The sequence below is a fragment of the Triticum aestivum genome, chromosome 2B, assembly GCF_018294505.1.
Source record: "Triticum aestivum cultivar Chinese Spring chromosome 2B, IWGSC CS RefSeq v2.1, whole genome shotgun sequence".
Taxonomy (NCBI): domain Eukaryota; kingdom Viridiplantae; phylum Streptophyta; class Magnoliopsida; order Poales; family Poaceae; genus Triticum; species Triticum aestivum.
In genome coordinates, this window is record NC_057798.1 from 583,133,087 (window position 1) to 583,205,175 (window position 72,089).

Consider the following 72,089-nt stretch of genomic DNA (forward strand, 5'->3'; position numbering starts at 1 on the left):
TGAATAAGTTTACAAGGTGACTGAACCCGCAAGTTGATCACCAAACGATACATCAAGTGGATCACGTGAATATCCCATTGTCACCACAGATAAGCACATGAAAGACATACATCAAGTGTTCTCAAATCCTTAAAGACTCAATCCGATAAGATAACTTCAAAGGGAAAACTCAATCCATTACAAGAGAGTAGAGGGGGATAAACATCATATGATCCAACTATAATAGCAAAGCTCGTTGTACATCAAGATCGTGCCAAATCAAGAACACGAGAGAGAGAGAGATCAAACACATAGCTACTGGTACATACCCTCAGCCCCGAGGGTGAACTACTCCCTCCTCGTCATGGAGGGTGCCGGGATGATGGAGATGGCCACTGGTGATGATTCCCCCCTCCGGCAGGGTGACGGAACGGGGTCTAGATTGGTTTTTGGTGGCTACAGAGGCTTGCAGCGGCGGAACTTTCGATCTAGGTTTCTTTTCAGGGGTTTCTATATTTATAGGAATTTTTGGTGTGGGTTTCATGTCAAGGGGGTAGGGCGCACCCTCCACCCTCATGGATGACTCAGGACTCTTCTGGACCAACTCTTTTGCTTCGGGGGCTTCTTCTGGTCCCTAAAAAATCATCGGGAATTTTCACCTCGTTTGGACCCCGTTTGATATTCCTTTTTCTGTAAAACTCAAAAACAAGGAAAAACAGAAACTGGCACTGGGCTCTAGGTTAATAGCTTAGTGCCAAAAATCATATAAAATAGCATATAAATGCATGTAAAACATACAAGATGGATAATATAATAGCATGGAACAATCAAAAATTATAGATACATTGGAGACGTATCATCAGGTAGGATCTTCTTCAGCCTGTTTGCCACAACTTTAGATGCAATCTTGTATAGCACATTACACAAACTTATGGGTCTAAATTGGGACAATAAAGATGGGTTCATTACTTTAGGGATCAGCACCAAAAGTGTGTCGTTAATGCTCTCTGGACTGTCCTCCCCTCTGACAATCCTCCATACCGCCTCAGTCACCTTGGGGCCAGAAAGATCCCAATGGCGCTGGTAGAAGTTAGCCGAAAAGCCATCTGGATCGAGAGGCTTGGTAGGAAACATTTGAAAAAGTGTACTCTTTACCTCCTCGACTGTGTAAGGAGCCACCAGTATCCGTTCATCTCGGCGGAGACCTTGGTTGGAACTGTTTAAAGGACTGCCTCCATATTGCTGACCCTCTCTCTAGTGTATAGAGCTTTATAAAAATCATGTACCATTCCTTTAAACTCCTCGGGATCATTAGTCATCACCCCTAGCAAATTCTGTAATGCCTTGATCATATTTTTCTTTCGGCGGATGCTAGCTCTTAGGTGGAAGAATTTAGTATTCTTGTCCCTCGAGGTTAGCAATCAATCCTAGACCTCTGCCTCTATAGCAGCTCCTCTCGGTGATACATCTCCACAAGCTTTTTCATTAATCTTTAGTTCAACATGTCACGGTGCAATCCAGCTCGGATCAGACCTTAGCTTCTCCAATTCTTTCTTCAATCTTTTTATTTCTTTTCGGACATTTCCAAAGGTGTTTGTGTTCCACCTTCCCATATCATGTGAAATCGCTTGCAGCTTTGCTCAGAGCTGGTCTTCCCTGCTGCATATAGTTCTCCCCCTGTCCATTCTGTAGTGATGGTGTTTTGCCATGTCTCATGACCTTCCCATGTCACTTCGTAAAAGGTCTAGGGTCCTGGCGTCTCGGTTGTTCTCTGTTCAAACTCAACAATATTGGACAATGATCTGATGTAGCCGCTGTCAAATGGGTTAGTTATGCTAGGGAAAATCTTGCTCGCCAATCTGCATTTGCGAGGGCTCGATCAAGACGCACCTTGGTATATGTTCCCCCGTTACTTTCTTCTTGAAGGTCCAAAATGTACCAATATACACTACAAAAAAAATACACTTCCGTGATGATACGTGTTTGTCACAGTAGGTCGCGTTTTTTGTCATGCATGTACATCCATGACAAATTTATGACATAATCAAGATAGTCATACCTGTGCTGTCGTAGAAGTGTTCCATGACATTACCAAAATTATCATCATGGAAGTGTCCACTTCCATGACGATAAATCACGCGTCACAGAAGTGCTCTCGTCAAGGGTGACCGGCACGTGGCATCCACCGTAACGGAACGCCGTTAAGCTATCGGGTCAGGTTTTGGATCTGATAACCCGTTAACAGCCCCGACCAATGGGAAATTTCCACATGTAAAATTCTTATTGGCCAGACAAAACACGTGTCAGCTCGTTAGTGGGTCAGATAGGCGCCTATGATATGTCGACACGTGCCACGGCCCACCACTGGCCCATTTAGCTTACAAAGCCGGCCCGTTTGACTTGGTCAAAAGTTAACGGGCTGGCCCATGAAAAGCCTGTTAACGGTCTCTTCGCAAATAGCCCATTTTACGGCCCGTTAGGCACTAAAGGAAATCGTCCCAACAACGTCATGTGTCCCGTCAAATATAACACCAGCCCATTTCACTTTCAGCCCATGTATGGCCCACGACATCTTTCGGCCCATATGAGGCCTTCGTTTCTTTCGGCCCTTTATAGGCCCACGGTGACTCTAGCCCATAATGAACAGTAATTTTCTTTGTACTCGTTAACGGCCCGTGATTTACATGGGCCGTTTCCAGCCCGTGTTAGCTTTCGGCCTATTGACGGCCCATACGTTCTTGGGCTCCTTTTCGGCGCTCGATTACTTCCGGCCCGTTACTGGCCTGTTCCCCTAATGGGTCAAATTCGGCCCATGGCAAGAGTCGGCCCTTACCGGCATGTTCCCCAAATGGGCCAAATTCGGCCCATGGCAAGAGTCAGCCCGTTACTGGCCTGTTACCCTAATGGGCCAAATTCGGCCCGTGGCAAGAGTCGGCCCGTTTCTGGCCAGCCCGTCCTATATTCTGGCCCATTAACGACCCGTTATGCCTGTGACAGAATTAAGCTTTTGCAGTCCTACAGCCTGTTAACGGCCCGTTACCGTGCTGGGCCGATACCAATTACGCCCGATTACGGCCCATGTAGACCCATTTATCCGACGGCCCTAGGCCCATTTATCGACGTCCCGAGGCCCACCGATTACAGGCCCATTTATCGACGGCCCGTAGGAGACCCATGGATCCTACGACCCATATATGGCCCATGGGTAGTTGCGGCCACTAGCAAACTAGGGAAAAAGAAGACTAGGAAATAATTAAGACGATTGCACAGATTACATCCACTCAGCATCAAAGATCGCCACCAGTGCAAATATAGGGAACACCCTACGCTATACAAAAATGGCTTGCTATTTTCTTCAGCCGGTGGCTGCATGTTAAGGATAAATTTTGTATCGCACCAAAACAATTACAACTATATAACAAAAGGAAGGTTGGCATAAAACTTAACAATCTAGCAGATAAATGCACCACCAGAAGTTCAGAAGCTCGATTCATTTGACCTGACTGTTATGTTTTCATGTTGTATTGTCCGATGGAACACCCTAACCCTTGCCTTCATTTCCCCTAGGCTCCTGAACAACATAGCAAATGTCTGATAGTCTGGTTTCAAAACCATGCATATCTTGACGACATTGAGCAATGTTTCTCCTTGTTTCACAAAGGTCCTCTGTTAGGGAATGGACTGGTGTCTGGAGCGCAGATACAACATTGCTTTGAGCTTGCATATCTTGATCATGAGGCACTTTGGACGATATTGCCTTAACAACCAACCCAGTATTATGCAAGAACGTGCTTTTGGCACTGTTAGTGGACAGGTACTGACCCACTGCAGCAAGAGCTAACATTGCGGTTATAGTTGCCTCACCACCTTCAGAAGGTGGCGGTTCCACCATTTTTTCCATAGCTCGCTGAAAAGTTGAGGTTTTACATTAGTAGTACCAGAACAGAAGATATTAAGGAGGCAGCAAAACCAAATAAAATAGCTTTGGTCTATATATAGAACTTATTCTGGTGAACCCATGTAAAATATTAGTTGTATTTTATTGCAAAGTACATAATAAAACCAGGTTCCAAACATATGACCATGTACCATCGCTAATGTATTGTCTATTTCTTCACATTGTATTGAGGGCTAAGGATAAAGAGACGAAGTTTATAATACGGTAAGCATAGTATGACATCATTCATATCACAAAACAACTGAGAACAAACAAACATGCAATTGTAACATTGTGTTGGCAAGTCCAGCACGGAACTAGATTACGGGTCAAGATCAAAGAAACATCACTCCTCCCTTTTAAACCTTGTAAGGTGCAATGATACGCTAAGACAATTGTGTATAAAATTGAAAAGAGTAATAGACATTGGCTGCAAACCATGCAGTTCAAGTCACAAGTCAGAGTAAGTGGTAGTTAAAAGGCATGATGATTAAGGACTTACAACAGCGGCTTTGACTGGTGTAGTCATGCCCTTCTTCTTGCTGGTGTGACAGTCCTTGAAGATTTCCACAACATTTGGTTCAGGTACTTTTTGGTCCTTGCAGGCTTTCCTCTGCATTTCGAACAAGTCAATATAGATCTGATAATATGGTACAGCGAAAAGAGTGAAACAACAGCTAATTACAAGAGCCTCGCAGTGTGCAATATAGCTACGAGATCATGTCGTCTGTTGGAATTTTACTTTCGTACGGTTGGCCTTGTTCTTTGAACAGTTCACCTACAAGAAGCTAGATTTGTGTGGCACATGCGTCAATAGGACTTCAACATGTGATCTGTTCACATATATATAATGTACCTGATACTTTGGATCAGACCAGTGTTTAACAAGGCCCCTCCAGTCTTCATCCGATATATTTTCCACTAGAGATGTTTGGGAAAGTTCACTGTTAGCCTTGCCTTCAAAGTGAGTTTTCCTCAAGTTATACCTATACTGTCGCAGAGCAGACTTGAAAACATGGGTGCAAGCTTGTCTGGTTGCATCATCTTGGCTATCCAACTTGAACCTCATCTGTTGAAAATTATGAGAGTCTCATTATCAGCAACCCAGGAAGTATGGGACAGAGCAAGACGATATTACTAGTTTCCATACATAACCATACTTATAGATAAATGGTCGAGGAAGGTGTTGAACTGGGTTTCGTCTTTGTCATTCCCGTACTGAATCCATGTTGGGAGGATACGTACATGACACCTAATGGCAACCGCTGCCTCTAATACTAACTTGGCTGACTCTGTAGCATCACGTGGCCTTTTTAAACCTCCCTCAAAACAGATCTCCATTCTTCCTCCTCTAGATTTAGTTAACCTATCGAGCATTATCCCTGATGTTTGTTTCCTCTTGCGCCTAGGTGCTAGTCCAACAACAAACATAGGAAGTTGAAAGAACATGCGGTGCCCCCATGTTTGGTTTTGGCAATTGATGATAATCTCTATGGACTAATGGTTGCCTTGAGTTATATTTGAAGGGTTTGTCCATAAGCTTTTCTTGGAGTCAATTTGTTGGTTTCAAGGAGAGTTTGTGATGACCAAGTTGCTATTAAGGAATTATCCAAAGATTGGTCTTATGAGTGTTGAGCTTATTGCAAGCATGTCTTGAAGAAGAAGATTGTGTGATCATTCATGTTTACCTTCAAGACATCATCCAAATGAAGAGAGTTGGAAAGAGTCAAGGTTGATCAAGACTAAGTTAAAGAATGAATCAAGTTGATCAACACACAAAGCTTAGAAGATGTACCGAGAGGGATCAAGCGATCCCATGGTATGGTAAGCATGGTCAATTATGCTTTGTGTACTAACCCATGGTCTTCGTGCGAGTTCTTTGTGGGGTTAAGTTGCGGTGTGCAAGCTCAAGTAGAATCATCACGAAGAGATCATATGCTTGAAGCTTGCCGTCCATTGTGGCGACAATGGACTTGTGAAGATGTGCAGAAGAGTGGCTCACCCATAGTGGAGTATGGGGGAGCAATCAACTAGTCTTCTTCGAGCCAATGCAATCAAGAAAGGTTGTCCAACTTGAGGGAGTCAAGATCGTCATCATCTAGCTCAAGTGGACCATGTGCAAGGCAAAGGTTTGCCCTTGATAGGTTTTCTATTTTACCGGTCTCACGGTAGTTGTGGGAGATCGGGTTATAGGATTGATTGCCGTACTATCAAGGGGGGCTCTCGATGAGCTGCTTGATCGTATCGTTCGTAGAGAGCTCAAACCATTGCATCCTTGCATCATCTTTTTGGTTCTTGTTTGGTTCTTCTCCTTGTGAGATTTGGAGCTTATGGTCATTTTTATGACAAGCTCGAGTTCATCGAAAACGGAGTTCACATGCATCTTCTATGATGTTTTCGATGGTGGAGGGTATGCTGGTTCTTCTCAATTGGAGGTTTCACTCCTTTGTTTTGATGCTACTCGTCTTGCTCTATCCAACAAGCTTGAGTTTGCTCAATTCGGAGCTCATTTGCAGAAGTTATGGCAGTTCTGGTTTCCTTGGAGTATTCTTTGTTTTAGCAGTAGTGGCTTAAGGCTGGCGCCAGCAGTAGTACCGCGGTCCACAGCGGTAGTACCGCCAAAGCTCCCCAGCGGTAGTACCGCTCTCAGAGCGGTAGTATCGCTCCAAGCGGTAGTACCACTCTTCGAACGGTAGTACCGCTTGGGGTTTTTCGGCCGTAGTACCGCTGTGCGTCTGGGCTACTTCCGCCTCGATTCTCGAACGAAGTTTTTCGTGTCGGGTTTTGCTGCACTAAGGGTGGCAGTAGGAGCGGTAGTACCTCCCTAAGTGGTAGTATCGCTCTTCCCTGGCGGTAGTACCGCCCTGGGGTCAGGGCCCTGGCAGCGCGGCAGTACCGCTGGGTTGAGCGGTAGTACCGCCCGGAGCGGTAGTACCGCCCTTCCCTAGCGGTAGTACCGCTCTGTGCGGGGCTGGTGAGTGGGATAACGGTTGGATTTTCCCTCACCTATAAAAGGGGGTCTTCTTCCCCAATGAACCTTATCCTTTGAGCTCGTGTTCTTCCCCCATTGTTGACCTTCTCCGAGCTTGCTATCTCTCAATCCCTCCATGGATTCTTGCTAGTTTTTGGGGGAAAAGGGAGAGGAGATCTAGATCCACATTTCCACCAATAACTTTCTCCTCTATGTGAGGGGAACCCCTTGGATCTAGTTCTTGGAGTTCTTGGTGTTCTCCTTCTTGTTCTTCCTCTCATTTTCCTCCCTAGCATTAGTTGCTTTGGTGGGATTTGAGAGAGAAGGACTTGGGCACTCTGTGTGCCCTTGCCATTGCATTTGTGCATCGGTTTGAGTTCTCCATGGTGATACGTGGAAGTTACAAGTTGAGAAGCTTATTACTCTTGGGTGCTTGGTGCCCTTGAGCTTGTTCCTCTTGGGTGCTTGGGCGCCCTAGTCGGTTAGTGGTGTTCGGAGCTCAATCATTGTGGTGTAAAGCTCCGGGCAAGCGTCGGGGTCTCCAATTAGGTTGTGGAGATCGCCCCGAGCAATTTGACGGGTTCCGGTGACTGTCCCCAAGGGTTGCCAAAGTGTACGGGTTCGGTGACCGCCCCCAGGGTTGCCATTTGTACGGGTTCGGTGACCGCCCTCAAGGGTCCCTTAGTGGAATCACGGCATCTTGCATTGTGCGAGGGCGTGAGGAGATTACGGTGGCCCTAGTGGCTTCTTGGGGAGCATTGTGCCTCCACACCGCTCCAAACGGAGATTAGCATCCGCAAGGGTGTGAACTTCGGGATACATCGTCGTCTCCGCGTGCCTCGGTTATCTCTTACCCGAGCCCCTTTACTTATGCACTTTACTTTGTAATAGCCATATTGTTCTTTGTCATATATCTTGCTATCACATAGTTGCTTATCTTGCTTAGCATAAGTTGTTGGTGCACATAGGTGAGCCTAGTTGTTGTAGGTTTTGTGCTTGACAAATTAACCGTTAGGTTTATTCCGCATTTGTTCAAGCCTTAACCGTAATTATTTTAAAGCGCCTATTCACCCCCCTCTAGGCGACATCCTCGATCTTTCAGAAGTGTTAGTGTACATCAAACTGTGAGACTACATATAAAGAAGCATGCAACTGTAACTTGACTCCAGCAACTACCTTCTTGCTGTTGAAGCTCACAAGGTTCATCTGATATTTCCAACTTGTCTTGTGTCAAGAGTGCTTGGGAAGTAGTGTCAGGTGGCAAGGGAGCTCGGGAACGTGCTGCTAGCTCAGTTGACGCACGAGTATGTCGTGCAGCTGGTAGTACTGTGGTAGGTGTTGCAAGAACTAGGGTTGTCTCTGCTTGTTTGGTGGCAGCTATTTGTTTCTGTTTGGCTTTTTTTGCAGTTCGTGTAGCATGGGATGCCGTGTTTGTAGAATTTTCCGTTGGACTTTCACCTTCTATTGCACCATCAGTACCAGCAGAATCTGCAGGATTCATCCGCTTCTCATTCCCTGCCATTCTCTATTTCTTCCTCTTTCTCTGTGCCATGTTAAGTCAAGCCAACAAGAAAAACGAATAAAATTTAGTTCTTCAGAACAAATTGATGCGTGATGCAGACGAATAAAACTTTGATGTTAGACAACCACATGATAGGAGGATGTAATATGTATGAAAAATAGGACGGAAGAGATAACCAGAACTATGATGTGTAAACTAAGAAGAAGACATTTCACCAAATTAGAAGAATGCAATGGAAGGTAGACACCATATGAAAGATGCTACAAATATCGCTCTACCAAGTTAACAGTGTCTCAACATAAATGGTGTTTAAACAAATGTGAAGCAGTACAAGAAATAAATCATATGCAAGATGCAAACAACATCACACTCCCATGTTAGAGGTCTCTCGTCATTAGTGCCATTGATATTCACAGCATTGCATATTCACAGCTTATGATGTGTAAACTAAGGAGAAGGCATTTCAACAAATTAGAAGCAATGAAAGCTAGACACCATATGAAAGATGCAAATAATATCACTCTACCAAGTTAAAACTGTCTCGTCATAAGTGCAATTTCAACAAATTAGTAGTACAAGCTAGAAAAGAATGTGAGATGTAACCTATATCACACTCCGAAGTCAAACGTGTCTTATGATAAGTGATTGTTGCAGGTTACACAACAGTAGTAATTTGATGTAAGAACATGGTGTGATAGACAGATATTGTATGTTCTAGAAACAGGAACACGTGTCTTATTCAAGTATAATGTGTAAAGTAAGCAGATGAAATTCAACAAAATTAGAAGCAATACAAGCTAGACAACACACATAACATGCAACCACATATAACAGTGCCAAGTTAGAGGGAGCACCAGTGATGCTGCACTAGGGGAGACGTGCTCATCATAATCACAGCTTTGTTGAGTGTCTATGCATGTGTTGTCTTGGAAATCATCTTGGGGGTGTGGAGGAGTAGAAACGGTAGAGGCCCTCCGTTTGGAAGGAGCACCTTTATCCGCTGCCTTGCTAACTTCCTTCCGCTTTATTGATTTTGAATTGTCAAGTAAAACCGACAAGAAAAAGCAATAAAATTCTCTCTTCAGAACTCATTCATGCATGATACTGAGAATCACTACTTTGATGTAAGGCAAACACATGATACCAGGATGGAATATGTACGAAAAACAGGACGGCATGGCATGTTCACAACTGTTTGTATAAACTAAGCAGAAACCATTCCAGCAAATAAGAAGCAATGCAAGCTAAACACCACATGAAAGATGCAACCAATATGACTGCCAAGTTAAAAGCGTCCCATCATAAATGGAATTTCAACAAATTAGAAGCAGTGCATGCTATAAATCATATGAAAGATGCAACTAATATTGCACTGCATATACTAAAGGTGTCTCGTCATATTGATTGATGCGGGATACAAAAAACAATAGTTTTATGTAAGGACATGCTTAATAGACAGATGTACTATGTACTAAATACAGGAAGGCATGTCACATTAACAGGTATAATGTCACATTTACAGGAGTATAAGCTAAGCAGACTAGCACATGCAGTTTAACCAGATTGGAAGAATTACAATCTAGACACCATATGCAACATGCAACCACATATCACGCTGCCAAGTTAGAGCAAGCACCTGCAATGCTAGTGTAGGGGAAATGCTGTAATCAAATACAGAGCTACATTCACTATCTTCATCTAGCATTTCTGTTTCTTGAGAATCATGTCGGGAGGCTGACGCTGCATTCTTTAAATGAGGAGTAGTCCCCTTGCCTGCCTGCCTCGTCATAAGTGATTGATGACGGATCCACAAGAACATTAGTTTGATGTAAGAACATGGTTAATACACAGATGTACTAGTATGTACCAAAAACAGAAAGGCATTTCATATTCAAAGGTATAATGTGTAAGCTAAGCAGATGCAATTTAACCAAATTGGAAGCAATACAAGCTAGACATCCGGCTGGAGTGGTGAACATGATCATCTAGGACCTGAGAGCCTGGTGGGAGGCAGGCTGCTTCGCCACCATCGCGGCTTTTTAGTTGGCTTCCAGGTGATGCCTGTCTTTGCTAGGCTTGTCACTGGCTCGGCCAGTGCCCTGACTAGCTATTTGTCTTCTGGTGCTCACAGGATGGTGGTTCATGTAAAAAATATCTTTCCTTATCTTAATAAAGACCGACTTAGGCCTTTCAAATACAAGCTAGACACCAACATGCAACCACATATGACACCGCGAAGTTAAAGCAAGCACCTGGGATGGTGGTTCATTGCGAGTGAGGTCATCAACTACAGAGCTACGTTTACCATCTCCATCTGCTGACACTGCACCCTTTATAGAGTTGTAACGTGTCTTGCCTACCCGTATACCAAGCTGGAGCGACTTCTCTCTTTTCTTTGCTGCTTCTCTTTCGGCGGGAGAGTCTGAAATACCCTTGCATAAAAATAGAATAGTGAGAGTATGGGTGAAGTGTGTGCAGAACTAATGCACTGTAAAAGTAGCAGATAGCAGGTGGCTTAAAAATAAATGACAGGAGACATATGATAGCTCTACAACATTGCATGGCAAACAAAATTAGATTCTACTCCGTATGATTTTGTAATATATGAGCACAGGAAATGCAGGTACTCCTCCAGCACACCACCACATGTGGTCATATCTAAGATAACAGTCGACTGAAAATAAATAGGTCATTCGATTTTTTAATGAACCGTCCGATCTATAAGGAACGGGCAGATGGCCTTCGTCTACCTCCCGCCAGTCACTGTTGACGATCTTTCACGAACCGCCAGCGACCACCGGCCCAGACCCGTGCCTCCGCCGCCCAGCCCTCCCATCGACCTCACACCATAGCCGTGCTTGGCAGCGCCCCCAAGCCATCCCTTTAATCCCGGCCGACCTCCAGATCATGTGCCAGTAGCTCTAGGCCGCAGACGCCCCTAAGATAAACACCAAGGCGCTGCTTCCCCGGCGTAATAGTCGTACTAGCGCCTGTTACGCCGGGGAATGCTTCCGTTAATTGAGAATCAACTGGCCAGAAATTGAAATTTAGGGGGGGTGACGGACCTCTAGCTAAAGGTGAAATAGTATATGAGAAGAAACCTTGTGCATCGCGAGTTACTAGGAACATCTAGTATCAAGAAGAAGCGGTCAACTAGTGTCTTCTGTGGGATGAATACCGTGCAAGCAGAGACGTAAGATTTGCACGAATAAGGGAAGAGGAGTACCTTCTTCAGTTGCTGGTGTGGTCACCTCCAAATGTCGCGCCGATCTTCTTGTTTTTACCGGGGAAACCGATGTTCTGGAGGGTGCAGGCTTGGACGAACCCATGGCCAAATTGTTGACTGTGTTGTCGTGGCTGTATGTCGGCGGAGGGGAAGCAGATCTGAGGCGGCGAAGGACGGCGTAGCAGGAACAGCTCCGGTGCGGTGGAGGGTGGCGAAGTTGGAGCGGCAGCGGTGAGGCGCAGGACAGCGTGGTTGAACTGGCTCGGGTATGGACGGCTCGGCCTCGGCTTCAACTACTAGCCGTGGAGGGCATTGCGGTTGAGGTTGCGGTGGACGACGACATCGGGGTATCGGCTCCGGCGTGATGGAGGAGGGCGGCGGTTGATGGGTGGGATGGGGTGGCGGAAGGAGGACGCCGGGGTTTCGCGGCTGGTGGAGAGGTAGTTTTGGCACCCACGGAGTACGAATGGGGAATCGGACGGGTGGGGGGAACCATGTTTCGGTCTGGGACGCGCTTGTTTTTGGTTTTTTTGAACAGAAGATGGGACGCGCTTGTTTGAAATTTGGGGAAAGTACAAACTTTGTCCCCCTCTTAAATTTCGGACCTACTGCGGGTCGGGGGTAGGATGGTAATCCCAGGTGTCCCAAATATTGGGAGGGAGCAATTTCGGCCGCACGCATGTGTGCTTAGGTGGACATTGTGTATGAATGTTTTTCGGAGGCGGTTGTGTGGCGTCTAGATGAAGCTACAAACCTACCCCTGTTTAGACCTTTGGACGTCGGGCCGGTAGGTTTCACAGGTCGGAGTTATTAGAAAAGTAATTTCCTTGTACTACCAAACATTGGTCTCACGCGGTTTCGGGCGAGTAGAGGCTCTTTTGGTGCTTCGTTCGAAATTTTGAAACACAAGCATTCATGTTTAGAGTACTCTTGAACTATGAGGATTGACCTAAATAGACAATGTTATATTTGACCTTGTATGTTTGAAAACCTCATTAAATTATCCGCTTCCTTTTGAATTTTGACACTTGAAAATCCTATAATTACGATTATTTTGGAATGGAGGAGCTAAATTTGAATCCATTTTGTACACGACTACATATGCTATTATGTACAAAATCAGAGCAAAGATTGGTACCCCCATAGTTTAGGTATGGTTTACAAATGCCATGATATCAAATTCAAATAATTGAATGGACTTCATGTTGAATTCGATTTTTTTAAACCACCTTAGGTTGAATTCAAATGTATACTAGTTCATAGGTAGCTATTTATAAATGTCCATTGTGTAACTTTCGTATGTATAATGTGCTTTACACACACAACATGAACTATACTCACGTTTATATTCGATTGCTAAAGCGATGCATTGTCTGGAGTTCAAAATACTAACTATGTGGATCAATTGTGTCGAATAATAACATAGACATGCTCAAATTCGATAGAATCTAGATGTCTGATGGATCAATGACCGCTCCTTACGCGAATTGCAAATATCATGATCCCATCCTAATATTTGGATACAATTTATATCTTTAATCAATGTGTAGAGCAGTCTTTTACGTGTAGTTTCACTCTTCATCGGTGGTCTCTCACACATGCTCACACACTCTCTCCCGAGGTGTCTTTCTCGCACACATTCTCTAGATATAACCCTCCCTCCCTCTCGTAACCATTTACAACTGTTTTCACTAACCTTTATCACAAGCACCTTTCCTCTCGCAAACATACACACGCACAATCCTCATCGACCCTTTCTATATACATGGACCTGCCTACGTGTCTCATGTACGCACATTATCTTTACGCCTGTCTCTCACGCATTATCTCACACCTCTCTTCCTAATCGACGAGTATGATTCTAGCAGAGCATTCTGTAGGATGCCCCTTAAAGTTAGGTTGGATGAATAGTAATATCAGAGATAGAGGGGTTACCTTAGTCCGAGAACCTAGGGTTACAAATCCTAGCCGGCTTTGTCAGTGGACACAGAGTCCTTCACAATTCTGCTATCTTTGTCTTGTACGACTAGTCATCCATGGGTCTTCCTAAATGTGTCATGGGCCGACCAATGTGGCGCAGGACGGAACCGAACAAAGGGCCTCACCTCGACCCACCGGACCTCACGCGGTGACACACCCTCTGCCCCCACGTCTCATTATCTTCTCACACCCACACATACCAACACAAACACCACACACACAGAAAAATTCTCCTGGTGCCTCTATTCCCTCCCCCCTTGCATATACACACTCAAGGGAATGGAATCTCTTGTCGTGACATCATATTCGTCTCTCTCTCTCTAGACCACCCTCATTTCTCGTGCTATCTCTCCCCCCCGGTCGGCCCCTCTATCCATGCCTCTCTCGAATATGTAATACACACACATACCTCTCTAGGCCCCGCCAAATGCATCAACTACACATTCACACATGTTACATCACGTACCCCATTGATCTAAAAAGCCCTCTCTTCACGTTTATTTCGCATACAACATTCCTTTTGAATAAAGTGTGGCCAAAAAATTATTTTAGAGTTTCTACATATATACAACATTACAAAGTTATATGGAGGAGTACGAACGCTAATTTGCATTGCATTGTGCCCACAATGATATTTATTCCGCACTGTGAATTTGTATATTTTTATACAATATACAAAGTTAGTCATAATAAAGAGAAACGAAGAGCATCTCTCTCTCCATCGCATACTCCCCATGTACGCCCCTTTCACGTATGCACACAAAACTATCTCCGTGTCCTCTAAAAGTAAGCCCCCAGAAAATTCACGCGTGTTTCATCTTTCTCTCGCGATATATGCAATGACGATCATTGTATTTGAAGTGAAAACACGATACATACATTGCACTTCATAATCCACTCATTACGGTCACCGTTTACGTTTTGTGGTGATTATATAGTCACGGGCTCACTGTACAACTTTGTATTTGATCATGACATGACTAGTTGACCAGTTGAACGCTCCATGTGGCACCTGATCTAGTGTTGCATCACATTTCTCACTAACATCGTGCCCACCTGTCGACTTGTATCTACTCTACATCTACATTATTATAAAATACATAAAATACACTCTTATAAAAAACAGAGTTGGTGATGATGGTGTGCCTGCCATCCTGCAATATAGGCCTTCCGTTTTATATCTGACGGATAGGAAAGAAACTATGGTAGACCTCTCCACATTTGCAAATAAGGCCTTCCCTCGTTCATCCTTTTCTCTCACAAGATAAACAAGTCATACAAATGCATCTTGATGTTACGTGCAACGCACGGGCATCTTGCTAGTAAGAATGAAAACAAACGACAAAAAAATATTTTGACGGTGGTGCGAAGTCATGACCGCGGGCACAGCGGACAAGGTGGCCTTGTATTGTATGCTAAGCCGTCTGTTTTAACACACATGAGCTGGTGTGGTGATTATACACACACACGCACACATGCACACGAACTCCATCCACGCAACACTCACACAAACACATGCACCCACGCACGCACGTAACACTCACACGTACACACGCAGCCACGCACGCACGCAACACTCACACGCACACACGCACGCATGCATGCACACACCAGTACACCACACGACCAACACACACTCTCACGCTCAAGTGCTCAACCTACACGTGCATGCGCACACATCAGGCCCTGACAGACACATACACAACCAGGTGATTCCCGCGCACGGGTTGGAGCCTTGTCGCGCGTGCGTAAATTTGTGTTTATCTGACCTTTTCCCTATGCGAACTGACAGGTGGGACCCACAAGGAACATGGTCAATTTAACTAGTCAACATGGCGCCACACAGACTATTTGGCCGGTCAACAGAGTGCAATCCGATGCTGAACTGTGAGCAAGTGACCGGATAATCACCGCAAAACGTATATAGTGACCGTAATCAGCTTATTCTGAAGTTCGGTGACCGTACTACGCTTTTCTCTCTGTAGGCCCTCCAAAACTACATCTCTACACGTTCTCGCATGTTACATCTAACAACTATGCAATACAACACTACTACTACACTCTAACACAATAAATCATATGTGTTTTTAGTTTTACTAGATATCATATTGTTACTTATAATTATTCAGTTTGCATACATTAAAATTGCCTTTGAAATGTATGGCCAGTATCATCTACCGCGCGGGAAAAATCCCGCCCTTTCCTGTTTAATCGGGTTTGTATCGATGGATCGTGCGAAACAGCAAAACTATAGTACTATACAGTACAAGTGACAGTTCACTGGGCCGTCGTGTCGTCTACTCCTCCGTCGTAAGAGTGGAGCGCTCGCTTTCATAAATCTTCTAGTCCCTTTCGCCGACATGTGGGACATCAAGCTACCGGGTCCACGTGCCATACCGGAATACAGTGCAGAGCAGCCGGGGTGAAGCACCCCAGTCATGGCGCCGGCGTAGTAATGAGCAATGAGGCGTCAAATCACAAAGCTGCACCTTTCCCGCAGTTAAGTTGGAGGGACGAAGTAATAATGCTAAAAAAAGAAGTTGGAGGGACGAAGCAACCATCATTTCACTCGTTGCTGAATCCGCTTCTCCCTCATCTTCTTCAACTTAACCACGTGTTGCTTCTGCCGTTGTTCTGCCTCATGTGGGACGCGGATCAGCTTGGTCGCTTCTCCCTCATCTTCTTCAACTTAACCACGTGTTGCTTCTGCCGTTGTTCTGCCTCATGTGGGACGCGGATCAGCTTGGTAAAGCACTGACACGTGGGACCGCATGTTAGCAAACCGCCAGGACAACGTCCTCCGAAAATAAGAAACCTCCCCCGCCATCCGCGCGGCAAAATCACCTCCTTTTTACTAATCTTTGATTCTATAATTTTTTAGATCAATATAATTGAGATTTGTATAGATAGCACACAGGAGCAAAACCAAGTGGTACGGTTAAGGGCATCCACAATGTGTAGCCAAATGTGAAAATAGCTTTTGGCATCGTGGGAACCATTGTGGACGGCGTTGCCAAAGCCAAAAAGATGGAACCGAAGCTCCCTGATTGATTGATTGAAGGAATAGAAAAATGCAACGTCTCTCCTCTTTCTCCCATGCTTGGACGCATGTAGGAGTAGTACAGTATAGAGCACAGAGTCTACTCCCCTGTCCCTTCTATCACAAATCACAAAGCAGTGAGGCGTCAAATCACAAAGCACGGACGAAGCAACTATCATTTCACTCTTCGCTGACTCCGCTTCTCCATCGTCTTCTTCGAGAAACCATCTCACCGCACTAGTACTCCTAGTAGTAGTAGTACTAGTAAAGGACTTCCTGGATGCAAATAAGGCGGTTGTCTCGGCTTGCAGGCGGCACTTGCGAACGACTTACCGTGGTCTCCCTCAATGGTGTTCTCCGTCGAACGCACTTCGCCAAACCACAAAAAAAAAGTCGTCGACGTCACCGCAATGGGCAAGGAATTCAAATATAGTTACTACCTCCATTTTTTGTACACAAGGCCAGTATATCAAAATTACAATTTGCAAAGGGCCACTAACACTAATCGAGGCAAAATTGATGGGGTTAGCAACCAAGGACATTAATATCCCCTGCATGCATGCGGAAGTGAGAAGGTTCGTTTGCATGGCGCTGCATTAATCAAGCGATGAGGAGTGAGATGGTTAGCTCTTTGGTCTTTCGAGAAAAAAAATACGCATTAATTGACACGTGAAACGAGGATTTGTATCGAAGGAAAACCCCGCCTTTCTTTTTTAACACTAGTACTCCTAGTACGTACTACCTCCGTCCTGGTTTATAGGTCCCTTTTATAGTTTGTGCCAAATTTTGACTAAAGATTTAACTAACAAAATGTTAATGCATGTCAAGAAAAATTATCTCATTGGATTTGTATTTGAACATAGATTTGCAAAATATAATGTTTGGTGACATGCGTGAACATTTTCTTAGTTTAAACTATGGTCAAAATTTGGCACGAAATACAATGGGGACCAATAAACCCGGACAGAGGTAGTACGTACTTATCCTGTTTGGGTCTAGGCCTTGCATTGCCAAACTTCGCCACACATTTTTGCCAAGCTTGCCTAAAGTTTTCAAAATGAGAAGGAGGTACACTTGCGCACGGCTGTCGCGGTTGCACCGCACCCTCAGGCCTTGTACAATGAGAGGTGCTTAGGAGAGGTGCTTAGAGAAATAAACTAGGCTTTCCTTAAGCACCGGTGCTTATTTGTACAGGGTAGATGCTTAACTAAGCGTCTCTCCTATAGAAATAGGCACCGGTGCTTTAGAAAAACCCGGTTTATTTTTCTAAGCACCTCTCTAAGTACCTCCCATTGTATAAGGCCTCACACGGTCGCTCCTGCACGCCGTGGTCGCACCGCACCCTCACACTTTGCTCCTGCACGCCGCAAACCCAACCAAGGGAACGCACCCTCACTGACACGTGTTGTCGCATGTGAACAAACCAAACTCAGCCATCCTATCGCTGACACATAATTTTCGTTCATAGAGTATGTTTATCCAACCTGAGTATCCGTACGACCCGTGCGGTGGTCTGTTGGGGAAGAAGAAGAGGTGAGGAAGAAGGAAAGAAGGGTTAGGAGACGTAGGATATTCATCCAACTGCCTGAAATGGTAGACTCGGGCGACTTGCACAACAAATAGTATGTTTTTACACAGCAAAAGATCCATAATAATAAAAACAACAACATAAAGAAAAACTATCACTGCTCGCGGAAAGAGACGGCCTCGTCGTCTTTGGCTGCCGGCGCGAACCAGCCGTCGCTGCCGACGTGTGTCTCCGCACCGTGGTTGTCCTCGGCCTCCAGCTACTCGTTCAAGCGGAGCGTGCGGGCGCTCTGCACGGACGAGAGCACAGCCCGGTTCAAGTCGAGGACGTCCGGTTCCGCCTGCAGGAGGGCCTCGATGGCAGCGGCATCCGCGCGCTCCGTGTCGAGTCGAGCCTCCGCCGCCCGGTTCAAGTCCAGGACTTCCGGTTCCGCCTGCAGGAGGGCGTCGATGAGAGCGGCATCCGCGCGCTCCGCGTCGAGTCGAGCCTCTGCCGCCCGGCTCAAGTCCAGGACTTCCGGTTCCGCCCGCAGGAGGGCGTCGATGAGAGCGGCATCCGCGCCCTCTGCGTCGAGTCGAGCCTCTGCCGCCCGGTTCATGTCCAGGACGTCCGGTTCCGCCTGCAGGAGGGCCTCGATGGCAGCGGCATCCGCGCGCTCCGCCTCAAGTTGAGCCTCCGCCGCCCGGTTCACATCCACGACATCCGGTTCCGCCTGCAGGAGAGCCTCGATGGCAGCGGCATGCGCGCGCTCTGCGTCGAGTTGAGCCTCTGCCTCCCGGTCCTCCTTTAGTATCGCCATGTTGAACCGCTGGTCCGCCTGCACCATGGGGGACTCGGACGCCGGCACGAAGTCGACGTCCATCGTCTCATACCCATCGGGGGCCTTCTGCGCCGCGACCTCCGCAGTGAACATTGGATCGGCTTCCTCCTCCTCGTAGCTTGGCTCCAGAGAACTCGGGGATTGGCCCGCCGCAAAGCGAGCTTGGGAACGGAGGTCTGTGGCGCCGACCGCCGCCGTGATTTCTGCGCGGCGCTCCGGCGTCAGCATCTTGTAGTAAGTGATCTTGCGGCGCACCATGGCTTTCCGGCGAACTAGGGGACGCTTGATGCGGGCTAGGGGATCGAAAGGTGGGGGAATGGGCTGGAGATTTGGTGTGGTTTTAGGGCAGTGGCTGGCGTAGGCCGAGCAGCGAAGGTTCTGGTGTGAATAGTGGTTCCGGTGATGACCGGTCAATCGGTTTTGATTGTACATCGCTCTTGTCGCGTTCGCGTTGCATCCCAGCATGCTGGACCCTCCATGTCGCTCACCGAATGGAACGCGCTTCATCTTGCGTTTTCGCTCGCTTGTGGGACCGCAGTTGAGAGCAAACCGACGTCCCTCCCCCTCCCCCGCCCGCGTCATTTATTATACCACCACTCCCTCCGTTTTATGCGGAGTAAATAAAAACAGAGGGAGTATACTACGGATGAGGATCCCCTGACGTGGCCGAACCCATTGAGTAACTGACATGCGGGGCCTAGCAAGCATGGGGTCCGCCAGTAAGTGACCGAAAGGGAGGGTAAGGCAGGGATACCTACGTCAGAGGATCCACTTCCACTATACTACTTTGACCAAATGTTAGAGTAATAATACATGACATGCAACTTACACAAATGTTAGAGTAATAATATATGACATGCAACTTACACAAAGCATACAGGGTCTAATGCGTTTTTCGAGGCTAACTTTGACCAAATGTTAGAGTAATAATATATGACATGCAACTTACACAAAGCATATGGTCAATTTCGTATGTGAAAGGAGTTTCCAATGATATAATTTTCACATTATACATCTCATGTACTCCCTCCGTCTAGGTGTGTAAGTCATCTTACGAAAACCAAATAATCCCAACACACGTAGGCGCGGTGCATTAACTTCTACCTCGTTTCTTGTTTCTTGACATATGAACCAATAAGAGATGAGGGTGTGCATGCTTTTAATGACCTGAGACTATCAAACATGACATGCAGTGGTTAGTTCATTGCATGCAATACTATTAATTAGCAAATAAACATTAATGTCTCTCGTTTTCCCCTCCTCCTTGGTCACGGTGCACAGCCTAAGATGACTTACTCACCTATGTGAAAGGAGTACTATTAATCTTGTCAATAGTCAAATTGGAAACCATCTCGAGTACAAATCTAGGAGTACGTACGAATCTAACAATATTGATTGGGCGTTGTTGAATGTTGATACCTTTTTTTATCATAGTAGAGATACTTTGACTACACATAAAACTTATATGTAAGGTAGAAAGGATAGGAGGGAGTATATTGTACGTTCAAAAACGAAACGAACATTGAATACCCTTTATATATGATTTGCGGATGCTATGATCACCGGTTCAAAATTTTGAATCCGCCTTAGGTATCACGTGCCCCCACTCGTTCCCTCTCGATTTCATCTCGGGGTCCGGAGATCTATTGAAAGAGGACTAGGGTGGGTACATGCGAATGATACTCGGCGGAATGTTCAAATGAGGCATGCGGGAGGATGGACTCGACTGGAGGGCGACATGATCGATGGAGAAGAGGGTTGGAGAGGAATGAGAAATAAGCAAACGCCACATGATTACACTTGAACGGCTCAAATAAACAATAAGTTGTCTCGCTTGGCCTACATAGTGAAAGGCCTAATGCGCAACGCGGAGCACTGACGCTCGAATATGGCCGGGAAAACAGGGAAACCGACATGTGGGGCACACCCGTCGGGACGACGTAGCGCAGACTAGTCCAATGGAGGAGCTGGCCCACGACCTCCTCGCCACCGACAACCGTTCATGTGGGTCTTTGGGGCCAACAATGGGGCGCAGCTCCAGCACCGCCTCTGGACACGGCGACCGCGGTGAGCGACACGCTCATATCATCGATAGACACGGTCGGTTTCAGTGTGCCGAGGGTGGCGTTTGTGCTGTGGCACGACCAACGGTATGTTTGGTTTGTGCCCAAGGTTGCCCCATCAAAGCATTGGGTAGCCAAAATTTTGGTTGAGGTATTGGTTGCCCGTGATTTGGCCGACATTGGCAAGAAAAATGAACTAGAGTTGGCTAGAGTTCATTGGCATGCCAAAGAAATGGCAACCATCCAAACAAAGACCAATCTTTGGGTCATGACCAAAATTTTGGTAAGGTGCACTTTAGCCACAGTCCAAACACACCTCAACACCCGGCTCGTCGAGGATGCACGGGGCGCCGCGACGCGTCCACGGAGTGGTGTAGCGCGGCCAACTTCATCCTCTGGACCTGAGACCATGCCGGGTCTTCTTGCTTTTTCAATGACATGCGGGGATCGCATTTGAGCAAAGGGCATCTCCAACGTTGCCACGACCGCAGCTGACTACCCTGGCACACCAAAGCCCTCGTCCCTTGCGCCATCGCGTGGTGCGTTCCTAGCCCGCGCCAGCTGCCTGCATTCATGTCGTTCGTTCGTATGTCGTCGTTAAGAGGCTTGGTGCCCGAGGAACCAACTCCGGCGACTTAATGACGCACCCGGACGCTTGGCCTCACCGGAATGCACTACTTAAAGCGGCAATGCCCAGCTAACCTCCACACCATAGCGCATCGTCCTCCTACCTGACACCACATTCGCCATGACCGCAAGTGCGAACGCTCTGCGGGAGAGCTTGTCTTCGGGGATGAAGCTCGAGGTAGCCGGAAGCGGACACGACCGCACAAGCGGTGGCCACGCTGGCGGCCGACGACGGGAGCACCGTCATCCACGCGTCCTACTTGCCGCCGTCCAACGTCCGGCACCGCCGAGGTCGGGGACTCCTCCGAGGATGAGTAGGGCATGGGAGGCGGCAGGGCATGGTGTGCCAACTGGCCGGTCCGTATCCCGTGTTCTACTCTTCCTCGCCGAAGACCGCACCTTCACTTCACGGGTCTTGAACCCCGCCCCCATACATAGAGATCACAGATGGAGGATGTCGGTCGCCGCCGTAGAATAGGTTTAGGGTCCGCTTTCTTTTATTTTTCTGTCTTATAAAAGTTCGAAATGTAATGAAAATCTGCCGTGTTTGCATTAATCTCGGCCGGTGTATATGAACTTTCACAATAATATACATATTGTAGGAGTACTAGTGCACGGAAGATCAAGATCTTGTGGGAGAAAAGGATGAACGAGGGAAAGCCTTATCTGCAAATGTGGAGAGGAGTGCAGGTAAATTGTCATAGTTTCCTTCCTATCCGTTAGATATAGATCGGACGACCTATATTGCAGGATGACAGGCACACCATCATCACCAACTCTGCTTTTTATTGAACCAAGACGAATCTAAAAAACCCAACTAAGCCAACCTCCCAGCATATCGCGCGGGAAAAGACCCGGCCGTGCCGTTTTATTAGTCGGGATTACCGGATTACTAGTAGTAGTATCGATGGATCGCACGAAGCAACATTTTTTTTGAGGGGGCGAAGCACCTAGTTTAAAAGTAAAAAAGGCGGTACACTCACAACACTCCTGTCGCAGTCGCATTGCACCCCACACACGTTTGGTCCTACACACGGCTCATGCAAACAGAATGCGCTTCAGCTTGCCTCTTCACTGACACGTGGGACTGCACTTGGGTAAACCGACCATGCGCCAAACTCCCCCCGCCCACCGCGCGAAAATCCTCCCCCCACACAGAAATTCCCCCCAAATTCGATTCAACCGCCCTTCGGTCAAATATTCCCCAAACCCCCTCCCCCCGTCCCCCCTCCACTCCATTCGCTCTGCCAAAGCCGCCCTCCCTGCCGCGCTGATACGTCGGCGCCACGGTTCATCGAGGGGACGCACGGCGATCCTCTCGCTCCCAAAGTACGCTCTCGTAGGCTGTCGTCCTCTAGCCACGCCGCCACCTCTGGCTACGTTCTTGTGGAGGCGCACGGCGGTCAGCGCCGCCACCGCTGGCGACGTTCGTGTGGAGACGCACGGCGGTCAGCTTCTCCCACGGTACGCGCATTCTAGACTGAGGCCCCGTTCATGTCGGTGTAGCGCTGAATGTTAGCTGATAGACGCTGTTAATCTCACTGTTTGCCGAAGTAGTTTACTGTCAATATGCTCTGCTTAAGAAGCTTCCTTGCCCTGTTCTGCACTCAATCTGCTTAGCTGAGATGGCATGCCAAGGCCGATTAGTTGCTAAAATATCCTGCCATATATTTATTGTGACGTAGATTGCCATGGTCTAGTAGCCAATCTGTTAGGTGAAATAGCTCTACACCGTTTTATACTCGATCTTTGTTGCTGCGATGGCCTTCGATAGTTCGATGGCTGTGTGCTCGGGCTCATTGACTGCTGAAACAGCCTGCCATAATTTAGCACTCAAATCTGTTTGCTGAATTAGCTTTACATATATTTCGTTACTTAGATCTGCTCGTCCAAATATCTTGCCATAGCTTTAGACATCGACCTAGGTATTTTTTTCTGGACTTCATAAAAAAGCATATATGTTTTTCCTGTAATATCTAGTAGAAGAACTAATTTGTATGTCTAACAGATGGACAGGACTTGGATAACTTCTGCTCGAAGATTCTCCGCTGCATATGTCGAGGGGGTTGAAAACTTCATGAACTTTATCAGAGCTGAGTACGGTGGTCCGAAATCAGATGTGCTCTGCCCGTGTAGCAGTTGTATGAATTCAGTTACAAGACCCCAGTCAACTGTGCAAAATCATCTACACTTGTATGGGATGTCGGTCACATATACTAGGTGGGTTCATCATGGTGAAGCTGTGAACGTCAATGTTATTGACTACGTGGAAGCAGCAGATCACCATCTTGATCTGCCTGATGCTCAGGTGGAAGAGGAGGAGGAGGTGGTGGTGGCGGAGCCAGTGAGTTTGACCAACATTGAAACAATGCTACGAAATGCTCGTGCATTCCGTGAACTTTCACCTGCAGAAGAAAAACGGTGGGCCCGCATGTTGGAACAATGCAACGTTGCTGTCACCCCAGGAAATAAGCTGTCAGTATTCTCAGCTATGGTCACCTTTCTTCAGGTGAAGACATCTGAGCGGATGACCAACAAATCATTCGATGCGATGTTGGCTGCTTTCCGCAAATCTTTCCCAGATGCGTCTGAGCTGCCACACACCTACAGTAAAATGAAGAATTTCCTTCGTGCAGTTGGAATTGGATATGATATGATCCATGTTTGTAAGAATAATTGTGTTCTGTTCCGGAAGGATTATGCCAACTTAAGTGAATGCCCGAAATGCAAATCATCAAGATGGAAAGATGGCGATGCTGTGAAGAGGGTTCCTCATAATGTTCTGAGACATTTTCCAATTACACCAAGATTGCAGAGGTTGTTTCATGATGCTGAAACAAGAGAGGATGTACTGTGGCATTCTAGGAACCAGGAGTACAGAGATCAGAATGTAATGAGCCATCCATCTCATGGTAGTGAGTGGAAAAGCTTCAATGATAAACACAAAGAGTTTGCTGCTGACCCGAGAAACATTAGACTTGGCTTAGCTTCAGATGGATTTAACCCATTTGGCCACCAGAGCGCCACATATAGCATGTGGCCAGTGCTTGTTATCCCTTACAACATGCCTCCAAATGTCTGCACCAAAGAATCAAACTACATGATGGCCTTGCTCATCCCAGGTCCAAAAAGTCCTGGAAAGGATTTTGATTTGTTCATGGAGCCTCTTGTGGAGGAACTTCAACAGCTATGGAAGGGTGTTCTCACTCGAGACCTATATAGCAGCCCACCAGCTGATTTCTTTCTGCGTGCTGTTGTAATTTGGTGCATCCATGATTATCCGGCTTTGGGCACTATGTCAGGGCGAACGACACATGGTTACAATGCATGTGTTCGCTGTGACAGGAATCCGCTGTCATACGCAATACTTAGCAAGATCTGTTACATTGGACACCGCCGTTTCCTTGCCAAGGACAAGCCGCATCCTAGAAAATACCGAAGACATGTGTTCAATGCAAAGCATGAAAACCGTGATGCGCCAAAGAGGCTCACCGCCGATGAGTTGCAAGTGGAATTAGAGAAGGTCAGGCATATTACACCAGGAAACCATCCTGGTAATGGTAGCGGGAAAAGGAAGCGTGGCACGGTAGAAGAGAGATTATTGTTTACCCGCAGGTCCACTTTGTGGGACTTGGAGTATTGGAAAGATTTGGATCTGCGGCATAATCTTGATGTGATGCACATCGAGAAAAATATATGTGACAGCATTATCGGCACACTTCTTAACATTGAAGGCAAGACGAAAGATACCTTAAAATCTAGGATTGATTTGACACACCTGGGTATCAGAAAGGATTTGCAGGTGCAAGATGAAGGTAAACCACGGGATATGGCACCAGCTGTGTACGTCTTGGACAAGGTAAAAAGAAAAGAATTCTGCGAGGTCCTGTCACGTGTGAGATTCCCACATGGATTTGCTTCCAACCCTGAAAGGAGAGTCAGTGCAGATGGAAACAAGGTACAAGGGTTGAAAACTCATGACTGCCACGTCCTACTTCAAAGGGTTTTACCTGTTATCCTTAGAGGATTGGGCCGCCCTGACTTATACAGAGCAGTTGCAGAGTTGGGACAATTCTTCAGGGAACTCTGCAGTAGAAATATCAGGATAGATGCTTTGGAGCGTCTTAGAGACAAGATACCAACTATCCTATGCGACCTTGAGAAGATATATCCTCCAGCCTTCTTTGATGTGATGGTGCATTTGGCTGTTCATCTACCTGATGAGGCACTACTTAGAGGTCCAGTACAGTATGGCTGGATGTACCCTATTGAAAGGCGGCTAGGCACTTTCAAGGGCTATGTTAGGAACAGAGCTAGACCCGAGGGTTCCATTGCAGAGGCCTACATTGCTACAGAAGCGTTGACATTCTGCTCAAAATACATTGAAACAGCTGATCAGCTTAGCAAAGAGGTGGGTGAAGACAATCCCGGGCTCAATGTTTTCGATTATTCTGTTCGAGTTACAGGGAAGAGTCGACAAGAGGACAAACCTAAAGATTTGGACAAAATGGTTTGGTATGTGTTGAATAACTGTCCTGAGATACTACCTTATATCAAGTAAGTGCAGTACTGCAGCTTATACATCGTAATCTACTAAACTTGCAGCACATTCTTATATATTTAGATGTTTGACGCGATCACTATGTTGTGCAGCATGTACAAAGAGGAGTTACTGCCGCAAAATCCAAGAAACATTGACAAACTGGTTATGGCAGGATTTGCGAAATGGTTCAAGAACCATGTAAGCTTTTGAAGTGCACTGTCAGTTTTTTTAATATATTGAGTACATAAGATGATCAGCTTGTCTATTTTCTAACCATAGGTTAAGAAGATGCGGGAGGATGGGCAGGCAGTTGATGATGCCCTTTACTCACTAGCAATGGGTCCTGATACTCGGGTAAGACATTATGAATCTTGCGTTGTTGGAGATGTGCGCTACAACACCCTTGCACGAGACGAAGGCAGGAAGACACAAAACAGTGCCATCATGAGCACGGATACGTATGACAAAGAGACAACTGAAATGTATGCTAACATAACAGACATTGTTCAGTTGCAGTATATCTCCAGTTTCGAGGATCATCGGTGTGTGGTTCTGTTGTGCTGTCGTTGGTATAACCTGTTTTCCAGGATCGCAAAACCCAGAGCTGATGATTATTTCAAATCCATCAATGTCAAGGCGGCGTACCAGACCAACGAGCCTTTTATTTTGGCAAATCAAGCAACACAGATATTTTTCTTGGAAGACACATTTGCACGTAGCGATGACTGGAGAGTATTGCAAAGGTTTGAGCAGAGGAATTCGTTTAATGAAGTTGCACAACAAGATGATGCTTACACTGCTCCTGATGTACAAGATAACACAGATGTTCCTAATATCTTTGAGAACCATCACGTCAATGACGCCGGCGAAAAGATTGCCTGTCGTGCTGTGGACATACAAGAGTTGATCAAGAAGAAGCCAACGTTCGAGGACGTTGAGGACGAAGAAGAAGATGACACCGTGGGGAATTACGATTCAGACTGATACACATGGCGAAGATGTTGACGCTGCTGCTGCGGATGATGATTACATTGCTTTTGTCGTATTTGCCTGTCAGAAGACGTTTTTTTATCTACTATGTGAAATTGTGTTTGCTATGACAACTGAAACCTGATGAACATGTTGTTTAGTATTTTGCTGTGAGAACATCACTTGTTATGTATGCTGATTTGTGTTTGGTGATTGTATGACAACTAAAACATGATGACATTGTTGTTTAGTTGTACTCATATTTGGCTGTGAAACTTGAATTTGATGACATAGTTTGCTGTTGGACTGCAATTTGCTCGACGTCTTCGAATGAGAACAAAGCTGACCCGACAGGGCCTCTGCTATCTATTTATTTATATGAGCAAAAGGGGATACCCCCTGATTTCCGTTAATAGAAATCATTAGATGTTCACAACACTACGCCCAGCCTGCTACACAGGTTTCATTCATTACTAGTTTCAGCAAAGTGCTCATGTCGTAGCCACTGAATACATCACGAGTGCTACATACACTGCAAATAAAGAGACAATCATCCTACAGAGCACATCGATTTTGCCCATTATCTTCACAAGCTCTTTCATCTCCTCATTGCTGTCAAGGCCGTTCAGCAGCTGTTGCTTGGCCATGATCAGAGGAACTGCGTCTTTAACCTTCTGCTCTGCATCTTCCTCTTCTGTCGTTCCTTCAGTTACTTGTCCAACACCCCAACCTGCTGGTATTGGGATTCCTCGGCTAACCAAATAATCAGCGTAGTTGCATTCCCCCACATCAGCAACTTCCCAGAAATACAAATCACACGAATCTTCCCTTTTCTGCACGAATCAAATTGGAAGATCATCAACCAAACTATTAAAAAAATCAGCAACTGAAAGCAGCAGAACAACACTTAAACATATTATTACCCCATGATTCGGGCATTTGTAGAAGACTCGGCCAGGGTTGCGGATTGTGGTTGAGACGCGACGGATGACTCTGCGTGATTTGCAGCAGTGGCACCACACCAACGGCAGCGGGTTGCGATGAGCAATCGGCTGCGGTGCGCGTGCCGGCGGGGGTGTGATGAGACCCACAGGCGATGGTACGGGTGGCGACTTGGCGCATATCTGGTTGTTGCCTGCTGAAGAGCAGGTGGACGAGCAGCCAGCGGACATGGTTGCTGCGGCCAGAGCTTCTGATGCTAGGCAGAGTAAGTAGAGAAGAGGAGAAGCGAACGTTGGATATGTCAGTTTCATTACTTGCAGAGTAGCATAGCACCATATATAGTCATAGTCTAGGTTTGGATTCGAACCAGCTACAGGAGCACGTCTTTCTTTTTTCTAAAACTCGGCAACGTCTCTTTACTGGTACACTAGCTTGTTCTGTACGCCTTCCCAAGTCTTTGATTTTCTTTCCCTTTTTTTGCGAGGAAGGAAGGAGGACAAAATTGAGAGTTCCTCGGACTCGAACCCAAGACCTCTCGGTTGAAAACCAAGGGTGCTAGTCACTTATGTGGCGAACGTTCCCTGTGAGGAGGACGGCAGACGAACGCATTTTCCTCGCAGTTTTCTTCCTATATATAAAAAAGTATGCTACTTGGTGTCCGCTTAGTCAAAAAACGATTGTGCCAACCTTGACCGTTCGATTGACATTCAACGTCTGTCGCGTTTCTTCAGTCTCTTCTTCCTCGAGCCGCCAAAGCCAAACCAGCGCCGGCGGGACCGCCTGCTCCCGCCTCCCACGGCTGGCTGTGATCTTCCCCGGCTCCTGTTCGTTCCCGTCCGAGGCCTCACCATCGTCCTCCGCGCTCGCCGCGGCGCCGCCCTCCGGTGTTGTCAACATGGTCAACAACCGAGAGGAATAAGGAGATGACTGTACATGGTGAGGATGACAGTAGGGACCCAGCAGCGCGCGCAGTAATTTTGTTTTTTCGGGACGGAGAAGGGTATCAACTGGGTTGTGCGGGACCCGTGGCCCGTCTAGCCCAGGCTTTTATTTCATATGTTTAGCACATGACCAGCCCAGTTTGTTTTTTTCCTTTCTGAAAAATGGCTAGCCAGCTATTTTGTTTTTTGCAGAATAACCAACATAGGCCTACTTGCTTTTCTACGCCCTGCTGGGCCGGAAATCTTTCAAGACGAGGAGGGATGCATTTTGCCCAGAAAATGGGCTATAAGTAATAAGAAATGGGCTATAAGTAATAAAATGGGCTATAAGTAATAATAAATGGGCTATAAGTAATAATAAATGGGCTGTAAAATGAAAAAATACAGCAAACAGGCAATTAGTTCCCAAATACTGTTTTCTTTCGGATTTTGATATTTTAAATTTCATTGTTTTTGTGCGGGTAAAATTTCATTGAATTTAAATTAAGGTATATTTAGATTTAAAATTAATTTGAATCCGGCTAGAAATTTCGGGCTGTATGCTGTTTGGGACAGATTTGGAGGCTGACTTGTGGGTCTACTAGGTTGACGTGTACTTTGGCTTTGTCAACTTAGTCCACAAACGATTCTAGCAGCAGTGACCGTTGGATGTTAATCCAACGGCCGTGCTGCTTCTTCAATATCTGATCTTCTTGCTCCAGCCGCCCAAACCAGCTCCGGTGGGACTGCCTGCTCCCGCCTCCCGTGGCCGGCTGTGCTGCCGCACAGGCCGCACCGCCCCACCCTACTTCATTGCTGGCCAGGCCATTCCTCTACTCACCCACACCTCCTGTTATTTTCCGGCGACGGCAGCCGGACCAGTAAACCCTCGTACTCCCCACCGCGTGGGCAACCATTGCCGAGTCTTCCCCGGCTCCGTGTCGTTCCCTTCCTAGGCCTCGCCGTCGTCCACCGCCATGGTGCTCTCGGCGCGGCCTGGTCAACGTGGTCAACGAACGACATCCATCGGCCGTGGACTGTACGCGCAAAATAATGATTCCTCCACCTGACAGCTGGGACCCACCGGAAGGGCCTCTGTATTTCGCGAAAAAAACGTTCCCCCCGCTGACATGTCGGACCCACCAGCTATATCTTCGCACGCAAGGAAGTGCCTCCTTATTACGCACAAAAAAATGAATACCCACCCTGCTAGATGGGACCCACCATAGTGGGAGGATGACTTGTGGGCCAACTAAGTTGACGGGGACGGAGGGCTTTGTCAACTTAGTCAATATGAACGATTCTAGCTCCAGTGACCGTACGATGTCCATCCAACGGCCATAGTGCTTCTTCAACCTCTGGTCTTCTTGCTCCAGCCGCCCAAAGCAGCGCCGGTCGTGCCGCGTGCTCCTGCCTCTCGTGGCCGGCTGTGATGCCGCGGAGGCCTCACCGCCCCCTACTACTCCCACCGCTGGCCCAGGGTATCCCTCTACTCACCCACACCCCCTGTTATTCTGCGGCGACGGCAGCCTCACGCCGCAGCCGAACCAGTGAACCCTCGTACTCCTCTCCGCGCGGGCTACCACTGCTGCGTCTTCCCCGGCTCCGCGTCGTCCCCTTCCTAGGCCTCGCCGTCGTCCAGACCACCGCCCTGGTGCTCTCGGCGCGGCGTGGTCAACGTGGTCAACGACCGACTTCCATCGGAAGAGTACTGTACGTGGAGAGGCTGACAGCTGGGTCCAGGCGGCCGCAAGGAAGTGCCTCCTTATTACGCGCAAAATAATTATTCCTCCACCTGACAGCAGGGACCCACCGGACGGGCCACCTTATTTCGCGAAAAAAACGTTTCCCCCCTGACTGCTGGGACCCACCGGACGGGCCAGCGTATTTCGCGAAAAAAACGTTCCCCGCGCTGTCAGCTCGGACCCACCGGAAGTGCCTCCTTATTACACACAAAAAAATGAATACTCCCCTTGCTAGCTGGGACCCACCATGGTGGGAGGCTGACTTGTGGGCCTACTAAGTTGACTGGGACGGGGGCCTTTGTCAACTTTAGTCAATATGAACGATTCTAGCTCCAGTGACCGTACGATGTCCATCCAACGGCCGTAGTGCTTCTTCAACCTCTGGTCTTCTTGCTCCAGCCGCCCAAAGCAGCGCCGGTCGTGCCGCATGCTCCTGCCTCCCGTGGCCGGCTGTGCTGCCGCGGAGGCCTCACCGCCCTCTACTATTCCCACCGCTGGCCAGGCCCTGCGGCAACGGCAGCCTCACACCGCAGACGAACCATTGAACCCTCGTACTCCTCTCCGCGCGGGCTTCCACTGCCGCGTCTTCCCCGGCTCCCCGTCGTCCCCTTCCTAGGCCTCGCCGTCGTCCACCGCCCTGGTGCTCTCGGCGCAGCGTGGTCAACGTGGTCAAGGAACGACTTCCATCGGACGTGGACTGTACGTGGAGAGGCTGACAGCTGGGTCCACGGCCGCAGCAAGGAAGTGCCTCCTTATTACGCGGAAAATAATGATTCCTCCACCTGACAGCTGGGACCCACCGGACGGGCCACTGTATTTCGCGAAAAAAATGTTTCCCCCTGACTGCTGGGACCCACCAGCTACATCTTCGCACGCAAGGAAGTGCGTCCGGGCAAAAAACAAAACGATTCGCCCCCCTGACCGCTGGGACCCACCAGCGACACCTTCGCACGCAAGGAAGTGCGTCCGGGCAAAAAAAAAGATTCGCCCCCTGACTGCTGGGACCCACCAGCTACATCTTCGCACGCAAGGAAGTGCGTCCGGGCAAAAAAAAACCAAAACGATTCGCCCCCCTGACTGCTGGGACCCACCAGCTACATCTTCGCACGCAAGGAAGTGCCTGACAGTCGGGACCCACCTGGTCGAAGCGTACGTAGCGTTGTCATTCTGGTCGCGAACGTGTACGTACATACTGGATGTAGAGGCGCACGTGTCGTAGATGTAGAGGCGCGCACGTGTCGTAGTAGAGGCGCGCACGTAGCATGTACACGTACGTACAGCGGCGAGGGTGCAAGAAAGAAAATACGGCCACGTACGTACATACGGGCAGGGTCTCTAACGCCTATCGCGCATACGTACATGGCTGGGTCGGAACGGAGAAACAGCATCGTCGTCGTGTTCATGGGGAGCCAACCGGCTGGGTCGGAACGGAATGCGTGGTCGTGTTCATCGGGAGGGCTTGGACGGAACAGGCGATGGAAACGAGGCCTGGCGTACCGCACAACGGAGGAAACGGCCTGTGTTCGACCGGCCACGTTCGAAACGGGGTCCTGTTGATCGGGAGGGGTGTGGCGTACCGCAAAACGGAGGAAACGGACCTCCTACGGTCGAAACGGGGGTCCTGTTGATCGGGAGGGGTGTGGCGTACCGCAAAACGGAGGAAACGGACCTCCTACGGTCGAAACGGGGGTCCTGTTGATCGGGAGGGGTGTGGCGTACCGCAAAACGGACGAAACGGACTTGTGTTGGAGCGCTACGGTCGAAACGGGGGGGGGGGGAGGGGTGTGGCGTACCGCAAAACGGGACTCCACGGGATACTGTTCATCTCCACCGTCGACCTCCTCCAGCCTCCACGGGCTACCGTCGACCTCCTCCAGCCTCCACGGGCTCCTGTTCATCCAGCCTCCACCGCGCGCTACTCCACCGGCTACTGTTCAACCACCCCTCCACGGGCACCCCTCCACCGTCTACTGTTCATCCAGCCCTCCACACCACGGGGTCCTGTTCAACCACCCCTCCACGGCCACCCCTCCACCGTCTACTGTTCATCCAGCCCTCCACACCACGGGTTCCTGTTCATCCAGAGGCAACGCCACCGCTCACTGTTCATCCAAACCCCCCCGCAACGCTCACTGTTCATCCAGGCAATCGATCGGCTTCAGTTAGCAGCAGTAGCGAAGGAATCGCTCCATCGGGTTCAGTTAACAGCCATCGATCGATCGCTCGGGTTCAGTAACGCGTAGCCTGCAGTGCAATCGCTCGGGTTCAGTTAGAGCCCAACGCCTCGCTCGGGTTCAGTTAGAGCCAACGCCTCGCACACACGCGCATACGTACGAGAGAAACGCGCATCGCTCCGCCCCGACCTCCCACCGTAACCGGCAACTCCCCGAAATTTTCCTCCCCCTCGCTTCTACCACGGTTTTTTCCGTCATGGACGGCCCAAAGAATGTCATGCAGCTGCGTCTCCGGCCCGCCCAGGACGAAAAGCCCATTTTTTGTCATGATTTTTTTTCATAGAAGTAGGCGCCCACCACATCTATGATGATACCGGGTTTTGTCACAATTATCGTCATAGAAGTGTCATATGTATGACAGAAAAAAAATTCGTTCGGCCCAAAATGTCACAGATGTGTCTTTTTTTTTGTAGTGATATCTGAAGTCAAGTAACATACAAACATCGACAGCGTCACGGAAAGCCTGAATGTGAGTGTTAATCCTCTCTCATACGCCCTCATGCTCTTTGGGGAGCAAAACCTCATTGAAATCCCCTAAACACACCCATGGAAGGTTGCTAGTGATACTGATGTCCTTCAGGCTGTCCCAAGGTGATGAGAGTCGACTAGACGGTGAGTCATTCGTAGTCCCAGTCTTTCACGGTACTCGACGAACAAGAAATAACAACGATGAACAAACAAGAGTAGTAGCAGACGTAGTCGACGAAGCAGAAGATCGGTTCTTCGGATCAAGAAATATGCAAGAAGACCAAAGAATAAACTTGTGAACGGAAATGATAGGATCGAACTGGATGTGTAGCAGCAACTAAATCCCTCGAGGATTAGCAAAAGAATCAGAGATTTGTTGTACCCGACGAGGTACTATTTCTGGTATTTTTGTCAACTCCCAAAACAACTCCCATACAAAGGCCGAAACCAGCCCATTATATAGGCGATGCGCATGTTGACCAAATACTTCTCCTAATTAGACTCGTACAAATCCAAACAAAACTGCCAAAAACTAGGAACCGACCTATAATCCTTTTTTTGATTTTAAAGGTCACGTACAGACTACAAAGACTACGTACTAGGACTCTCTAATTGCAAGGAAACTAATTAAATATTCCGGCCACGTTGATCACATAGTATCTAATCAAAAGATAAATGAGATACTTTTTGGACGCCTAACGCGGGTATGTTTGGGATTTTGGGTGTCCACGGCAAACGGCCCCGTTCAGACGGGTAGTGGATGCAGCCAAATGAAACCGTTCGGACAGGATCCCTTATCCCCCGAACGACCCAGTCAGCGTGCGACCTAGTCATCGCATGACCTAGTCCATGCTGCACGTATCCACGCCGTCGGCCGGGTGAATCAGGCAGATGATCGCTAGAAATCCAGAAAAACACTGTCATCACCCTCCTCCATCCCTTTCGGTTCCCTCGCTATGCCATCCTCCTCTTCATCACCGGCCATGGCTCTCCATGAAGTTGCCATGGCAAGATCTGTAGCCCAATTGAGCCGCCGACCCGGTGAATTCCTCCTCCATACCTCCCGGTCCCCTTCACAGTTCCATCCCCCTCTCCATCGCCGACTATTGCTTTCCATGAAGTTGCCATGAAAAGATTTGTCCATATGTATCCCTAATTGAGCCATCGACCATATGAATCCCTTGCCCCCTCCCCCCCGATCTCATACATTGTTCTCGTTCCCCTTTCCCCCAACCACTGATGTGTATGAAAAAATTGCCATTGCAAGATCGGGGAATATGTAGATGAATGCACCAAAAGTTGTCGTATGCGATCTGCTGGTCAAGTCAGTAAGCATACGGATATCAGCGGGGGTGAGGGGATAGAGATGGTTGGGGGCGGTGTGGGGTGCTTCATACAAACTGGCCCGTCACACGAATATTATCGTGTGTGTGATACTGATCTTGCCACATGTAGGTAGTGGCGGTAGAACTGAGACTAGGATGGTAGTAAACAATGTATTCTGTCTGTGTATGTAGAATGATCTGAGTTATTCGTAGGATGGCAAGTAGTTGTTCTATGATTTTGGAGTACAAATTACATACCCTACTGAAGTGATGTTGCCATGTGCCTTAAGTCCTTGTAGTGACAATTAACTGGGAGTTTGTTGTTTGACGTACTCTGTCGTGGACGCGCGATGATAGAGGTTATGTTTTGGAAAAAAAGTTGTGATATGTGGTTGCCAAAGAAAAAGAGTTTCCACTCCAGAGGATATGGTACTGCCATGTGTAGGTGGTCACCCCTGTTGTTGCCATGTGCATCATATAATTGTTGCCATGTGCATCATGTAATTGTTGCCATGTGCATCATGTAATTGTTGCCATGTGCATCATGTAATTGTTGCCATGTGCATGATGTAGTTGTTGCCATGTGCATGATGTTGTTGTTGCCATGTGCATGATATGGTTGTTGCCATCTGCATGATGTAGTTGTTGCCATCTGCATGATGTAGTTGTTGCCATCTGCATGATGTAGTTTGTTGGCATGTGAGTGCACGTTACAGTTAATACATGCGAGAGGCATGTACGTTCTAATTTGATTGTATTGGGATGGTTGTGTAGATCGAAAAAGGAGGGCAAGGAATGGATTCAGGAAATGGTGGGATCCCTGGTTCTACAATTGTTTACAAGCACCGTCATGGGATGTGCATGATTATGATGAGCTAAACTCGACTGGGCCTTTGTTGCCACTACTACAGCAGTACCTGGACGCAGGTATAGTGTTCTTTGTGGAAGAAAAATAAGAGAAAATAACTGCAACATGATTGTGAAAAAATGAAATGCTTAAAATGGATCAATGTAAAAGCAAGGGCATTGGGTGGAAGCACACATACCGAATGTGGATGGACGGATGATTAGGAGAGCTTAGCAAACTATCACACCCAAGGAATCAACTACAGATACAGGACTCATTTACAGGATCGGGATTTGTCGACCAGCTGGCAACAGGTGCAACCGCATCTATGTCGAGTGCTAGTAAGTGCAAAACCGTAAATAACATATGCTTCTGAAAAGTACACATGCATTTAGATCAAGAATTTTTTTTGAAAAATGGCGAACAAGAAAGCAAAAATAGGGGAGTTGAAAAATGTAAAGAGTGTGCAGTTTTAGAAAGAAAGCACATTAGTTGCCATATTGCAGTCACAAATAACTTGCCATTTGTGTTGTCGTTGACCTGGCAATTGTATTATGCGAATGTTGAGTTATATCACATGGTAGAACATGCCAAAATATGAACTATCTTTAAATATGAAAAACAAATTCCATACTGAAAATGACATGATGGTCTAACTGTGGTTGGAAATGTTGAACGTGCGTTTATGCATGAGTAAAGCTGCCATCTGTACACAGATGAACTTGCCATGTGACTTGTAAAAATAACTTGCCGTCTTCCAAAGCTTCATGTTTAATAGAATTTATTTAATTGTTAATGGTGCGTGGGTCATGTCAATAACATGAAAAAATGTTTGACAAATAATTTGTGCATGAATAAAATGCAGGGCCTGCGGATACAGCTAATGCCACTTGGGGCGCACTGAGTACTCCAGAGTCGCACACATACCAGACTTCTCAACTGAACTACACTGAGCAGACTGTCATTCGCAAGGCAGGGGCGTAGAGACCCAGCAGAAAAAATAGTCTTGAATCTGATGTGAGCAACTCAAGAGCAGACAACTCAAACTCGGATGTGGAGATAGTTGGTGAACATGAGGATGAAGATGAACATGATGATGATCAGGGAGAGGATGAGACACTTGAGCATGAATACCAACAAGATGATGATGGGGTAGAGGATGAGCCGCATGAGGATGAGATGCAATCTTCACTAGCACACAAGCACCACCTTATGTGCACATGAAATTTGCTACATTTGAAGATGCAAAGGAGTACTGCCAGAGTTATGGAAAGTTCAATGGTTTTGCAGCATACACAGACCATCGCAAAAAACTAGTAAAAATAGGAGAGTACAACAGAGCTAAGTTGAGGTGTTTCAAGTCAAGAAAGAACAAGGAAAAGAAGGGGAATGGTCCAGTCATCACAGAGCGGCAAAGAGACATCATGGTCAAAACGAATTGCTCTGCCAAGATGAAGTTGAATGTCAAAGGGGCCTGGTAGGTGGTAACAAAGTACATGGGACATCACAACCATGAAATGATTAATTTTTTTTGACCTGGTTAGGTTTCTGAGTGCTCACTGTGGATTCACACCGGAGGAGCAGCAGTTTGTGAAGTTGCTCCATGATTGCAACCTCCAACCTGGGAGAATGGTCCACATTCTATCAATGATACACAACAAAACCTTTGGGAGAATGGTCCACATTCCTTTTTTGCTGAAAGGCCGGAACTGCACAAAGCATTTGAATTGGGTGTTGACCATAGTTTGACACCGGACGAATTCGAGCGAAGTTGGAAAGCAATGATAGATAAATACCAGGTTGAGGACAATGAAACACTACAAAAACTTTGGGAGAAGAGGAAGTTTTGGGTGCCAGCTTATTTCATGCAGTGCTTCTACCCCTTTCTGCAAACTGATACGTCCATTTTGCATCATGCTTTTATATCAATATTTATTGCATTATGGGCTGTTATTTCACATTATGTCACAATAAATAAAGAAAAATCGTCGCCAAAGATGAAGGCCAGGGGGCCCACACCCTGCTCACGAGGGTGGGGGCGCCCCCCCTGGGCGCGCCCCCCTACCTCGTGGGCCCCCTAGTGGCTCTCCGACATCCATCTTCTCCTATATGAAGTCTTTCGATGAGAAAAAAATAGGAGAGAACCTTTCGGGACGAGACTCCGCCGCCACGAGGCGGAACCTTGGCGGAACCAATCTAGGGCTCCGGCAGAGCTGTTTTGCCGGGGACACTTCCCTCCGGGAGGGGTAAATCATCACCATCGTCATCACCAACGCTCCTCTCATCGGGAGAGGGCAATCTCCATCAACATCTTCACCAGCACCATCTCATCTCCAAACCCTAGTTCATCTCTTGTATCCAATTCTTGTCTCCAAGTCCGGGATTGGTGCTAGTAGGTTGCTAGTAGTGTTGATTACTCCTTGTAGTTGATGCTAGTTGGTTTATTTGGTGGAAGATCATATGTTCAGATCCTTTATGCACATTATTTTCCCTCTGATTATGAACATGAATATGCTTTGTGAGTAGTTACGTTTGTTCCTGAGGACAAGGGAGAAGTCTTGCTATTAGTAATCATGTGAATTTGGTATTCGTTCGATATTTTGGTAAGATGTATGTTGTCTAACCTCTAGTGGTATTATGTGAACGTCGACTACATAACACTTCACCATTATTTGGGCCTAGAGGAAGGCATTGGGAAGTAATAAGTAGATGATGGGTTGCTAGAGAGACAGAAGCTTAAACCCTAGTTTATGCGTTGCTTCGTAAGGGGCTGATTTGGATCCATATGTTTCATGCTATGGTTAGGTTTACCTTAATACTTTTGTTGTAGTTGCAGATGCTTGCAATAGAGGTTAATCATAAGTGGGATGCTTATTCAAGTAAGAACAACACCCAAGCACCAGTCCACCCACATATCAAATTATCAAAGTACCGAACGCGAATCATATGAGCGTGATGAAAACTAGCTTGACGATATTCCCATGTGTCCTCGGGAGCGCTTTTCCTATTATAAGAGTTCGTTCAGGCTTGTCCTTTGCTACAAAAAGGATTGGGCCACCTTGCTACACTTTATTTACTTTTGTTACTTGTAGCTCGTTACAATTTATCTTATCACAAAACTATCTGTTACCACTTATTTCAGTACTTGCAGAGAATACCTTGCTGAAAACCACTTATCATTTCCTTCTGCTCCTCGTTGGGTTCGACACTCTTACTTATCGAAAGGACTACGATAGATCCCCTATACTTGTGGGTCATCAAGACTCTTTTCTGGCATTGATGAAGCCATGTACCTAGGGTAGGGTCATAGACTTGTCATAAGATACCCTCCCTAAGGACATCTCTAGAAGAAACTGCCTTCCAGTCGGCCTGGAAGGATTCCACTCGACGGTCTCGAAGACACTCGACCATGAAGCCTCACTCGACCACCAAGAGTTCAAGAGTCACTCTGTACCCAAACGGTCTGTAAATAAGTAGTCTTTATGGCCATGATGACACTTATGTAAGGCGTTACCAGTAACGCCATGCCTTAATGTACTTAAAACCCCGCATAACTGAGGGCCGGAAGGGTCTGGCAGACACTATATAAGCCACCCCCTCCTCAGTGTAAAGGGTTCGCACCCCTGTAACTCATACGCAGATAATCCAGTCGACCGCCTCCGGGCTCCGAGACGTAGGGCTATTACTTCCTCCGAGAAGGGCCTGAACTCGTAAATCTCTTGCGTATACAACTACTCCATAGCTAGGATCTTGCCTCTCCATACCTACCCCCTATTCTACTGTCAGGCTTAGAACCACGACAGTTGGCGCCCACCTTGGGGCGGTGTCTTAGCGACTTATTGGAGAAGTTGCAATTGTTCCGATCGCCTTCACCATGGTTTCTGGCGGAGTTTTAGTGGAGGGCCGCGAGATCCGTCTCGGCGCGCTCATGTTCATCGCCGACGACTCCGCCTGGCTCCAGGAGGCTCCACTCGACATCGACGCGCTCCCAGTCCGCAGGGAGACACACTTTCGTGCATGTGTCCGCGGCGTTCTGCTGCGGCAACTGTCGGCCCCGTATCGGTCGACCCCTGCATCGTCCTCCCTACCTGTCTCCCGCCAGCGCAAGCGCTCTGGTCGGTCGAGGCTTCAGCGATGGGTGAGACACGTAGTGGCTCGCCAATCGGCCACCACCCAAGTCGCAGCGATCGAGCCCGACGAATCTCTCTACGGCATGTTCGATCTGTCGACTAGCTCCATAGAGACTGCATCCGAATGCGACAGCAGTGATCCAGCGGCGAAGGTCCTGATGGCCAATGTGCTTCGTAGTCCTCCCGGCTTCCCCCGCACCAACGGAGGGGACGGCGGAGGCGACCCAGCTCAGGTCCACGAGGAGTATCAACCTGAGCCACTCTCTTCGCTTCAAAGAGAAGATCTTCGCCGCCGAAACATGGATGCTCTGCATACTCCTATCATAGGAGAAACCCCCGAGGCCCGAGCCTTGGAGGACGCGCGTTTGGCCAACTTGGCTAAGCGCACTCGACTAGAGAACCTCCAGCGAGCACTCGACGAGCGCGCGCGGCAACGAGTTCCAGACTCTAGTCGACATCAACTCTTTCCACCACCGACTCAGGTATATCGAACTCCGATTCAGAATTTAGCAGCTTCAGCCCGTATAGTGGGGTCGATTCAGCCCTCTCAGTCAGAGGCTGGCAGAGGCTTGATGCAGATCAGAGATTTGCTCCAGGCAGCAGGAGATCAAAATTCAGTTGTATCGCAGTCGCGTAATAGGATTCACAGTCGATCCATCACTGCGAATACAATCCAGTCAGCTCATAGCCCAAGATCGCCCCCGCGGCATGAGGGACGTGGGGGCCGATGTGATCAGTATGATGATCGATTCGATTGTGGTGATCGGCGTCGAGTGCCCACTCCTCCTCCAAGGGGTGGGTCTTACGCCCCTCGGCAGCAAGATGACAGACGCTAGCATAGTGTTGGGCGAAGGGTTCCAGTCGACCCCAGAGAACTAGGCTTTGACGCGAGATCCATTATCGTGCAAGGTCTGGTCGACCGGAACAGAGCTCACCGAGAAGGCCATGACAGAGATGTGCCCACCAGCAGCAGAGTTCATGTTTCAGGACCAGAGTATTTTAGCAGAGCCATCAGAGCCGCAGTGATTCCTCCCAACTTTAGGTTGGCGACTGGGTGAGTAAGTTCACTGGTGAGTCCAAGCCCGATACTTGGCTTGAGGACTACCGAGTGGCTGTTCAGATTGGTGGTGGCAATGATGAGGTGGCCATGAAACAACTACCACTTATGTTGGAGGGCTCGGCCAGAGCCTGGCTGAATCAGTTGGCGCCTAGCAGCATTTACACTTGGGAAGATCTTGCCCGAGTGTTTGTCAGGACATTTGTAGGAACTTGCAAATGACCAGCAGGTTTGACGGAGCTGCAGGTTTGCGTGCAAAAGTCGAATGAGACCTTGAGAGATTACATCCAGAGGTGGATCACATTGCATCATACAGTGGAGAACGTATCTGATCACCAAGCAGTCTGTGCCTTCAAGGAAGGCGTTAAGAACAGGGAGTTAAGTTTGAAGTTTGGTCGGACCAGAGACATGACCTTGAGTCGAATGATGGAGATTGCCACCAAATATGCCAATGGTGAAGAAGAGGATCGACTCCGGAGTGGCAACTACAAGATGAGCCAGTCGGAAAAAGGAAACTCCAGTCGGAAGCAGAAGCGGAAAGCCGAGCCAGCTGCTCCTGGAGAAGCCTTGGCCGTGACTCAGGGCAAGTTTAAAGGGAAGCCCAAAGGATCTTGGAACCCCAAGAAGTTGAAGGACAAGGAAGGAAATGATGTGATGGATTTGCCATGCCACATCCACACGAAGAAAGATGAAGAGGGTAACTTCATTTACCCGAAATATACCACTCGCCAGTGCCGACTCTTAATCTAGCAGTTTCAAGGGAAACAGCCCAAGGATAAAGAAAAGGAGTCGGACAAGGTTGAGGACAAAGATGACAGTGATGAAGGATACCCCCATGTCAATTCCACCCTGATGATTTTTGCTGATTTGAGAGCAAAAGTCGATTGAAAGTTATCAACCGTGAGGTGAATATGGTTGCTCCGGTGACACCCAGTTATCTGAAATGGTCTCAGATCGCCATCACGTTCGACCAGTCTGATCATCCGGCGCACATAGCCACCCCTGGAGGCAAGCTTTGGTGGTCGACCCAGTCGTCGAAGGCACTCGACTGACAAAGGTTCTGATGGATGGTGGCAGCGGACTGAATATATTGTATGCGGAAACGCTGAAGGGAATGGGCATTCCGATGTCCAGACTCAGTTCCAGCAACATGAGTTTCCATGGAGTCATTCTTGGGAAGAAGGCTGAGTCACTCGGCAAAATTGCTCTTGATGTGGTTTTCGGCGATTCGAAGCATTTCCGAAAAGAAAGGTTAACATTTGAAGTTGTGGATTTCCAGAGTGCTTATCACGCTATCTTGGGCAGGCCAGCTTATGCATGATTCATGGCTCGACCATGTTACGTGTACCTCAAATTGAAGATGCCTGGTCCCAAGGGTGTGATCACCATCACTGGCAATCGGAAAAAGGCAGAAGAGTGCTTTTAGAAGGGCTCAAAGATTGTCGATGCTCAGATAACAGTGGTGGAGTTACAGGAATATCAGAAAAATGCAGATCCGAGTGATTTATTGCGGGCCAAGAAACCCGCCACAGGATCAGCGTTTCAGTCATCTGGTGAGACAAAGCCCGTTCACATCCACCCGACCGACCCCAATGCTACTCTGACTCATATCTCCACAACACTCGACTCTAAATAGGAAGAAGCGCTCATCCAGTTCCTCCGTGAGAACTGGGACATATTCGCATGGAAGCCTCCTGACATGCCGGGTGTTCCCAGGGGGCTGGCTGAGCATCGTTTACGAGTCGATTCAAAAGCAAAACCTGTCAAAGAACATCTCCGACGGTCCGCCGTCCAGAAAAGAAAGGCCATTGGCGAAGAGGTGGCTCGACTCCTGGTAGCAGAGTTCATCCGAGAAGTTTACCACTCCGAGTGGCTCGCCAATGTTGTCATGGTCCCCAAGAAGGACAAGCCACTCCGCATGTGCATTGATTTCAAACATATCAATCAGGCCTGCCCGAAAGATCATGTTCCTCTCCCCCGCATCGACCAAATAGTCGACTCAACTGCGGGATGTGAGCGCCTGTCTTTTTTAGACGCTTATTCCGGTTACCATCAGATCCGTCTGTATGGACCCGACGAGATCAAAACAGCTTTCATCACTCCATTCAGGTGCTTCTACTATGTCACCATGCCATTCGGCCTCAAGAATGCCAGAGCCACGTTCATGAGAATGATTCAGAAGTGTTTACTCACTCAAATCAGTCGGAACATGGAAGCATACATGGATGATATTGTGGTCAAATCACGGAAGGGTTCCGACCTGTTGACTGACCTCGCTGAAACATTTGCCAATCTCAGGAGATATGATATCAAGCTTAATCCATCAATGTGCACATTCGGAGTTCCGGGCGGAAAGTTACTCGGTTTTCTCATTTCCGAACGAGGAATCGATGCCAACCCAGAAAAAGTTGGCACTATACTCCGAATGAAACGCCCCATGCGTGTGCAGGATGTCCAGAAGCTTACTGGATGCTTGGCCGCGTTAAGTCGATTCATCTCTCGCCTCGGTGAAAAGGCATTGCCTCTTTACCGACTGATGAAGAAGTCAGACAAGTTCGAGTGGACTGCAGAAGCTGATGCAGCGTTTGCAGAGCTAAAAGCTCTGCTCTCCACCCAGCCGGTGCTTGCTGCTCCAATCAGCAAAGAGTCTCTGTTGCTTTACATTGCAGCCACAGGACAAGTCGTTAGTACAATACTTACGGTCAAGCAGGAAGAAGAAGGGAAAGCCTTCAAAGTTCAGCGCCCAGTATATTATCTTTCCGAAGTGTTGACCCCATCGAAGCAAAGATACCCTCATTATCAGAAGCTTGTGTATGGGATTTACATGACCACGAAGAAGGTTGCTCATTATTTCTCTGATCATTCCGTTACAGTCGTCAGCGACGCCCCATTGTCAGAGATTTTGCACAATAGAGATGCAACTGGTCGAGTGGCAAAGTGGGCGATTGAACTCCTTCCCCTTGATATCAAGTTTGAGGCAAAGAAAGCCGTCAAGTCCCAAGCAGTAGCAGATTTCATCGCCGAGTGGATCGAACAACAACTGCCGACTCAAGTTCACTCGGAGCACTGGACCATCTTCTTTGACGGTTCTAAGATGTTAAATGGTTCCGGTGCTGGGGTAGTATTGGTTTCCCCTCGAGGAGATAAGCTCAGATATGTGCTCCAGATCCTCTTTGATTCCTCCAAAAATGAAGCAGAATACGAAGCACTTTTGTATGGGTTGCGCATGGCCATTTCACTCGGCATCCGTCGCCTTATGGTTTATGGCAACTCAGATTTGGTGGTCAATCAGGTGATGAAGGAGTGGGACGTTAGAAGCCCAGCCATGACTGGTTACTGCAATGCAGTGAGAAAGCTTGAGAAGAAATTTGAAGGGTTAGAGCTCCATCATATACCCCGACTGAAGAATCAAGCGGCTGATGATTTGGCAAAAATAGGTTCCAAGAGAGAAGCCATCCCCACTAATGTGTTCTTGGAACATATCCATACTCCATCAGTTCAGGAAGATCCTTTTACCGAATAAGCTCCGCAGCCAAAAAGTGCCACAGATCCGACTGAAGTTGAAGTTCCAGCAGTGGTCGACCTGATCATGGAAGCGTTGGTCATCACTCCCGATTGGACAGTGTCGTACATCGTATATATCTTAAGGAAAGAGCTCCCAGAGGATGAAGAAGAGGCTCGACAGATCGTCCGCCGATCTAAGGCCTTTACCGTGATAAAGGGACAGTTGTACAGAGAAAGCGCGATTGGATTCGGCCAGAAGTGTATAACGCCAGAAGAAGGTCGGATAATCCTTGACGATATCCACTCGGGGACCTGTGGCCATCATGCGTCCTCTCGGACCATTATGGCTAAAGCATACCGAGCGGGATTTTACTGGCCGAGAGCAAATGAAATGGCAAAGGAGATAGTCGACAAGTGTGAAGGATGTCAATTTTACTCCAATATGTCACACAAGCCCGCCTCAGGCTTGAAGACCATACCACTTGTTTGGCCATTCGCCATATGGGGATTGGATATAGTTGGATCACTGAGAACAGGCAGAAGCGGCTTCAATCGGGCCTGCCCGAAAGATCATTTTCCTCTCCCCCGCATCGCCCAAATAGTCGACTCAACTGCGGGATGTGAGTACCTGTCTTTTTTAGACGCTTATTCCGGTTACCATCAGATCCGTCTGTATGGACCCGACGAGATCAAAATAGCTTTCATCACTCCATTCGAGTGCTTCTGCTATGTCACCATGCCATTCGGCCTCAAGAATGCCGGAGCCACGTTCACGAGAATGATTCAGAAGTGTTTACTCACTCAAATCAGTCGGAACATGGAAGCATACATGGATGATATTGTGGTCAAATCACGGAAGGGTTCCGACCTGTTGACTGACCTCGCTGAAACATTTGCCAATCTCAGGAGATATGATATTAAGCTTAATCCATCAAAGTGCACATTCAGAGTTCCGGGCGGAAAGTTACTCGGTTTTCTCATTTCCGAACGAGGAATCGATGCCAACCCAGAAAAAGTTGGTACTATACTCCGAATGAAACGCCCCGTGCGTGTGCACGATGTCCAGAAGCTTACTGGATGCTTGGCCGCGTTAAGTCGATTCATCTATCGCCTCGGTGAAAATACATTGCCTCTTTACCGATTGATGAAGAAGTCAGACAAGTTCGAGTGGACTCCAGAAGCTGATGTAGTGTTTGCAGAGCTAAAAGCTCTGCTCTCCACCCAGCCGGTGCTTGCTGCTCCAATCAGCAAAGAGTCTCTGTTGCTTTACATTGCAGCCACAGGACAAGTCGTCAGTACAGTACTTACGGTCGAGCGGGAAGAAAAAGGGAAAGCCTTCAAAGTTCAGCGCCCAGTATATTATCTTTCCGAAGTGTTGACCCCATCGAAGCAAAGATACCCTCATTATCAGAAGCTTGTGTATGGGATTTACATGACCATGAAGAAGGTTGCTCATTATTTATCTGATCATTCCGTTATAGTCGTCAGCGACGCCCCATTGTCAGGGATTTTGCACAATAGAGATGCAACTGGTCGAGTGGCAAAGTGGGCGATTGAACTCCTTCCCCTTGATATCAAGTTTGAGGCAAAGAAATCCATTAAGTCCCAAGCAGTAGCAGATTTCATCGCCGAGTGGATCGAACAACAACTGCCGACTCAAGTTCACTCGGAGCACTGGACCATGTTCTTTGACGGTTCTAAGATGTTAAATGGTTCGGGTGCTGGGGTAGTATTGGTTTCCCCCCGAGGATATAAGCTCAGATATGTGCTCCAGATCCACTTTGATTCCTCCAACAATGAAGCAGAATATGAAGCACTTTTGTATGGGTTGCGCATGGCCATTTCACTCGGCGTCCGTCGCCTTATGGTTTATGGCGACTCAGATTTGGTGGTCAATCAGGTGATGAAGGAGTGGGACATTAGAAGCCAATCCACGACTAGTTACTGCAATGCAGTGAGAAAGCTTGAGAAGAAAATTGAAGGGTTAGAGCTCCATCTTATACCCCGACTGAAGAATCAAGCGGCTGATGATTTGGCAAAAATAGGTTCCAAGAGAGAAGCCATCCCCAGTAATGTGTTCTTGGAACATATCCATACTCCATCAGTTCAGGAAGATCCTTTTACCGAAGAAGCTCCGCAGCCAAAAAGTGCCACAGATCCGACTGAGGTTGAAGTTCCAACAGTGGTCGACCTGATCATGGAAGCGTTGGTCATCACTTCTGATTGGACAGTGTTGTACATCACATATATCTTAAGGAAAGATCTCCCATAGGATGAAGAAGAGGCTCGACAGATCGTCCGCCGATCTAAGGCCTTTACCATGATAAATGGACAGTTGTAGAGAGAAAGCGCGACTGGAGTCGGCCAGAAGTGTATAACGCCAGAAGAAGGTCAGATAATCCTTGACGATATCCACTCGGGGACCTATGGCCATCATGCGTCCTCTCAGACCATTGTGGCTAAAGCATACCGAGCGGGATTTTACTGGCCGAGAGCAAATGAAATGGCAAAGGAGATAGTCGGCAAGTGTGAAGGATGTCAATTTTACTCCAATATGTCACACAAGCCCGCCTAAGCCTTGAAGACCATCCCACTCGTTTGGCCATTCGCTGTATGGGGATTGGATATGGTTGGACCACTGAGAACAGGCAGAAGCGGCTTCACCCATGTGCTGGTGGCAGTCGACAAGTTCACCAAGTGGATTGAAGCTAAACCCATCAAGAATCTTGATGCCGGCACTGCTGTCAGCTTCATTGGGGAGTTGATATTCAGATATGGAGTTCCCCGTAGCATCATCACTGATAATGGGTCAAACTTCGATTCCGAGGAATTCAGAGCCTTCTGCACGTCTCAAGGCACACGAGTTGACTATGCTTAAGTCGCTCACCCCCAGTCAAATGGACAGGCAGAACGAGCAAATGGTTTAATTCTCAAAGGGCTGAAACCCCGACTGATGCGCGATCTCAAACACGCAGCTGGTGCCTGGGTCGACGAACTTCCGTCAGTACTTTGGGGATTAAGGACCACACCTAATCGGTCGACTGGGAGAACTCCGTTCTTCTTAGTCTACGGAGCTGAAGTAGTCTTGCTGAGTGACCTGCTTCACAACACACCCCGAGTCAAACTCTACACTGAAGCTGAAGCAGATCAAGCCCGACAGGACGCAGTCGACCTTCTAGAAGAAGAAAGAGAGATGGCCTTGATCCGATCGACCATTTATCAGCAGGACTTGCGTCGCTTCCATGCCAAAAACGTGAAGAGTCGAGCCTTCCAAGAAGGAGACTTGGTTCTCCGAGTGGATCAACAGAAGCCACACAAGCTTGCTCCTACTTGGGAAGGTCCATTCATCGTCACCAAGGTTCTCCACATTGGGGCGTACCGCCTTCACAATGTCGAGCACCAGATTGATGAGCCCCGAGCTTGGAACACGGAGCTGCTCCGCCCCTTTTATACTTAAATATTCACTCGGATGAGATGTAATAAAAGTACTTCTGTAGTTTATTTATCAAAGACAAGAGTGTTATAATTTTCACAGTGATTGTTGTTACTTTTGTTCACATAAAGCAGTCCCCCAGTGGGTGGCTTAGTTGTGAATCCGTTTTGCCTAAGTTTGTAAAAGAAAACCTTACCGAGTGGTGAGCCAGCCTCCCACTCGGGGGCTTAGCTGTGAATCCGTTTCGCCTAAGTTTAACAAAATCCTACCGAGTGGTGAGCCAGCCTCCCACTTGGGGGCTTAGCTGCAGTCCAAGTACTCGCCTAGGTTTAACAAAATCTTGCCGAGTGGTGAACCAGCCTCCCACTTGGGGGCTTAGCTGCAGTCCAAGTACTCGCCTAAGTTTAACAAAATCCTGCCGAGTGGTGAGCCAGCCTCCCACTCTGGGGCTTAGCTGCAGCCTAGCGCTCGCCTAAGTATAAATACAATGTGCGGTCCGCAAGGAGGACAAGGTGCAGGTCGACTGCTACCTTCTCCTTCCGAGTTACGCCACAAATACAACATGCGCTCCGCAAGGAGGACGAGGCGCAGGTCGGCTGCTACCTTCTCCTTCCGAGTTACGCCACAAATACAATGTGTGCTCCGCAAGGAGGACGAGGCGCAGGTCGGCTGCTACCTTCTCCTTCTGAGCTACGCCACAAATACAACGTACCACCCGCAAGGAGGGCGAGGCACAGGTCGGCTATTACCTTCTCCTTCAGAGGTGTGTCACGAAAATCCTACCGAGTGGAGAGCAAACCTCCCACTCGGGGGCTTAGCTGCAGCCCAGTGCTCGCCTAAGTTTTTGAAAATCCTACCGAGTGGAGAGCAAACCTCCCACTCGGGGGCTTAGCTGCAACCCAGTGCTCGCCTAAGTTTTTGAAAATCCTACCGAGTGGAGAGTAGACCTCCCACTCAGGGGCTTAGCTGCAGCCCAGTGCTCGCCTAAGTTTTTGAAAATCCTACCGAGTGGAGAGCAGACCTTCCACTCAGGGGCTTAGCTGCAGCCCAGTGCTCGCCTAAGTTTTTGAAAATCCTACCGAGTGGAGAACAAACCTCTCACTCGGGGGCTTAGCTGCAGCCCAGTGCTCGCCTAAGTTTCAGAAAATCCTACCGAGTGGAGAGCAAACTTTCCACTCAGGGGCTTAGCTGCAGCCTAGAGCTCGCCTAAGTATAAAGACAATGTGCACTCCGCAAGGAGGATGAGGTGCAAGTCGACTGCTACCTTCTCCTTCCGAGCTATGCCACAAACACAACATGCGCTCCGCAAGCAGGATGAGGCACAGGTCGACTGCTACCTTCTCCTTCCGAGCTACACCACAAACACAACGTGCACTCTGCAAGGAGGACGAGGCGTAGGTTGACTGCTACCTTCTCCTTCCGAGCTACGCCACAAATACAACATGCAACCCGCAAGGAGGACGAGGCGCAGGTTGACTGTTACCTTCTCCTTCAGAGGGATGATGAGGTACAAGTCGATTCCAATCTGCGCTTCATCCCTACCTGCAAAAGTGCATCACAAACACTAGCATATATTTCGAACGAAAGACAGTTTTCGTTCGAAGGCAAATGCAAACATATTCAACGGCAAACTCGAGTTCGGATAGCGTCCTACGGATCTAGAAGTGCTCAGGCACCAAGCCTGTTAAAGTTTACCGGTTACAAAAACCACTCAGCATTCCGAGGCAAATTTAAGGCATCAAGCATAGAAGTTTTTTTACTCCTCCTGCGGAGGACTAGAAGGCACGACAAACTCGTCCAGGTCGATTCCATCTGCGATCCGAGTGGCAGCAGCAATGAAGGTCTCCATGAAAGATCGGAAGTCATGCTTCTTGGTATTGGCCACCTTGAGAGTCGCAAGCTTGTCCTCTCGCGTCTCCTTGCAGTGAACACGGACCAGAGACAGGGCAACATCAGCACCACACCTGGTAGAGGACTTCTTCCATTCTTGCACTCGACTTGGAACTTCATTCAGTCGAGTCATCAGAGACTCGAGGTCATTCTGAAGTGTTTCTCCTGGCCAGAGTGTTGTGTCGATGCGCAACATTGCAACCTTCAGTCTCGCAAGGTAGTCGACCACAGCAGCAATGCGAGACTCGAGACAGAGCACGTTCATGGCAGCTTCATCCTTCACAGGAGAGTTGATGGGATCCAAGCCAGTCTCCACTCGACTAGTCTCCTCTTCAAAGTTTTGGCAAGATTCCGTGAATACAACCCAAAGATAAGTTAGCAGTCCTATAGTAAGTCAGTGGTTAAGAGCCAGTCGGATACAAGGGGTTACCTTCGAGGATGTGGAACAACTTCTTGGCGAGGCCCCCCAGATAAGCCTCTAAGTCATTCTTCTTTCCCGCCAGTTCACTAGCCTTGTCACTCAAGACCAACTTGTCATTCTTCAGTCGACTGGCATACTTGTTGGCCGTGTCGAGAGCAGCTTTCAGATTGGTATTCTCCTCTTCAAGTTTCTTGATTGAAGCTAGCTTTTCTTCTGCGAGTTTCGTCTTGTCCGAAGCTGCTTTCTGCGCCTCGGCGAGGTCAAGGTCCTTCTTCTTCAGAGCATCCTTCAGTTTATCTGCAAAATGACAGTGAGATCAGACTCAGGAATGGAAAAAAAATAAGGGCAGTCGTCAAGGTCCTCACCAAACATACCTTTTGCCTCCTCCTTCGCCTTCGTAAAGTTCTCATGGACAAGCTTCAGATCAAGTTCGAGCTGGATATGCTTGTTCTCCAACTCAGTGTAACGAGCCACAAGCTCACAAGATTTCTGCGAAAGATCAATCGACAGACGTCAAAAATAGGTCACTTCCGAGTGACTAAGAGGAAAAATTGTAGTATTTCTAAGACTACAGCCGAATCAAAACATTCAACTGTAGTCTCGGGGACTACACCCAGTGGGTGCACTCAGCGTGCCCCCACTAGTTCTATCAGTTCGGGTTGATCAGTCGACCAAAAGAGACAGAAAGGCTAACTACCAGCAGTTAGACACAGTTTCATAAAAAGAGTATTCTTCAGACCATAGTCGACTGCCAGCAGTCGACCACGGTCTCGGGGACTACACCCAGTGGGTGCACTTTGCGTGCCCCCACTAGTTCTATCATTCCATTCGACTAGATCAAATGGAGAAGCTAAAGAGAAAAAAAATTCAAGGTACAAATACTATAGTCGACTGCCAGCAGTCCACCATAGTCTCGGGGACTACACCCAGTGGGTGCACTCAGCGTGCTCCCACCAATCCAGATATTCAATCGACACACCCAGTGGGCGTATAGATTCTAAGATCTTCAGAAAGAAAAGTTTTCAGGCACCATATCCTAACAGAACAGGCAGTGATCAACTAACCTGGACATTGCTCTGCAGAGCTAAGCTTGCATCATAAGCTGCTTGGCTGGCGTCTCGGATCGCCTTCACTTGCTCCATCATGACCCCCGCCTGGCGTATGGCTTCCTTGGCAGCACCTGCTTGGTCCTCTGGGACGTGGTGCATGGAGAAGAGGGAAGGTGGATCAGCACTCGATGACGGAGGACGAGCACTCGTCAGCGGCGCCGCAAAGGACACGGTAGCCCGAGTGACGTTGCCTCCCTCCGGAACCAGTGTCTCAGGTGCCGATGCAACCTGAGTAGTCTTGCCAGTAGATGCTTTCCTGTTCCTCCTTTGCCTCAGTGGCTCCTCATCGTCATCGTCAGGAAGGTCAATGATAATGCTAGGTGGAGCTACAGAAAAGATTCAAAGTTAAAAATGAAGATCCGATCGACCGAAAGTGAAACTTCACAGATCATACCAGGGTTGGAAGTGGCAGGATCCTCCATTTCTTGATCTTCATGTCTGGCTGAGGTCTCAGAAGTAGCAGCACTGCGATTTCAGAAATCAGTAAATCAGTCGGTCAGCGATCAAGTCGACCAAGAATATATCCATGTTAAAAGAGAAAAACACAAGTTATGCCATTACCCAGAAATAGTGGGAATCTCCATCCTCATCTTTGGCAGGACCTTCGTCGGTTTTGATGGTGCCGCTCGGGGTTGCTTCGACGCTTTCTTAGTCGGCGCCGGAGAAGTCGTCCGAGGACGTTTGGCCGACTGCCCAACAGGCACGACCCCCTTGCCACGCTCGACTGTAGGGTCATGGGCGAGCTTGGACCGTCTTTCAGTACGAGGAGGCTCGACTTCTTCCTCCTCTTCTTCCTCCTCCTCCTCACCAGAGCCAGGATCTTCTTCGTCCTCCTCGCCATCTGATTCCCACTCCTCCTGACTTTCACCTCCGCTCCCTTCCTCCTTGGTCTATTCTTGCACCCCATTGGGCATCGAATACATCTCGGTGGTGACCTGGAAGAAGACAAATAAGACAAAAGTCAGTCGACTGAATGGTAGCAAAATAGAAAACAGGAAACAGAGTCATGGTCAGAGATATGTGGTCAGACCTTGTCTGGATCGTATGACTGGTCGAGTGGCGGGATCCTCCTGGCTCCATGATGATTATCTTTATTCCCTATGATGGCAGTCATCCACCTCTCCAGAGTGGCATCGTCAACCTCCTCCGGGTGGACCCGAGTGGTGTCTTCAGTACCATAGTACAACCACATCGGATGGCCCTGATATTGAAGTGGCTGAATGCACCGTCGAAGGAAAACCTCCAGAAGATCCATACCAGTCACTCCGTCACGAATGAGCTGGACTACACGCTCCACCAACATCCTAACCTGAGCCTTCTCCTCTGGAAGCACCTTCAGAGAGGACGACTTGTTCATTCGGTCCATGGAGAACGGGGGGAGGCCAGTCGACTGACCTAGCGTCGGCTGGTCTTGGCAGTAGAACCAGGTCGACTGCCACCCTCGGACTGACTCGGGAAGGGTCATGACTGGAAAGGCACTCTTACTCCTCATCTGAACCCCAAGACCCCCACACATCTGGATTACTTGGGTCTTCTCGTCACCCGGGCTAGCCTTTTTCAGCGTCTGAGAGCGATAGGTGAAAATGTGTTTGAAAAGGCCCCAGTGCGGCCGACAACCCAAGAAGTTTTCACACAAAGACATGAAAGCGGCGAGATAGGCAATGGAGTTGGGTGTGAAGTGATGGAGTTGTGCCCCGAAGAAGTTCAGAAACCCCCGAAAGAAAAGATTCGGCGGTAGAGAAAACCCGCGATCAATATGGGTGGCTAAGAGGACACACTCACCCTCCTGAGGCTACGGCTGCCACTCCGTCCCCAGAAGCCTTGCTGACCCATGGGGGATCAGTCCTTCATTGGCCAGGTCGTCGAGGTCCTTCTGGGTGATGGTCGAGCGGATCCAGTCTCCCTGGATCCAGCCTTGCGGCAGGCCGGACCGTGACGAGGATCCGCCCCGACTGGTCGCTCTCCCCTTCGCCTTCGCCGTCACCTTCTTCACCCGCTCCAAAGCTGCCGTCTTCTTCACCATCGTCACCGGCGAGGCACACAAGTAGCAATAGGGTGGGGATGGAAGCGAGTGCGGCGGACAAGCTTGAGGAAGAGGAAGAGGGGAATGAGGGCGCACTGTTCAAAAAAACTCGTCCGGCGCCTTATATGAAGTCTCTTCCGAGTGGCTGACTAGTAGGCCCAGATGATCCTGTCAAATCCCGCAACAGGCGCGCGCGTGATACATGGCGAAAAAGGTGGCGCAAAGATCGAGGTGTCCCTGCCTTATCCCGTCCGAGTACCACGGCCTCCCCCACTTTGCGCGCTTCCCGAAATTCGAATACCGCTAAATCCGCAAATGACAGAACAACTTGTCAGACCGCAGATTTCCTCCGATTTGTCGCTCGGAAATCTCCAAGTTCATAAAGTTCACTCGACAGATGCAAATAATGGATCAAGGCGACTGAAAAAGAAGTTGGTTCCATCACTAGAAGCCATTGATCTAGAACAAGACACACTCATAGCATAAAAAACAGGTCGGAGGAATCCTCAACTCTTTCCTCACTCAAACCTCGATCCATTCGAGGGCTAATGATGAAGCCATGTACCTAGGGTAGGGTCATAGACTTGTCATAAGATACCCTCCCCAAGGACATCTCTAGAAGAAACTGCCTTCTAGTCGACCTGGAAGGATTCCACTCGACGGACTCGAAGACACTCGACCATGAAGCCTCACTCGACCACCAGGAGTTCAAGAGTCACTATGTACCCAAACGGTCTGTAAATAAGTAGTCTTTATGGCCATGATGACACTCATGTAAGGCGTTACCAGTAACGCCAGGCCTTAATGTACTTAAAACCCCGCATAACTGAGGGCCGAAAGGGTCTGGCAGACACTATATAAGCCACCCCCTCCTCAGTGTAAAGGGTCCGCACCCCTGTAACTCATATGTAGATAATCCAGTCGACCGCCTCCAGGCTCCGAGACGTAGGGCTATTACTTCCTCCGAGAAGGGCCTGAACTCGTAAATCTCTTGCCTATACAACTACTCCATAGCTAGGATCTTACCTCTCCATACATACCCCCTATTCTACCGTCAGGCTTACAACCACGACAGGCGCCGTTGCCGGGGAGTGAAGCGCCTTTGGTAGGTGGAATTTGGTAAAAGGAAAAATTTATTTAGTGTGCTGAAATTTTCTGTCACTTGTTACTATGGAAAGTAATTGTTTGAGGGGCTTGTTCGGGGTATCTTCACCCCGTCCAGTTGCGCCAAGAGTTACTCCTCAACCTACTGAACCTACTGAACCTATTGAAAATGAAACTCCTTTTGAAATTCCTTCGGGTATGATGGAAAAACTGCTAGCTAACACTTTTGCAGGAGATGGAACAAAGCATCCTGACAAACATCTACACTATGTGGATGATATTTGTGGACTATTTAAGCTTGCAGGTATACTCGATGATCTTGTTAAGAAGAAGGCTTTCCCTTTATCTTTGGAGGGAGACGCGTTGACATGGTATAGGCTATGTGATGATACGAGATCATGGAACTATAAAAGAGTGAAATTGGAATTTCATCAAAAGTATTACCCTATGCATCTTGTTCATCGTGATCGCAATTATATATATAATTTTTGGCCTCGCGAAGGAGAAAGCATCGCTCAAGCTTGGGGGAGGCTTAAATCAATGTTATATTCATGCCCAATCATGAGATCGCAAGAGAAGTGATTATGCAAAAAAATTATGCTCGGCTTTCTGATAACAATCGCACCATGCTCGATAATTGTTGTGCTGGCTCTTTTATGATGAAGCCTATTGAATTTAGATGGAATTTATTGGATAGAATTAAACGCAACTCTGAAGATTGGGACCTCGGCGAAGGTAAGGAGTCAGGTATGACACCTAAGTTTGATTGTGTTAAATCTTTTATGGATACCGATATTTTCCGTAAGTTTAGCACTAAATATGGACTTGAGTCTGAGATAGTAGCTTCTTTCTGTGAATCTTTTGCTACTTATGTTGATCTCCCCAAGGAGAAGCGGTTTAAATATCATCCTCCCATAGAAGTAAAAGTAGCTGCACCTATTAAAGTTGAAGAAAAGATTGCCACTTATAATGATCCTATTGTTCCTACTTCTTATGCTGAGAAACCACCTTTCCCTGTTAGAATGAAGGATCATGCTAAAGCTTCAACTGTTGTTCGTAAAAGCAATACTAGGACTTATACACCTCCTGAGCAAGTCAAAGTAGAACCTAATATTGCGATTGTTAAAGATCTCTTGTCTGATAATATTGATGGGCATGTTATTCAATTCTCTGGTGAAACTGCTAGAATTGCTAAACCCTGTGATAGAGATAAACATAGACCTGTGGTAGGCATGCCCATTATTTCTGTTAAAATAGGAGACCATTGTTATCATGGCTTATGTGATATGGGTGCTAATGCTAGTGTTATACCCATTGGCTTATACAAAGAAATTATGCATGAGATTGCACCTGCTGAGTTAGAGGAAATTGATGTTACAATTAAACTTTCCAATAGAGATACTATATCTCCAATGGCAATTGTTAGAGATGTTGAAGTCTTGTGTGGGAAAACCAAATATCCCGCTGATTTTCTTGTTCTTGGTTCTCCACAAGATAGATTTTGTCCCATTATATTTGGTAGACCCTTCTTCAATACTGTTAACGCTAAGATAGACTGCGAAAAGAATGTTGTTACTATTGGCTTGGACGATATGGTTCATGAGTTTAATTTCTCTAAATTTAGTAAACAACATCGTGAGGAAGAATTGCCTAGTAAGGATGAAATTATTGGTCTTGCTTCTATTGCTGTACCTCCTAGTGATCCTTTAGAACACTATTTGCTAGACCATGAAAATGATATGTTCATGAATGAAAGAAGGGAAATAGATGAAGTATTCTTTAAACAGGAACGTATTCTGCAACACAATTTGCCTGTTGAAATCCTAGGGGATCCTCCTCCACCCAAGGTGATCCCGTGTTTGAGCTTAAACCGTTGCTTGATAATCTTAAATATGCTTATCTTGATGAAAAGAAAATATATCATGTTATTATTAGCGCTAATCTTTCAGAGCATGAAGAGGAAAGATTATTGAAAACTCGAAAGAAGCACCGTGCCGCTATTGGATATACTCTGGATGATCTTAAGGGCATCAGTCCCACTCTATGTCAACATAAAATAAATTTGGAAACTGATGCCAAACCAGTTTGTGATCCTCAACGACGTTTGAATCCTAAAATGAAAGAAGTGGTAAGAAAGGAAATACTCAAGCTTCTGGAGGCAGGTATAATTTATCCCGTTGCCGATAGTCAGTGGGTAAGTCCTGTCCATTTTGTCCCTAAGAAGGGAGGTATTACTGTTGTCCCTAATGATAAAGATGAATTGATTCCGCAAAGAATTATCACATGTTATAGATGGTAATTGATTTCCGCAAATTAACTAAGGCTACTAAGAAAGATCATTACCCCTTACCTTTTATTGATCAAATGCTAGAAAGATTATGCAAACATACACATTATTGCTTTCTAGATGGTTATTCTGGTTTTTCTCAAATACCCGTGTCGGCTAAAGATCAATCAAAGACTACTTTTACATGCCCTTTTGGTACTTTTGCTTATAGACGTATGCCTTTTGGTTTATGTAATGCACCTGCTACCTTTCAAAGATGCATGATGGCTATATTCTTTGACTTTTGCGAGAAAATTTGTGAGGTTTTCATGGATGACTTTTCCGTCTATGGTTCCTCTTTTGATGATTGCTTGAGCAATCTTGCTTGAGTTTTGCAGAGATGTGAAGAAACTAATCTTGTCTTGAATTGGGAAAAGTGCCACTTTATGGTTAATGAAGGTATTGTTTTGGGGCACAAAGTTTCTGAAAGAGGTATTGAAGTTGATAAAGCCAAGGTTGATGCTATTGAAAAGATGCCATGTCCCAAGGACATCAAAGGTATAAGAAGTTTCCTTGGTCACGCCAGATTTTATAGGAGGTTCATTAAGGACTTCTCAAAAATCTCTCGGCCTCTGACTAATTTATTACAAAAAGATGTACCATTTGTCTTTAATGATGATTGTGTAGAAGCATTTGAAATACTTAAGAAAGCATTAGTCTCTGCACCTGTTGTTCAGCCACCTGACTGGAATTTACCCTTTGAAATTATGTGTGATGCTAGTGATTATGCTGTAGGTGTTGTTCTAGGGCAAAGAGTTGATAAGAAATTAAATGGTATCCATTATGCTAGTAAGACTCTAGACAATGCTCAAAGAAATTATGCTACTACCGAAAAGGAACTTTTAGCAGTTGTATTTTCTTGCGATAAATTCAGACCCTATATTGTTGATTCTAAAGTAACTATTCACACAGATCATGCTGCTATTAAATATCTTATGGAAAAGAAAGACGCAAAACCTAGACTTATTAGATGGGTTCTCCTGCTGCAAGAATTTGATTTACATATTGTTGATAGAAAAGGAGCTGAGAACCCCGTTGCAGACAACTTGTCTAGGTTAGAGAATGTTCTTGGTGACCGACTACCTATTGATGATAGCTTTCCTGATGAACAATTAAATTTCATAAGTACTTCTCGTAGCACTCCATGGTATGCTGACTATGCTAATTATATTGTTGCTAAATTTATACCACCTAGCTTCACATACCAACAAAAGAAAACGTTTTTCTATGACTTGCGACATTACTTCTGGGATGACCCACATCTTTATAAAGAAGGAGTAGATGGTGTTATTAGACGTTGTGTACCTGAGCATGAACAGGAACAGATCCTATGCAAGTGTCACTCTGAAGCTTATGGAGGACACCACGCTGGAGATAGAACTGCACATAAGGTATTGCAATCCGGTTTTTATTGGCCTACTCTCTTCAAGGATGCCCGTAAGTTGTTTTGTCTTGCGATGAATGTCAAAGAATTGGTAATATTAGTAGACGTCAAGAAATACGTATGAATTATTCACTTGTTATTGAACCATTTGATGTTTGGGGCTTTGATTATATGGGACCTTTTCCTGCCTCTAATGGATACACTCATATTTTAGTTGCTGTTGATTATGTTACTAAGTGGGTAGAAGCTATTCCAACTAGTAGTGCTGATCATAACACCTCTATTAAAATGCTTAAGGAAGTTATTTTTCCGAGGTTTGGAGTCCCTAGATATTTAATGACTGATGGTGGTTCACATTTTATTCATGGTGCTTTCCGTAAGATGCTTGCTAAATACGACGTTAATCATAGAATTGCATCTCCATATCATCCGCAGTCTAGTGGTCAGGTAGAATTGAGCAATAGAGAGCTCAAATTAATTTTGTACAAGACTGTCAATAGGTCTAGGAAGAATTGGTCCAAAAAACTTGATGATGCATTATGGGCCTATAGAACTGCATACAAAAATCCTATGGGTATGTCTCCGTATAAAATGGTCTATGGAAAAGCTTGTCACTTACCTCTCGAACTAGAACATAAGGCATACTGGGCTATTAAAGAAATCAACTATGATTTCAATCTTGCTGTTGAGAAGAGGTTATTTGATATTATCTCACTCGATGAATGGAGAACCCAAGCTTATGAAAATGCCAAGTTGTTTAAAGAAAAAGTTAAAAGATGGCATGACAAAAGAATACAAAAGATGAGTTTAATGTAGGTGATTATGTATTGCTATACAACTCTCGTTTAAGATTTTTTGCAGGAAAACTTCTCTCCAAATGGGAAGGTCCTTACGTTATCGAGGAGGTGTATCGTTCCGGTGCTATAAAAATCAACAACTTCGCAGGCACAAATCCGAAGGTGGTAAACGGTCAAAGGATCAAACACTATATCTCAGGTAATCCTATAAATGTTGAAACTAATATTATTGAAACTGTAACCCCGGAGGAGTACATAAGGGACACCTTCCAGAATGTTTCAGACTCCGAAAAGGAATAGGTATGTGGTACGGTAAGTAAACCGACTCCAAAACAATTTTTAAGGCAATATTTCTCTGTTTTGGAACATTTAGAAAAATAGAAAAATAAGTAGCAGTCCGGGGAGGACACGAGGCCTCCACGAGGGTGGAGGGCGCGCCCTACCCCCCTGGGCACGCCCCCCTACCTCGTGAGCACCTCGTGTGCCCTCCGCACTCCGTTTCCTTGCACGATAAGTATTTTGGTTGGTAAAAATTCATTATATATACTCCCGGGGCTTTGACTCTCGTATCACGCAAATCTCCCCTGTTCTTGTTTCGAGCTGTTTTTTTGACAGGTCTAGAGCACCATGACTTCTCCCTCCTCCAACAATGAAGACAAGGATGCTTGGCTATTGAAGATAGAGTTGAAAAGAGAGGAACCAAAAGAAATCAACAAGGATGAGGGGATCAAGAAGGCCATGGAGGTTCAAGCTCCGGTGGTGAAAGAAGAAGACATCCCTCAACCTTTACCTAACCTTTTTACTCCAACAGAGCTTGAAGCCTTCAAGATGATTGAGTTAGCCCGCATACAGAACAAGTATCTCACACAGGAGAATATTTTGTTGAAAGATCATATTGCTGGGCTCAAGGGCATTATCCGCAAATTGGAGGAGCTTTTACGCTCAATGTGTGATTATCCACCGTCATCATCAACACCTCCACCGCCAACAACAAGGAATGAGACATAATCACATGGGTATGGGCACTCCCCTTGGCAACCGCCAAGCTTGGGGCAGGTGCCCTGGTATCGTATCACCATCACAACTCCTATCTTTACCCTTTTTCTTAGTTCGGTCCTATTAGTAGTATCTTGATTTAGTAGAATAAAGTCATGGCATGATCTAGTTTTTGAGTTTTGCTTTATGATCCTTCTTTGAAATCGAGTCCGTGAGCTATATAATAAAGATTAGTGTTGAGTCAAGGGCTTGAGTATTTTGCCATGATCTTGGGTGATTAGAAGAAAAAGAATAAAAAGAATCAAAGAGTTCGTATTAATCTTATTGAAAATAGTGACTTCACATAGAAAGAGTTTGATGATTTAAAGTTGTTGGGAGTTGATAAATATAGCTTTGGTCATCATTGCAATTAATAGGAAGTAATAAGGAAAGAGAGGTTTCACATATGGATATATTATCATTGACATCTTTTATGATTGGGAGCACTCATTAAAATATGACATGCTAAAGAGTTGATGTTGGACAAGGAAGACAACATAATAAGTTATGTTTTATTACATCTGAGATAAAGTATGTTGTCATGGATCCTCTACCATGTTGAGCTTGCCTTTCCCCCTCACGCTAGCCAAATTCTCAGCACTAAGTAGAAAGACTACTTGTGCCTCCAAATACCCTTAAACCAGTTTTGCCATGAGAGTCCACCATATCTACCTATGGATTGAGTAAGATCCTTCAAGTAAGTTGTCATCGGTGCAAGGAATAAAAATTGCTCTTTAAATATGCATGACTTATTAGTGCGGAGAAAATAAACTTTGTACGAACTTGTTGTGGACGCAATAAAAGCGACAGACTGCATAATAAAGGTTCACATACAAGGGGCAATATAAAGTGACGTTCTTTTGCATTAAGATTTTGTGCATCAACCCTAAATGTGCATGACAACCTCTGCTTCCCTCTGCGAAGGGCCTATCTTTTATTATTATCCTCTACTTTATGCAAGAGTCACGGTGATCTTCACCCTTCCTTTTTTTATCCTTTGGCAAGCTTAGCATGTTGGAAAGAACATGATATATATATATATCTAATTGGATGTGGGGGAGCATGAATTATTATTATTGACGTTACCCTTAAGGTAAAAAGTTGTGGGGCAAAACTATAAGCCCCTATCTTTCTCTGTGTCCGATTAAAACTCCGTAACCACAAGTATTGTGTGAGTGTTAGCAATTATGAAGGACTAAGTGATAGTTGAGTATGTGGACTTGCTTTTAAGCTCTGACATAGACTCTTTCCGATGTTATGATAAATTGCAATTGTTTCAATGACTAAGGGTATAATTTGTTGATGCTCAATAAGGTTTCTGATTCATACTTTGGCTTTGTGAAAAGACCATCACTTGAACTTGAGTAACCTTATGACAAAATTTATATATGTTGTTGTTATGAAATAATCATGATGCCTTCATGTCCGTATTCTATTTTTTATCGAGGCCTCTACCTCTAAACATGAGGACATATTTATTGCTATTGGCTTTTTGCTTGAGGACAAGCGAGGTGTAAGCTTGGGGGAGTTGATACGTCCATTTTGCATCATGCTTTTATATCAATATTTATTGCATTATGGGCTGTTATTTCACATTATGTCACAATACTTATGGCTATTCTCTCTTATTTTACAAGGTTTACATGAAGAGGGAGAATGTCAGCAGCTGGAATTCTGGGCTGTAAAAGGAGCAAGTATTGAAGGACTATTCTGCGCAACTCCAAAAGTCCTGAAACTCCACGGAATACCTTAAAATAAATCAAGAAAAATCGTCGCCAAAGATGAAGGCCAGGGGGCCCACACCCTGGGCGCGCCCCCTACCTCATGGGCCCTCTGGTGGCTCTCCGACGTCCATATTCTCCTATATGAAGTCTTTGGATGAGAAAAAAATAGGAGAGAACCTTTCGAGACGAGACTCCGCCGCCACGAGGCGGAACCTTGGCGGAACCAATCTAGGGCTCCGGCAGAGCTGTTCTGCCGGGGACACTTCCCTCCGGGAGGGGGAAATCATCACCATCGTCATCACCAACGCTCCTCTCATCGGGAGAGGGCAATCTCCATCAACATCTTCACCAGCACCATCTCATCTCCAAACCCTAGTTCATCTCTTGTATCCAATTCTTGTCTCCAAGTCCGGGATTGGTGCTAGTAGGTTGCTAGTAGTGTTGATTACTCCTTGTAGTTGATGCTAGTTGGTTTATTTGGTGGAAGATCATATGTTCAGATCCTTTATGCGCATTATTACCCCTTTGATTATGAACATGAATATGCTTTGTGAGTAGTTACGTTTGTTCCTGAGGACAAGGGAGAAGTCTTGCTATTAGTAGTCATGTGAATATGGTATTTGTTCGATATTTTGATAAGATGTATGTTGTCTAACCTCTAGTGGTGTTATGTGAACGTCGACTACATAACACTTCACCATTATTTGGGCCTAGAGGAAGGCATTGGGAAGTAATAAGTAGATGATGGGTTGCTAGAGTGATAGAAGCTTAAACCCTAGTTTATGTGTTGCTTCGTAAGGGGCTGATTTGGATCCATATGATTCATGCTATGGTTAGGTTTACCTTAATACTTTTGTTGTAGTTGCGGATGCTTGCAATAGAGGTTAATCATAAGTGGGATGCTTGTTCAAGTAAGAACAGAACCCAAGCACCGGTCCACCCACATATCAAATTATCAAAGTACCGAACACGAATCATATGAGCATGATGAAAACTAGCTTGACGATATTCCCATGTGTCCTCAGGAGCGCTTTTCCTATTATAAGAGTTCGTTCAGGCTTATCCTTTGCTACAAAAAGGATTGGGCCACCTTGCTGCACTTTATTTACTTTTGTTACTTGTTGCTCGTTATAATTTATCTTATCACAAAACTATCTGTTACCACTTATTTCAGTACTTGCAGAGAATACCTTGCTGAAAACCGCTTATCATTTCCTTTTGCTCCTCGTTGGGTTCGACACTCTTACTTATCGAAAGGACTACGATAGATCCCCTATACTTGTGGGTCATCACAAACTACCCAGTATAGCGAGGGTTTCAACGCAGTGCTGAAGAGATATGTGAACCCAGGGAACTCAATTCTTAGGTTTGCGCAGCAGTACAATGCAATTCAGCAAAAAAAATTGGGTGCAAAGCTACAAGCATTGGCGAACACAACTTTAAAGAACCCAAGGATGCTAATGTGCAACCCGTTGAAGAGACAAATGCTGAAGGTTTATACACGACAACCATTCTACAAGTAAGGTTTTTTACATTCATGGTTATCGGGGTTAAAAAAAGTTGATTCACTTACTGGTTTAAAAAAATGTACTTGCCATGTTGGGTGTACAAGTGCTTGACATGCTTGTTTGGAAAAGGTAGTTGCCATGTTGGGTGTACGTATACTTGCCATGCTGGTTTGAACAGTAGTTACCATTTTTAGTTGGAATGGCGGTTGCATGGTAGATGAACAGTGGGGAGAATGTACAGTTATGGAACTTGCCATGTCAACTTACCATGAATGCATGCCGTAAGTTGCATCCTGTAGCAATAATAGATGGCATGTTTTCATGACTTAGTAATTACTTGCCATGTTGTGCTGAATGAAACTTGTCATGATGTCTTCAGTGAACTTGTCGTCTTCTGCATGACATAAGTGACCATGTTTTGTGATAACAAAAAAAACTTGCCATGCTTGTAGCATTAGAAAATGACATGTGTGCTTGATGTAGAGTGGCATGCTTCTTGTAGCAGTAAGACATGCCATGTTGTAGGCAGTGAAGTTGCCATGTTTGTATGACTTAAGTTGCCATGTGTGATTCAGCGAACTTGCCAGGAGTGCACTGTACAGCCGCACATGGGTTTCGATGATTTGGTCTAGCTAACTTGTAATGCAAAATAAAAAAACTACAGGTTCCAATGGGAGCTAAGGCTGTCAAGATGTTACACCGTGTTTCAAGTCGGTGACTTCACATACAAGGTGTGCACCATGCGAGACATGTCAGACTCAGAAGCCGAAGACCCGGACAAGGGAAGAAACTACATCGTGATGGCGTACATAGCAGAAGGGGTGTATTATTGTCAATGCTGCAAGTTTGAAAGAGATGATGTGATCTGCTGCCATATTCTAAGGGTAATGGACATGAATGGTGTGAAACAGGTGCCACCAAAGTACATACTTGAGCGTTGGTCTTGGAACACAGATGAAGCACTCTGCCAGCATGGTTCACTACAAGTACTCGTGAAGCATGAAGATGGGCCCGACACAACTATGGGAATAGTTAGGCGTGTGGTGATGACAAGAAGATTTACCAACATAGCAGATGAGGTTTGCAAAAATAATGTGATGAGTAGAGAAGTTGAGAGGCACACAGACGCGCTAGAAAGGGAACTAGACTCACTCAAGAAGAGAATGGAGGAGGAGGCACTACATCGATTCCCAAAAAAGAACAAGACAGCTCCTACTACGTCAACAGGGCCATCGACGGAAAACTCGGGGTGGGTTCCGGCACATCCAACACGCACACGCACGTGAGGAACCCCCCAAGGATAGTCACTAAAGTACGACCAAAACAGAAAAGATACAAGTCAACACTCGAGATCCAAGCAAAGCACAAGAAGCCTACAAACAAGACAGCGGCAAAAGCTTGGGCTACATAGAAGAGTGAGACATCTAGCAGGGTGTGTGTGTGAAAAATTTGGAATGATTGGGCATATGATAAACTGTAGGTGCGTCCGCGGCAATTTGGTGACGTTTAGCGTTACAAATTAAATACAACATTTTCATATGGACAGACATGAAACTTGCCATGTTGCTACAAAAGTGTAGTTAGTCAACTATGGGAAAGAGCACCAGAAGCTTGGGCTACATGAAAATTGAGACAACTAACATGCTGTGCGTGTGGAAAATTTGGAATGATTGTGCGTATGGTAAACTATATGTGTGTCCGCGTAAATTTGGCGACATTTAGCATTTCAAATTAAAAACAACATTGTAATGTGAGCATACATGAAAGTTTTCATGTTGCTTAAAAAATGTAGTTAGTCCACGTTGGAAAAGAGGAGTAATTTTGAGGAAAAGTTGCCATTCAATTGCAACAATGATCGACGTAAAAAATGATGAGCTAATTGCAAAAGTGTTGCAGCCAAACAACTAATGTTTACTTGACATTTTGAAGAAACGAGACTGCCATGAAAACAGGCCTTTATGGAACAGAAAACTACAAAAATTGACACCCTTATGAGAAACTATATGATCTGAAAGTAGAGTAACAACAAAAACGAATGTAAGTACAAGCGTAATAGGCCACCCCACTTACGAGTAACGAGGTCTGACATTGAAGTTATGTGTTGAAAAATACAAGCACAAAGGGTTCACAACACAAACGATGGTCTTGTGTGATTACAAGAATGATAGTGATAAAAAAGGAAACAAAGGACAAGAAAATATGGTGGCAGTACCTTACATTCATCCGAACAAAGAATGTAAGTACAGAGCTAAAACAATACTGTTCATTATTTCGTGCGGTCAACGGTATCTCTTGATAGAAGCTTTAACGTCAGACTCCATCCAAGCCAGTGCACGCTCCCGCTTGTTGAACTCGACATTCATGACCCAATTCCATAGATAAACCTTCCTAAGCTCTGCGACTATTTCTTTGTTCAAAGTTGGCACTTTCCTGCGTTCCCACTTAGCAAGATATTTGAGGTTGTACATACCGCAGATGTAGCTGATTTCAGTGAGCAACATGGAAAGAAGGTAATAACAAATAAATTAGAAGTTGCCATGCTAAAAACACATATATGGACAGAAGGTTGTTGTGCCATGGGTGGTAGTGAAAAAGGATGTTGTGTGAGGACTAAATAACAATTCGTTCATGGGTTGCCATGTTGAGCTAGTTGAAAATGACATGGTTGTGAGAAATGTCAGTAGCAAAGTAGCAAATGTTGGAGAAACAGTCAAAAATGAATTTGATATGTTGAACACATGAAGTTTCCATGTAAGTAGGTAAGAAAATTGGCATTTTATATGTAATATGGTAGTCATAGACAACAAACATGAAAGAAGTGACATCGGAGGGTGGTGTGTGAGCATGTTGTGATGTAAGTGATGATTGCAGAAGTTGCCATGCCGTACAAATGAAGTTATGACCTAGTTATTGTAGTTGACACTAAAAGAAAGTGCGATAAAATGTATTAGAAAGTTTGCCATGCTTGGGAATGAAGTTGACATGCAATAGGTAGTGAAATTGCCATGGTCTTTTAACTAAAATTGCCATCAGAAAAATAGTGACTTACAAGTTGGATTGACATGCATTGAGAAAAGTTGTCGTGCTCGACACAATAAAGGTGCCATCGAGAAGAACAAATGGAGGAAATTCCATGTAAAACTATCTGAAGTAGCCGTGCACATGAAAATGAAAAACGGGCAGAATCTTACGTGTTTCCCTGCTTTGTAGACTTGACATATGATAATCCCCAAGTGCAGGGAATCATCGTAGCAATTCCCAAAGGTGGAAGTGATAAGTATGGAGTGTCGATCCCACATGGAGCTAAAGGTAAGATCAATATTCTCTCAAGCCCTATCTGCCACCGATACGACTCTACGTGCACCGAACATTTGCTTCCAACTAGAAACAAGAAATAAAACTGTGTTGTGGGTATAAAGAAGATAACTTTGTATGATATCGGAGAGCTAAAATATAAAAGTAGGTGTTGTTATCATAAAGTTAGAATATATTACTAAATAGTATAAATAGAGAGTGTGGAATAATGGTGGATGGTGTGCGGAATTGTCCTAAGCAATTGTTAACAAAATCGATAGTCGTCATTGCAATTTCATATGAGGGAGAGGCATAAACTAACATACTTTTCCTACATGGATCATATGCTCTTATGATTGGAACTCTAGCAAGCATCCGCAAATACTAAAGATTCACTAAGGTAAAACCCAGCCATAGCATTAAAGCATCAAGTCCCCTTTTATCCCATACGCAACAACCCCCTTACTCGGGTTTAAGCTTCTGTCACTCTAGCAATCCACTATAAGTGAATCATGCACGTATTGCAACACCCTACAGCCGGAATCCCTCACGCTTTTGTATGTGTGAAGTCTTCCTTGTCCAACATCAACTCTTTTAGCATGTCATACTTAATGAGTGCTTCACAATCATAAAAGATGTCCAAGATAATATATTTGTATGTGAACCTCTCTTTCCTTATTACTTCCTATTAATTGCAACGATGACCAAAACTACGTTTGCCAACTCTCAACAACTTTTATGCCTCATACTTTCTATGTGTGAAGTCATCACTAACCATGTTATAAGCATATGAAACATATATAAATTCAGATTTATGACATTCAATTAATTCCCCCCATTTACTCATAGGATATACATGAAGCACATGAGTAAATGACAAACTACTCCAAAAGATATGAGTGAAGGATACTGAGTAGACAAATAATTAACTAACTATGGGAGGGTTCCTTTTCTATTCAAAATTTCAGATCCAATGATTTTATTCAAACAGCAAGTAAAACAAAATAAAATGACATTGCAAGGATAGCACAACTCATGTGAAGAAGCAAAAACTTAGGCTCAACCGATACTAACCGATAGTTGTTGAAGAAGAAAGGTGGGATGCCTAACGGGGCATCCCCAAGCTTAGATGCTTGAGGCTTCTTGGAATATTATCTTAGGGTGCCTTGGGAATCCCCAAGCTTGAACTTTTATATCTCCTTAATTCCTCTCATATCATGGTTTCTCAAAAGCTTCATCCACACCAAACTCAACAAGAACTCGTGAGATAGGTTAGTATAAACCAATGCAAAACCTTATCATTTTCTACTGTAACAAAACACTAAAATTATTATTCAAAATTTCATACTAAATGTCTCTGCATATTTAATACTCCTATCCTCAAATAGAATCATTAAACAAGCAAACATATGCAAACAATGCAACTATAACAGCAATCTGCCAAAACAGTATAGTCTGTGAAGAATGCAAGATTCATCATACTTCCCTAACTCCCAAAATTATGAGAAAAATACTACGCTGTAGAATATTTATCAGAGCTCAACATGCAAAACGTTTCATCATTATACCGTTCTCTGAATTTTCTAGGGAATGTTTACAACAGCGGTAAACTTTCTGTTTCCAAACAGCAACATGTATACTAGCAAAATAAGCATGGTAAAGGCTATCCTTGACATTTTTATTGAAACTAAAGATGCAAAACACTATTCTAAATAACAGCAAGCAAATACTAAAAAAATAAAATGACGCTCCAAGCAAAACACATATCATGTGACAAATAAAAATATAGCTCCGAGTAAGGTATACCGATAGTTTTGAAGACGAAAGAGGGGATGCCTTCCGGGGCATCCCCAAGCTTAGGCGCTTGATTCTTCCTTGAATATTACCTTGGGGTGCCTTGGGCATCCCCAAGCTTAGGGTCTTCGCACTCCTTATTCTCCTCATATCGATATCTCACCCAAAACTTGAAAATTTCAATCACACAAAACTTAATGAAACTTCGTGAGATAGGTTAATATGATAAAGAGTAAACCATGCACATTGGTACTGTAAAAGACAAGGTTCATAATTGTTTTCACATAATTCCTACTGTACCATAACATTTCTACAATTTATATCGAGAAATATAAGCCATAGAAACTAGAAAACAAGCAAACTATGCAATGAAAACAGAATCTGTCAGAAACAGAACAGTCTGTAATAATCTGAACAATAACCATACTTATGCTACTCCAAAAATTATGAAATAAATTGGTGGACGTGAGTAATTTGTCTATTAATCTTATTCAAAAAGAATCAGCTCAAAATCACTCTTATGTAAAAAATGACAGCTAATCTCGTGAGTGCAAAGTTTCTGTTTTTACAGCAAGATCACATTAACTTTAACCCAAGTGTTCCCAAAGGTCTTACTTGGCACTTTATTGAAACTAAAAGCATAAAACATGATTACCACAGTAGCTTAATCATGTGTACACACAAAAACAGTAATAATAAATATTGGGTTGTCTCCCAACAAGCGCTTTTCTTTAATGCCTTTTAGCTAGGCATGATGATTTCAATGATGCTCACATAAAAGATAAGAGTTGAAACATAAAACGAGCATCATGAAGAATATGACTAGCACATTTAAATCCAACTCACTTCCTATGCCTAGGGATTTTTTGAGCACACAATTTATAGGAACAAAAGTCAACTAGCATAGGGAGGCAAAACAAGTATAACTTCAAAACTTTAAGCACAAAGAGAGGAAACTTGATATTATTGCAACTCCTACAAGCACATATTCCTCCCTCATAATAATTTTCAGTAGCATCATAGATAGCAACTTGTTATCATACTCAATTGGAACTTCTTCCGAAATAGTGGAATACTAACTAAAGTTGACACTCTTCCAAATCCACTTCCATAAATATCGTACGAAGATTCAACACCCTCCAAGATAGTGGGACCACTAATTCCTAAAGTTGACACTCTTCCAAACCCACTTTAAATTATAGTATTATTCATACTCCAAAAGATATAAGTGAAGTTCCTGGAGCATTCTACAATCAATATAGACTAACCAATATCCAAGCTCAAAATATATAAGTGAAGCGCACCAAGCATTCTATAAAGCCATACTTCAAACGATTTAAGTGAAGCACAAAGAGGAATTCTATAGGATCATACTTAAAAGATATAAGTGAAGCACATGAAGTATTCTATAAATCAATGAAGAGCTATCTCATACTAGCATGATTCTTAAAGAAAAACAAAAACACAAAGGGCACAAACAATGTGAACAAAACAAAAACCGAGGTATACCGATGTTTGTCGAAGAAGAAAGATGGGATGCCAACCGGGGCATCCCCAAGCTTAGATGCTTGAGTATCCTTTGAAATATTTACTTGGGTTGCCTTGGGCATCCCCAATCCTGAACTCTTGTCTCTCTTTATTCTTCTCACATTGGTAACTCCTCGTTCTTCAAACACTTCATTCACAAAAACTTAAACAAAAACTTTGTGAGATCCGTTAGTGTAATAAAGCAAACTACCACTTTAAGGTACTGTAATTAACTCATTCTTTGTTCATATTGGTGTTAAATCTACTGTATTCCAACTTCTCTATGGTTCATACCCCTACATACTAGCCATAGGTGCATCAAAATAAGCAAACAACACACGAAAAACAGAATCTGTTAAGAACAGGACAGTCTGTAGTAATATGGAAGTTTAGTAAACTTCTGTAACTCCAAAAATTATGAAATAAATTTGACAATTTGAAAAATTTGTACAGAAGTAATGTGCAAAAAGTTTCAGACCCATTTGACTTTACAGTAAAAAATTTAAATTCATGCACTACAGCCAAAGTTTCTGTTTTTGTTCTGCACAAAGTATGCAAGCTATTTTATCATCCTACAACCAAAGCTTGGCACATTATTTTTATAATACAATGAATATATACAAGGGGATAATTATTTACAGAGAAACGCCCATGAAAAATTCTACATTGTTTCCATGAGCATGAACACAAGTGCTCAAGGTCGACCCTCACTTCTTCAATGCATAACTTTCCAATCACTTCTCTTTTTGAAAAACTTTTTTAGGCATGAGGGGCAAGTAAATATTTTTTTGCTATTTTCATTCTTTTAATTTTTTTTGTATATTTCACCCACAACTAAATAGAAACAAAAAGGAAAAGCAAAATCTACTTATTGAAGAAAGAAAACAAGCACACACGAGAATATCAACCCCACGCTATTGCTCCCCGGCAACGGCGCCCGAAAAGATCTTGATAATCCCCAAGTGCAGGGAATCATCATAGCAATTCCCAAAGGTGGAAGTGATAAGTATGGAGCGTCGAACCCACAAGGAGCTAAAGGTAAGATCAATATTCTCTCAAGCCCTATCTTCCACCGATACGACTCTATGTGCACCGAACGTTTGCTTCCAACTAGAAACAAGAAATAAAACTGTGTTGTGGGTATAAAGAAGATAACTTTGTATGATATCGGAGAGCTAAAATATAAAAGTAGGTGCTGTTATCATAAAGTTAGAATATATTACTAAATAATATAAATAGTGAGTGTGGAATAATGGTGGATCGGTGTGCGGAATTGTCCTAAGCAATTGTTAACAAAATTGATGGTCGTCATTGCAATTTCATATGAGGGAGAGGCATAAACTAACATACTTTTCCTACATGGATCATATGCTCTTATGATTGGAACTCTAGCAAGCATCCGCAAATACTAAAGATTCATTAAGGTAAAACCCAACCATAGCATTAAAGCATCAAGTCCCCTTTTATCCCATACACAACAACCCCCTTACTCGGGTTTAAAGCTTCTGTCACTCTAGCAACCCACTATAAGTGAATCATGCACGTATTGCAACACCCTACAGCAGGAATCCCTCACGCTTGCGCGACACGGAGGGCATCATAGGACAGCACCAAAATAAAACATACAACTCGTACCAATCTAGATCATCAATCAACTCAAAGACAAAAGATATCTACTCAAAACATCATAGGATGGCAACACATCATTGGATCATAATATGTGGCATAAAGCACCATGTTCAAGTAGGGATTATAGCGGGGTGTGGGAGAGTGGACCGCCTAAAAGAGGTGAGGATGGTGATGATGATGGTGATGTTGATGAAGACGATCACCGCGGTGATGATTCCCCTCCTGATGGCACTCCGGTGCCACCAAGAGAGAGGAGGAGAGGTTCTCCCCCTTGTGCTTCCTCCTCCATGGCTTTCCCCCTCTGGTCCTTGGCCTTCATGCCGATGATGGCCCCTCCGGGATCCTCCTCCATGGCCTCCGGTGATGATGGCCCCCTCCGGCAGGGTGCCAGAGAGGGCCTAGATTGATTTCTCGTGGCTACGGAGGCTTGCGGCGGAGGAACTCCCGATCTAGGTTAATTCCCGAAGGTTTCTCTATTTATAGGAATTTTTGGCGTTGGTTTCATGTCAAGGGGGCCTCCGGGCTGTCCACGAGATAGGGGGCCGCGCCCTAGGGAGGGGGGCGCGCCCCCCACTCTCGTGGGCAGCCCAGGACTCCTCTGGCCCAACTCCGATGCTCCGTGGTCTTCTTTTGGTCCAGAAAAAATCCTCAAAAATTGGCACGTCAATTGGACTCTGTTTGGTATCCCTTTTCTGTAAAACACTAAAACAAGGA